This window comes from Nicotiana sylvestris, chromosome 2 (genome assembly GCF_000393655.2).
Source record: "Nicotiana sylvestris chromosome 2, ASM39365v2, whole genome shotgun sequence".
NCBI lineage: Eukaryota > Viridiplantae > Streptophyta > Magnoliopsida > Solanales > Solanaceae > Nicotiana > Nicotiana sylvestris.
This window is the reverse complement of record NC_091058.1, coordinates 39,229,269-39,300,504: the sequence shown is the minus strand read 5'-3', so window position 1 is coordinate 39,300,504 and position 71,236 is coordinate 39,229,269. Positions and strand designations below refer to the sequence as shown.

At 37.5% G+C, this 71,236-nt stretch overlaps 6 protein-coding genes and 1 non-coding gene across 10 annotated transcripts; 4 read left to right on the top strand and 3 right to left on the bottom strand.

The window, feature by feature from the left end:
- Positions 1–3,650: 3,650 nt before the first annotated feature.
- LOC138884310 (uncharacterized mitochondrial protein AtMg00820-like) lies at positions 3,651–3,989 on the bottom strand. Its single transcript, XM_070165423.1, has one exon. The coding sequence runs from the start codon at positions 3,987–3,989 to the stop codon at positions 3,651–3,653; it is 339 nt and encodes a 112-aa protein (XP_070021524.1).
- Positions 3,990–39,403: 35,414 nt separating this feature from the next.
- Positions 39,404–43,082, top strand: LOC104239983 (peroxidase 19). Its single transcript, XM_009794754.2, has 3 exons — positions 39,404–39,897; positions 40,167–40,367; positions 42,272–43,082. The coding sequence occupies exons 1-3, from the start codon at positions 39,622–39,624 to the stop codon at positions 42,848–42,850; spliced, it is 1,056 nt and encodes a 351-aa protein (XP_009793056.1). The 5' UTR covers positions 39,404–39,621; the 3' UTR covers positions 42,851–43,082.
- Positions 43,083–44,994: 1,912 nt separating this feature from the next.
- Positions 44,995–48,392, top strand: LOC104239984 (uncharacterized). The gene is made up of 7 exons (XM_009794755.2): positions 44,995–45,161; positions 45,248–45,339; positions 45,473–45,539; positions 46,528–46,558; positions 46,758–46,898; positions 47,917–47,942; positions 48,041–48,392. The coding sequence occupies exons 1-7, from the start codon at positions 45,120–45,122 to the stop codon at positions 48,101–48,103; spliced, it is 462 nt and encodes a 153-aa protein (XP_009793057.1). The 5' UTR covers positions 44,995–45,119; the 3' UTR covers positions 48,104–48,392.
- A 343-nt stretch (positions 48,393–48,735) lies between these two features.
- On the bottom strand, positions 48,736–57,031 carry LOC104239985 (negative regulator of systemic acquired resistance SNI1). 3 transcript variants are annotated; one of them, XM_009794756.2, is made up of 15 exons: positions 56,808–57,031; positions 56,658–56,724; positions 56,418–56,511; positions 56,117–56,206; positions 55,897–56,028; positions 55,749–55,817; positions 55,064–55,145; positions 54,927–54,976; positions 54,581–54,802; positions 54,437–54,507; positions 54,288–54,357; positions 54,006–54,071; positions 50,229–50,381; positions 49,923–50,056; positions 48,736–49,110 (listed from the first exon to the last, which is right to left on the bottom strand). In XM_009794756.2, exons 1-15 carry the CDS (start codon positions 56,917–56,919, stop codon positions 49,038–49,040), a joined length of 1,485 nt encoding a protein of 494 aa, XP_009793058.1. In that variant the 5' UTR covers positions 56,920–57,031; the 3' UTR covers positions 48,736–49,037. The 3 variants fall into 3 exon arrangements, with proteins under 3 accessions (XP_009793058.1, XP_009793059.1, XP_070023941.1); XM_009794757.2 differs by having other exon boundaries at positions 55,951–56,028; XM_070167840.1 differs by having other exon boundaries at positions 56,654–56,724; positions 56,808–57,017.
- Positions 57,032–57,094: 63 nt separating this feature from the next.
- On the bottom strand, positions 57,095–57,167 carry TRNAE-CUC (transfer RNA glutamic acid (anticodon CUC)). The gene has a single exon. It is a non-coding gene; the product is annotated as a tRNA-Glu (tRNA).
- A 1,913-nt stretch (positions 57,168–59,080) lies between these two features.
- Positions 59,081–62,857, top strand: LOC104239986 (GDSL esterase/lipase At5g45950). 2 transcript variants are annotated; one of them, XM_009794760.2, is made up of 5 exons: positions 59,081–59,464; positions 60,840–60,970; positions 61,099–61,332; positions 61,727–61,979; positions 62,476–62,857. In XM_009794760.2, exons 1-5 carry the CDS (start codon positions 59,176–59,178, stop codon positions 62,664–62,666), a joined length of 1,098 nt encoding a protein of 365 aa, XP_009793062.1. In that variant the 5' UTR covers positions 59,081–59,175; the 3' UTR covers positions 62,667–62,857. The 2 variants fall into 2 exon arrangements, with proteins under 2 accessions (XP_009793062.1, XP_009793063.2); XM_009794761.2 differs by having other exon boundaries at positions 59,100–59,474.
- A 5,963-nt stretch (positions 62,858–68,820) lies between these two features.
- Positions 68,821–70,032, top strand: LOC104225675 (uncharacterized). Its single transcript, XM_009777526.2, has 2 exons — positions 68,821–69,355; positions 69,449–70,032. Exons 1-2 carry the CDS (start codon positions 68,821–68,823, stop codon positions 70,030–70,032), a joined length of 1,119 nt encoding a protein of 372 aa, XP_009775828.2.
- The last annotated feature ends 1,204 nt before the right edge of the window (positions 70,033–71,236 follow it).

The window sequence follows — 71,236 nt, the reverse complement described above, 5'->3', positions numbered from 1 at the left end:
TAGAGCTATTCAAGAATAACAACTTCAAATGGCACCGATTATATTATACCATGTAATTTTAATACTGATGCTTTTAATGTTGAAATTGTTGAATAAGTTGTTGAAATTTTGGAATGATATTTGGAACACATAAACATGTTGATGACATTAGGATATCTCACGTTCAACCCCTCTTGTCGCAATGGTGTGGGGCATTAGAGGATGTGTTGAAGAAAAACAAGGGGCAAGAACAACAAATTGTGTACTTTATTGGCGCAGCGGAAACCGTTGAACTCACCACCAAAAGAATTGCCTTAAGTCGAACTTTGAATCACAAGAAAACAAAGATTAATTCACAAACTAAAAGCCTTCCTTTCTGTGTATGTGATTTTTGTTGGGAGAAGAAGAGAAAGTTTTTAACACTCATTCTTCTTTGATAATTCTTCTGTAGAACAAATATATAGAAGAGGAATAGGAAAAACTACCGATGAAAACCACCACTCCACGTTCTCACGTCTCTCAAAATAACGTGCGGTGGTTTTAGGAGTAATAAAACCTACGTTTATAACCTCCTTAAGTTTTATCTCTTTTAAAACGGGTCGGGTCAGTCCACATGGGCGACCCACGACCCAAACCTTATATCCAACATCTCCTACTTCGCACAGGTGGATTAGATCCAAACTAGTAACTACCATGAAAACAACATACATAATTCATACCGGCAAATAGTTCGTGCGACCTGCGAACATTAAGAGCCATAATATTCTTAATCCCTTTAAGGTTGTTTAACAGCTCTATGTAGAAATCCAATCACATGCGGAAGGGATTTACTATTAATATGAGGATCTTGTTACTCGCAATACCCCAGACATCACCTGCTACTCCAGTAGCTAGTTATTTAATCTCTCATCCTCGAAAGAGGTGAACTCGAGTTCATGTTTAACTTTGTATTCATAATTACATTTGATACCTTCATGGTAAGTGTAATAGTCGACCTATGAATATAAGTTAAATTACAAAAAAAAATTATTTATTTGTCTTCCCTTTTTACTCGAATCTTTCCATTCCAAATCAACCTCTTTCCTAGACATGCACTGCATTGTCGAATCACTCATGGCTATTAGTAATATGCTAAAGTAGCAACACTGATTGGCACTTCAAGAAACAGTAAAAGGTCAAAGGGTATTTCAATAAAAGTTAATGTAACTTCTTTGGGATCTCACACAATGAAGAAGTAGGGACTCATTCTTCTATTATCCCATTGGTCGATAGCACACGTGGTATGAAACACATGTTACGGTATTCTCACCTTATATTGGCGCGTGTGTCTTATTCTTTTAATTTCCAACACCATACAGATCTTGGTCTAGACACCTTCAAGTGTCTAACCCGAGTTTCTCACTTCAATAATCCTCAATCTATCTTCTTAGAGAAACTCGCATCTGGCTTACAAAATAAGTCATAATTGAATAGTGAAATTCATAAGCTATCAAGAACGACCTATACAAGTAAATATAACCCCGCATTGTCTAAGGTTCTATAAGGTCTCATCTCTTCACGATTCTTAATGTAAGAGGCGATCGCTCGTGTGAGAGAGCCAATCCAGCGACTTGTTCAACACACATTATTAACAAAACATTCATCACATGTATACGAGATATAAGCAAAATTCAAGAGTCAAATATTGATGAGCATATTATAATATTAAAGTTATTTTACAATACATAAATATGTTCATATCCTTCGCAAACCTACAGCCATAACATGTTTCTCAAACAGATCTCTAGATATCGCCTTTGTAAAAGGATCAGCTATCATGTTTCGCATAGGAATGTACTGTAAATTTATCTCTCCACTTGCTACCATGTCTCTTACAAAGTTATACTTGATATCAATGTATTTGGTCTTGTTGTGATACTTAGGATCTTTTGTATATGCAATAGCCGCTTGACTATCACAACATAGAGTTATGGGACTCTCAGAGTTCTTTGTAATATTCAAATGCTCAAAGAATCTCTTCAACCAAACAACTTCTTGTACTGCAGACGCACAAGCCACTAACTCAACTTCCATTGTTGAAAGGGTTGTACAGGTTTGTTTCTTACTTTTCCATGATATAGCACCACCATTAAGTAAGAAGGCATAACCGGATGTTGATTTTCTATCATTCCGATCACCATCCCAATCAGCATCTATATATCCTCTCAAGTATAACTAATTTCCACTATAACATAGTGAATAATCTGCAGTTCCCTTCAGGTATCTGAAAATTCTCTTCACAGCTAGGGGTGGGCATCGGTCGGTTCGGTTCGGTTGTGAATATTATCGGTTTACAAATATGATAAACCGATAACCGAACCGATAAGATATCGGTTATCGGTTAATTGGTTATTGACCATTATCGGTTCGGTTATCAGTTTACCCGATAAGATAAATCAATCTAGAGTTAAGCAAAAATAAAAAAGACAATTCACTAGAGTTAAGCAAAAAAGAGAAGAATTCACATATAACATACTACTCATTTCTGCTTTATGGCCACAACTAATATTTGAAGCATGCTTCATTTTGACAAATTCAAGACTTGTGCAATCTCAAAAATTGATACTACAACTCCACAAGCATTCCATCTCCAATTCGCTGGAAATAGCAGTTAACGGGAACATAAATAACAATTTTTTGGTTTCCTGCCAAACCATAATCAAGAGATCAATGTCTTTTTTCAGAGTCTAGTTGTAGCAAGAGCAACAAGAGTACCAGTAATTCAACAGTTGTCCAAACACAACTGAAATAGTACTAATTCTTATTGGGTTATCGGTTAACCCATTAAGAAATAGGGAAAACCTCGGTCCGAACCGATAACCCAATAGTGAAAAAAATTTAAACTATTATCGAACCGTTAATCCAATAACCCGATATCGATACTCCAATAAGCTTTTTTTGGTTCGGGCTATCGGCTATACCTGATATATGCCCAGCCCTATTCACAGCGTTCCAATGATCTCTTCCAGGATTGGATTGATACCTGCTAACCAGACCTACAGTATAACAAATGTCTGGGCGAGTACACATCATAGCGTACATCAAGCTCCTGACAACACTTGAATATGGAACTCGAGACATGTATTCCTTTTCATTTTCAGTCTTGGGATACATTTCAAAGCTTAAAGTTTCATCTCTCTCTATAAGAGTATCCATGAATTTGCAACCATTCATGCGAAAACGCTCCAAAATTTTCTTTATATAAGTTTCTTGAGATAGGCTCAATAACTTTTTAGAACGATCTCTTTGGATCTTAACTCCAAGGATATAGTCTGCATCGCCCATATCTTTCATGTCAAATGACTTTGAAAGCCATGACTTGATAGTTTTAAATACTCCAAATTGTTTCCGCCCAATAAAATATCGTCCACAAAAAGAGAAAAAATTACAAACATCCCATTGGACTTCTTCACATAAATGCAATGGTCTTCATTGATCATGATGAAATCATATGAGATCACTTCCTTGTGAAATCTCAAATACCATTGCCTTGAAGATTGCTTCAGACCATAAATAGATCTTTTTCAATTTACAAACCTTCTTTTCTTGGCCTTTAACGACGAAGCCTACAGGTTGTTCTGTATAGATTTTTTCGTTCAATTCTCCATTGAGAAAATCTGTCTTCACGCCATTTAATGTAATTCCAAATCCAAACGTGCAACAATAGCCAAAAGTAAGCGAATTGAGGTAAACTTCACAACTGGTGAAAATGTTTCCTCATAATCTATTCCAACTTCCTGAGTAAAGCCTTTTGCCACCAATCGTGCCTTGTATCTTTCTATTGACCCATCCGTTTTGCATTTAACTTTGAGAACCCATTTTTTCCTAATGGCTCTACGCCCAGGCGAAAGGTCAACTAGATCCCAGACTTTGTTGGTTTTCATGGACTCTAATTCTTCTTTCATTGCTTTCATCCACTCATCTTTTCCAGGGCTCGATAAAGCCTCAGTCACAGACTTTGGCTCATCCATTTCTATGGGAGATACCAAGAAAATATAATCTTTAATTTCATAAGCGCGTTTGGGTATATTTTTCCTGGCACACTTTCGTAGTTGAAATTCAGGTTCGTCAGAAGGATTTTGGGATTGAGAGTTCCCACTCCCACTCGGATCAAGAATAAGATCTTGATCAATTCAATTATCAACTGTGTCAAAAGACACTTGCTGACTATCTGAGTTCAACATTTCATAAAGAGGCTCTCTATTCTTTACTCGCCCTTCTTTGGAAAATCATTTTCCAGAAATGTGACATCTCGTGATTCAGTCTCACTAACACTTCCATCCTCTAATTCACCAATGAAAACATACCCTTTGGAGTGTTCTGAATATCTTATAAAGATACATTTCTTGCCTTTTGGACCTAATTTACCAAGCTTGCTAAAAGAATCTTTTGCATATGCAGTACAACCCTAAGGTCGTAAATCCTTTAAGTTTGGTTTATTACCAGTCCATAGCTCATAAGGAGTGGAAAAAACTGATTTAGAAGGCACTTTGTTCAATATATAAGTTGCAGTCAATAACGCATCTCCACAAAAAGAGATAGGTAAATTTGCCTATGCCATCATGGACCTTATCATGTCCAGTAGTGTTTTATTCTTCCTTTCTGCTACACCAATTTGTTGAGGTGTGTACGCAATAGTTAACTGTCTGGTGATTCCCTTTTCATTGCACAATTCTTCAAACTCTTTTGAAAGATATTCACGCCATCTATCGGTTCTTAAGGTCTTAATCCTTTTGTCTAATTGATTCTCAACTTCATTCACATATTTCTTAAAGCATTCAAGTGATTCAGATTTATGTGAAATCAAATAAACATAACCAAAGCGTGTGAAATCATCAATGAATATAATAAAATATAAAGCACCAGACCTAGCCCTCACATTCATTGGACCACAAATATCAGAATGGATTAATTGCAAGGGAAAGTCAGCTCTCTTAGCCTTTCCAAATGGTTTATGTGTAATCTTTCCGACAAGATAATTTTCACAAGTTGGCATTTCAATTTTAGAAAAGAACCTAAATGTCCTTCCTTAGCCAATCTATTCATTCGATCCTGCCCTATATGATCTAATCTTGCATACCATGTAATAATATCAATATCATTGTTACTAGAATAACATGTCATAACACAACGGTCAACATAATAGTTATACATAGAAGGATTACAATCTAACACAATAAAACCATCATAACGATGTCCAAATCTATAAAAAACATTGTCTTGAGTAATTCTAAGACTATTGCGACTAAAGTTCAAATTGAAATCTAAATCTAGAAGAACAGATACAAAGACTAAGTTTCATCGAATATCTGGAACGTATAGGACGTCATGCAACATCAAAGATTGTCTACCACGCATGCCCATTCTGCAAGTGCCTATCTATTTGACTTCAAGCTTTGCATTATTTCCCACATATACATGCTTTGATCCAGGTGGAACTCGAGGAAACTCTATAAACGCTTCTCTATCGCGACTCACATGGTCGATGGCCCCTAAGTCTACAATCTACACAGGATAAGATTCAGTTAGTAAAACAGTGCTAGAAACATATATAATACTAAGAGATGCATTTTGAAATGCTACCTTTTTCGGCTCAGTGCACTCACGAGCAAAATGCCCTAGGACTTGCCAATTGCAGCACTTCATCTTTCTCTTGTCTTTTTCTTGTAGAACCATTTTCCTTTCTTGGAATTTGGCTTGTTTCTTTTCTTGGAGGATCCTTCTCCGGTTTCCTTACCCTTTCCGTTATTTTTCTAGTTTCTTTTACGCTTGAAGCTTGATCTCTTTGTACCACTTGATTCTGTCACAAAGGCATTAGGTACAACTTTAGCAGCACCAAGTCATTCGTCTTCATGTTCCACATGACGGGCAACATCAGCAAAAGTTCTGAATCTATTATTGTGGGTCAAGTTAACCTTCAAATATTCCCAATTATTGGGAAGAAACCGAATCACTGCCTTAACCTGCTGCTCATTAGAGAGAACATGGCCAGCACTTTTGAGTTGAGCAATCATATTTGACATCACCCTTAGATGTTGCTTGGCACTGTGATCATGACGCTTTTTGTACGTGTTAAACTTGATTGTCAGATGTCGAAGGTGAGTCACAGTTGTACCCCCATATGCCTCTCTTAAATGTGCCCACATGGCTTGAGCAGTAGGATATTGCTCACATTCGTGGATGAGATCATCAGCAACTGAACTTACAATAATTCCACGTGCAGTGAAATCTTTCTTCTTCCAAATATTGTAAGTTTCCAGATCCATCCTGTGTTGGGCAGTGTTACCCTCCTCTGGGTGACTCATAACGTGGTTAATACTTTCAAGAGCATCTTGCTCTTCGCGTACATACCACATCTTACGACTCTAGATATCGTAATTTTCACCATTCTGTTTGTCACTCTTATTCAAGTCAACAATGATACTTTTTTATGCCATATCTGTTATTAGAGACAATATTACAAGTTTAACTCATCAATATATACTTCAGTTAAGTTATGCATGTGATTACACACTCAAGTAAATTAATTATAATATTAATTCTACATTTAGTATAGAATCGAACGGTCACTACGTTTCCATTCATCATCTATATCTAAATATTTTTAATTGATATTAAAATCACTTCTTAGTGTGTACTTTATTTTAAGTCTCAATCCATTACAAAAAATATATATATTAAACAATGTATATAACTGGTGAGACAAATAACATAATATAAATTTTATTAAGATAAAACATATAATAACAATTTACATGTTTGCTAAAATATCCATGTACCAATCGAATACTAACTCTTGCTCATATACGCTAAAAGGTGCAGTAGGCCAAACATCATGATAAATCTCAGTTAAAATTTTACCCCAAAGCTCTCGAAGAGAGTCCGCTAAAATAGCTAATGCTTCCCAATCAGTAATTTCTATGTAATTAGCCAATTCAGCTCTTTTTATCTTAAAGAGGTGTACATGTTTAGGAATGAAAGTATTAGGGCCCATTTTAAATTCCTTAAACTCCCTAAATTTCTTTTCTCTTTCCCTTCATTCAGCCCTTCGATCCCTTAACTCATTTTGTCTCGCCCTTGGGACATTCCTGATGACTTCAGGCTCCGAGTCTGAATCATTATAGAAATAAGTCCTGCGACGATGTACCCTTCTACGTTGTCCCCTTCCTTGACTTCGAGAACTCCCACTTGGAGTAATTCGAACTTGTCCCTGTTCATCCATATTTGAAATAGGACCAAGGAAACAATAAGAATGGCTACAATCATCCAATGTGATAACATATATCACAATAACTCATAGAAGTACATCAATGTAAGGGATTAATGCTAAGCTAATTTTCTATATTAAGAATATATTAGGGCCAGTGAAGTTCTTACTGCCATTACTTGAAATAAGTAACCATTCATATTCTGGTTTTCAATAATCATTCACTATTTTAGAATCTTATCCTAAAATAAAAGATTCTATATTTTTTTTGCCTTGTCTTCATTGAGAACCAAACAGGAAAAAAATACTAAAAGGCTAATATATACAAAGATTCTAACATTTTGCTGTCTATATTGAACTAACTGATATTGGTTGATCATTATGTTTCTGTTTTGTTGTCAACAGACAAGAAAATATTTCAAAGTTCTTAAATAATAAAATTTGATGTTAGCCTTTTGGAATTCCTTTCATATTTCAAAAAAAAATCAAAGAACACCAATATAATCAAATAGACTTTATAGAAAATTATAATCAATGTGGGATCTAAGCTTTAAACTAATAATATTGTCAAACTTAATGCTGAAAATTCCATCAAACCCAAAGGAATTTCAGAACATCATCAAAGAAAATTTTCTGTTGCCGCTGGTATATTAGAACGGAATAAAGACAAAGGCCAAATGCCGACACTTGCAATTCAATTTGGAACGACAATATGATTCTTTCTCAAAATATGTTTACTGTTGATTATCCATAGAAAACACACAAAAAAACAACAAAATCACTTTAAAATCTGTTTTAAAAATTACTTATTTTAGAAATAAATTCTGTGTTGTGAGGACTTAAAATCTCCCTTTTTACTCACCTCGATTTGCATGCGCAGTCTGAACGTGTATCCGGAAAGCCATTATATGAAAATTTGTGAAAAAAATGATGAATTTTGCTTTTAAAATGAATTTAAGTTGACTTTGTTCAGTATTTTGGGTAAACGGACCCGGATCCGTGATTTGATAGTCCCGGAGGGTCCGTAGGAAAATATGGGACTTGGGCGTATGCCCGGAATTGAATTTCGAGGTCCCAAGCCCGAAAAATGAATTTTTGAAGAAAATTGTTTAACGGAAATTTTAAGAGTCTTTGGAAATTTGAATGTATTTGAAATTGATGGTATCGGGCCTGTATCTTGGTTTTGGAGCCCGGTACCGGTCTTATATGGTGTTTAGGTTGAGCATGTAAAATTTGGTAAGAAACGGACCTGAAACGACGTAAATCGGACCCTCGGTTGTGAAATTTGAAAATTAAGTGTTCTTGAAAATTTTCTTTGATTTTGATACTAAATTCGTGGTTAAAGCTGTTAATTTGGCGATTTGATGGTACAAGTAAGTCCATATGATGTTTTTGAGTTAGTATGCATGTTTGGTTTGGAGCCCTGAGGGCTCGGGTAAGTTTCGGATAGGTTTTTAAACTTAGAAAAGTTGTGGGTTTTCAGTTTCTTGTATTCTGGAGTGTTGTTCTTCGCGTTTGTGGAAGGACTCTCACAAACACGAAGGGTAAGTCAGGATGAAGGACAATTCCTTCTAAGAGAATGCGAGAAACAGGACGCGAACGCGAAGCCTTGGGGGTGCTACCCTTCGCAAACGCGGACCTGCTATCGCGAATGCGAAGGCCTTTTGACCGGGACAGGGTGAAAGGGATTTTGTTGTACGCGAATGCGACCACTGGCCCGCGGATGCGATGGCTTGAGTAGCAAATATTCCGCGAACGCGAGCCACTAAACGCGAATGCGAAGGTAACTGGGCCTAACCCTTCACGAACGCGATAGGCCCTTCGCGAACGCGAAGAAGGCCTGTCCAGTGAAATTAAAACAGTAGCAAAATCGGGATTGAGTCCATAACTTCATATTTTCAAAACTAGAGAACATTGAGGCGATTTTCAAAGAACAAGTTCTTCCCCAAAGTATTGGTATATGATTCTAAACCTTTTTCTTTCGATTTTCCATTGCAGTTCATCAATTTTCATCCGAAAATCTAGGGTTTTTATGGTAGAAATTAGGAATTTGGGTAGAGTTAGGGCTTTTTGAATAATTGAAATTTAGACCTCGTTTTGGGGTCGGATATCGAAACTAATTGTATATTTTGGCTCGTGGGTGAATGGGTGATCAAGTTTTGGTCCGAACCTCGAGTTTCAACCAAGTGGGTCCGGGGTCGATTTTTGACGTTTTTGGGTAAAATGATGGAAAACCTATAATTAAGCATTGGGTATGAATTCTTTAGCATTTATTGATGTTGTTAAATTAATTTGGGCTAGATACGAGTAATTTGGAGGCTAATTCTAAAGGAAAAGCGATGTTTGAGGCTTGAGTTGGCCGTGAAAGTTTGAGTTAAGTGTTTGGCCTAACCTTAGCTTGAGGGATTAGGAGTTGTGTCTTAATTTCTATATGTTAATTGTGGAGTACGATGTATAGGCATGGTGACGAGTATCTATACGCCAGTGTCAAGCATGCCCGTGGGTCTAGTATTGTAATTGTTATGACTCCGTTGAGATTTATTCATGTTTAAGGTGTTGATTATCATTGTTGGTTCCCTTCTCGGGATGTTATTGTTTGTGATATTGTCTTCCTTGCCGGGATGTTATTGTTTATGATATTGTCTCCCTTGCTGGGATGTTACGATTTACGATATTGTCTCCCTTACCGGGATGTTGTTGTTATACTTTTATTCCCCTACCGGGATTCTTTTGCGATTGATGCTGATTTATAAATGGGATCGGGTTGCACGCCTGCAACAAGATATATGAAATAGGATCGGGTTGCACGCATGCAACGAGATAAATGAAATGGGAGCAGGTTGCACGCAAGCAACAAGATAAATGAAATGGAGCGGATTGCACGCCTGCAACGAGATATATGAAATGGGAGAGGGTTGCACGCCTACAATGAGATATATGAAATGGGAGCAGGTTGCACGCCTGCAACGAGATATATGAAGTGGGATCGGGTTGCACGCCTGCAATAAGAAAGAAGTGAAAGTGAATATTGTGTTTGTTTTCCTCATTATTGTTGGCAATTAAATTCTGGTTTCTTTACATTCCTCTTTGATATTTTGTTGTTATCTGATACTCCCCGAAGCATGTTTTCCCCTCACCATCTTTAACTGTGAATATCTGCTTTTATTTTCCATTGTATATGATTTATCTGCATAGGTTTATTTGGTAGTCTGGTCCTAGCCTCGTCACTACTTCGCCGAGATTAGGCTAGGCACTTACCAATACATGAGGTCGGTTGTGCTGATACTACACTCTGTACTGTGTGCAGATACTAGTACCGGAGCATTTGGACCGTAGTGAGGTTGCTGCCTTCAATCCAACAAGCGATCCGAGGTAGTCCTACAGGCATCCACAGGCCTTGGCGTCTTCTTCTATCATCTTTTTTCTGTTTTTACTTATTCAGAGATAGATTCGTGTATTTCTATTCATACTTTATTTGTAATACTCTTTGACAATCTGTGAAATTATGACACTAAATTCTAGGTAGAGATGTATTTAAACTTCCGCAGTTTGTATTAAGTTAAATTATCAGATTTCGTCTTCCACTTTGTTTTTGATATTATTATCTCCGCTGTTTTGATATGTTGTTTTGAAATTATAAGGACTTAAAGATTTGAAAGGGGTAATTAAATCGGAATAGTTGGCTTGCCTAGCTTTTACTAGTAGGCGCCATCACAACTCCCGAGGGTGGGAAATCCGGGTCGTGACAAGTTGGTATCAGAGCTCTAGGTTACTTAGGTCTCACAATTCATAGACAAGCTTAGTAAAATCTGAGGGATCGATACAGAGACGTTGTATTTATCCCCAAAAGGCTACAGAGTTAGGAAAAACTTCACATCTATTCTTTCCTGTCGCATGGTTTGGTTTCTCAATGCTAATTGAATTTCTACTCTATTCTTTTGCAAATGGCAAGAATATGCGCTTCCTCATCCACTGATCAGCAGCCCGAGCCCTCAACAGTAGCTCACACGAGGGGCAGAGGGTGAGGTCGAGGTCGTGCTAGAGGCCGAGGCATGGGCAGAGCTCAGCCCAGAGCAGCAGCACCAGCGGCGGAGCCTAAGGTTGAGTTTGATGATGAGGTTTTAGCCCAGACAGTTCCGGTGGGCCTAGCTCAGGTCCCAGAGGGGTTCATTGCTACCCTAGTACTCCAGGATGCTCTGATCCGTCTAGTGGGCCTTATGGAGAGTGTCACCCGGGCAAGCTTACTTCCGGTGGCATCAGCCGTCTCTCAAGCTGGGGGAGGAGCACAGACTCCCGCTACCTGCACTCTGGAGCAGATGGCTCCCCAGTTTCAGACTCCAGCAGCTCAGCCAGTTGGAGCAGTTCAGCCGGGTGTGGTAGCTCAAACCGGTGATGTAACAGTTATGTCTGTTGATGCCTTGTGGAGATTGGACAGGTTTACCAAGCTCTTCACTACCCCTTTCGGCGGTTCATCTTCTGAGTATCCCCGGGATTATTTAGACAGCTGTCATGAAGTTCTCAAGAACATGGGGATAGTGGAGACCAATGGGGTCAACTTTGCTACTTTTCATTTATCTGGATCCGCCAAGACTTGTTGGAGAGATTATTGTTTGGCTAGACCAGTTGGATCACCAGCTTTGACTTGGGATCAGTTTTCTCAGCTATTTCTGGAGAAGTTTCTTCCTATCACTCAGAGGGAGAACTATCGGAGGCAGTTTGAGCGTCTCCAGCTGGGTTCTATGACTGTTACTCAGTACGAGACCAGATTTATTGACTTGGCCCATCATGCTCTTCTTATACATCCCACTGAGAGAGTGAGGAGATTTATTGAGGGACTCATTCTGCCTATTCGATTGCATATGGCTAAGGATACGGGGAGTGAGATTTTTTTTCAGGAGGCGGACAATGTGGCAAGGAGAATTGATATGGTTCTATCACAAGGGGGTTGTCAGGGGTCAGACAAGAGACCTCGTCATTCTGGTAGGTTCAGTGGTGCCTCGTATGGAGGCAGGGACTCTTTTGGTAGGGGACATCCTCCCAGGCCGTTTCATTTAGCACTTCTGACTTCTCACGGTGCCCTAGGTGGTCGTGGTTCTCACATACAGTATTTTGATCAGCAGTCCTATAGTGCATCGCCAGCTCCTATCGGTGCACCTCTGCTTTAGAGTTTTCAGGGTCGTCAGCCCTAGCAGCCGAGGGCTTGTTTTACTTGTGGCGACACGAGGCATATTGCTAGATTTTGCCCTCGAGCACCGAGCAGTTCTCAGCACTAGGGTTCCCGTGCCATGGTTTAGGCACCGAGTATTCCACCGCCTGCTCAGCCAGTTAGAGGTGGAGGTAGGGGTGCTAGAGGTGAAGGTATTAGATGTGAAGCTCAGGCCGTTAGAGGTGGAATCCAGGCAGTAGGAGGTCGTCCTAGAGATGTAGTTTAGAGTTGTGGGTCCCAACCCCGATGTTATGCTCTTCCAGCCAGGCCTGAGGCTGAGGCTTCTGATGCAGTTATCATAGGTATTGTTCTAGTTTGTAGTAGAGATGCTTCAGTTCTATTTGATCCAGGATCTACATACTCCTATGTGTCATCTTATTTTGTACCGTATATGGTCATGCCTAGTGATTCTTTGTGTGCTCCTCTGTATGTGTCTACAATGGTGGGTGATTCTATTGTGGTAGATCGTGTCCATCGTTTATGTATAGTTGTGATTGGGGGTCTTGAGACCCGAGTAGATTTGTTATTTCTGGACATGGTGGATTTTGATGTCATATTGGGGATGGACTGGTTATCACCTTACCATGTTATCTTGGACTGTCATGCCAAGACTGTGACCTTAGCCTTGCCGGGGTTGCCTGGTCATTCCACCCGTAGTGTTATCTCATATATGAAGGCTCGGCGTAGGGTCGAGCAGGGGTGTTTCGCCTATTTGGCATATGTTCGTGATTCTAGTGCTGAGGTTCCTTCTATGGATTCTGTGCCTATGATACGTGAGTTTCCTGAGGTATTTCCTTTAGACCTGCCAGGTATGACACCCGACAGGGATATTGACTTCTGTATTGATTTTGCTCTGGTCACTCAGCCCATTTCTATTCTGCCATATCATATGGCCCCACCTGAGTTGAAAGAATTAAAGGAGCAGTTGCAAGACTTGCTTGATAAAGGCTTCATTAGATCTAGTGTCTCATCGTGGGGTGCACCGGTGTTGTTTGTTAAGAAGAAGGATGGATCTATGAGGATATGTATAGATTACCGACAGTTGAACAAGGTTACAATCAAGAATAAGTATCTATTACCGAGGATTGATGATTTTTTTGATCCACTTCTGGGTGCCAAGGTATTTTCAAATATTGACTTGAGATCTGGCTACCATCAGTTGAGGATTAGAGCATCCGATGTCCCTAAGACAGTTTACCACACTCGGTACGGGCATTATGAGTTCTTGGTGATATCATTTGGGTTGACAAACGCCCAAGTAGCTTTTATGGATTTGATGAACCGAGTGTTCAAGCCTTACTTGGATTCATTCGTGATAGTCTTCATTGATGATATTTTGATCTATTCCCGCAGCTAGGAGGAGCATGAGTAGCATCTGAGAGTGGTTCTCCAGACTTTGAGAGATAGTCAGATGTATGTTAAGTTTTCGAAGTGTGAGTTCCGGTTGAGTTCAGTTGCATTCTTGGGTCATGTTGTATCAGCAGAGGGTATTCAGGTAGATCCGAAGAAGATAGAGGCAGTCAAGAACTGGCCTAGACCCGCATCAGCTACAGAGATCCGGAGTTTCTTGGGTTTGGTAGGCTATTATCGTCAGTTTGTGGAGGGGTTTTCATCTATTGCAGCCCTGATGACCAGGTTGACCCAGAAGGGTGCCCTGTTTAGGTGGTCAGACGAGTGTGAGGCGAGCTTTCAGAAGCTTAAGACAGCTTTGACTACGGTGCCGGTGTTGGTTTTTCCTATAGGTTCAGGGCCATATACAATTTATTGTGATGCATCTCGTATTGGACTTGGTGCGGTGTTGATGCAGGATGACAAGGTCATTGCTTATGCTTCGCGTCAGTTGAAGATTCATTAGAAGAACTATCTATTTCATGATTTGGAGTTAACAGCCATTGTTCACGTGTTGAAGATTTGGATGCATTATCTGTATGGCGTGGCATGTGAGGTGTTCACGGATCATAAGAGTCTTCAATATTTGTTCAAACAGAAGGAGCTAAATTTGAGGCAAAGAAGGTGGTTGGAGCTATTTAAAGACTATGATATCACCATCTTATACCATCCGGGAAAGGCCAATGTGGTGGCCGATGCTTTGAGTAGTAAGTCAGCCAATATGGGCAGTCTTGCATATATTTCGGTTGGTGAGAGACCGCTTGCTTTGGATGTTCAGGCTTTGGCCAATCAGTTCGTGAGGTTGGACGTTTCTGAGCCTAGCCGTGTGTTAGCTTGCACAGTCGCTCGTTCTTCTTTATTGGAGCGTATTTGAGATCGGCAGTATGATGATCCTTATTTGTGTGTCCTTAGAGACACGGTGCAGCACGGTGGTGCCAAGCAGGTTAAATTAGGAGATGATGGGGTTTTGAGGCTGCAGGGTCGAGTTTGTGTTCTAAATATGTATGGGCTCCGAGAGTTGATTTTAGAGGAGGCCCATAGTTCCCGGTACTCTATTCATCCGGACGCTGCTAAGATGTATCAGGATTTGCGGCAGCATTATTGGTGGAGGAGGATGAAGAAGGATATTATTGCATACGTGGCTCGGTATTTGAATTGTCAGTAGGTAAAGTGAGAGCATTAAACACCTGGTGATTTGTTCCAGAAGATTGAGATTCTTGAGTGAAAGTGGGAGCGTATCGCTATGGACTTCATTATTGGACTCCCACGGACTCAGAAGAAGTTCGATACAGTGTGGGTTATTGTTGATAGGCTGACCAAGTCAGCACATTTCATTCCTGTGGCAGTCTCTTATTCTTCTAAGAGGTTAGTTGAGATCTATATCCGGGAGATTGTTCGTCTTCATGGTGTGCCCGTGTCTATTATTTTGGACCGAGGTGTCACACCTCCTTTTTCCGCCCCCGCGAGGGGCGTAGGGGTTTTTCCAATTAAAGGACAATCGAAACGGGATTTATTTATTTATTTCAGAGTCGCCACTTGGGAGATTTAGGGTGTCCCAAGTCACCAATTTAATCCCGAATCGAGGAAAAGAATGACTCTGTATTACAGTCCGCGAACCAGAAATCCGGATAAGGAATTCTATTAACCCGGGAGAAGGTGTTAGGCATTCCCGAGTTCCGTGGTTCTAGCACGGTCGCTCAACTGTCATATTCGGCTTGTTTATCTGATTTTATACAATTATGCGCTCATGTGCAAGTTTTAACTCTTTACCGCTTTTATCATTATATTTTTAAAAGAATGTGAACATCGTTTAAAAACATGTCTTTGGATTGCGTCACATAAAATGCACCCGCGATCCGAAACATATTTTTATTCAATGTTTTGGGATTTGGATTTGGGTTGCATAAATGCGCACCCATGTTTAAGAATGTATTATTATTAAAATCGTGCCTAAAGTGATTAGCGTATTATTATTTCTGGGCAAGACCGTGGAATTCACTAAACAGTCCATCCCGAATTTTAAATACTCAATTAAACATTTATTGAGGGCCCCGCAATTGGTGCATTTTATTGGGCGAGGCTCATCTCATTTTATTTTTAAAAGGACAGTCCTAAAATGCCTACATTTTTCTCTTATTAAATTTGTCTCTACAAAATAAAAGAGAAAATATCTTAATTTATTTACATGCTTGAGTTATTATAGATGGATTTCGAATATGATTCATAAAATCTGAAAATGATGCAAACAGGACAGTCTGTTGCCACTGCGGGCCCAGGCCCAACGTGTATGACATGAAACTAGACCTGGGCCATCTTATTCACATGTTACTACCTAGTTACATTATACTAGGCATGTTCTCAGTTTGTCAAATTAAAAAAAAAACTTAGCAATCTAATTTTAATCCTAGACCATTTACATGCTGAAATTAACCAATATTATTTAACTAAACAATATTCCTACCAAGTTCCTACTAGATGGCCTATTCGTTTGATTTTTGACTTGACGGAGTTACTACACCATTTATTTATTTTTAGGCAATATATATAGATAGTTCATCCGTTAAGCTATCGTCGGATGTTCCACTATATGTATTAAATAGCTACATGATTCTGATTTTTGCAAGCTAAATAATTTATACATACAAATAAAATTTAGAATATAATTAAAGTAAATTTAGAATTTCAACTCTTCATTTTTCGTATTCATGCTTCATATTTCGGTTTACAATAACCAGCGTGTCAGTTGTGTACCTGATATTGGAAGCAAAAGAAAATGAAGATGAGAATCAGCAGCAGTAATAACAATACAGCACAGCAACAACAGTCCAGCAACAGTAACAACCCAGGAACAGAGTTTGCAAACCGGTGGAGTAGTAATCCCAAAACAAAAGCTTCAAGCTTTGATGAAACAACAACAATTAATGCTGATTTCAAACAATGAAAGAAAACAGAAGATTTTTTATTTGTTATTTTTTATTTGAAAGTTTTAATATTTTTCAGAATTTTTCTTTTTCTCTTAAATATTCAGCTCTTTTTTTTCTCTCTCTTATTCTCTCTGTCCGTTCTTTCCCTTATTCTCTTCCTCTTATTCTTATTCCCTTAAAATCTGATTCAAGACCTCTATTTATTTCCCATCCCAAACCCTTTAATCAATTAAAATCAACCACTTTCTCCTACCAAACTCATTATCTTCCCACTCATCCCCCACTACATTAAACTAATATATCAAACCAACCCATTACGTTTTGTCCCTCATGCCTACCATAAACAATTACCATATTCCCCTCCACTACATTTTGTCTTGTCCCCCATTTATAATAAACAACTATATCACCCACACCCCATTACATTTTGTCCCCCATGCTTAACATAAAGAATTATTCAAAAATGTTCAATTATCAAACTACCCCTCCGATCTTATTGCAATTACCATTTTACCCCGAATGTACTGCAATTTACCAAACTACCCCCATCAGCTATAACAAATCAATTAATCAAACTCAACCAAAATATAGCCAATATGACCAATTTCTACACAAATTCAAACAACAAATCATATGAACACGGATGAACAACACAACAACAATATCACATGAACACAAATTGAACAACAAAGAACAACTAAAATTTTGATTGAACAATATTTTTAGCAACAAACAAACCTACTTTCAGATTCAACAACAACAACAACAAACAAGTATATTCAGATTTCTAAATTCAATAATCATTTGAACTTAAAATCAACTCTAACAACATTACAACCAACAATTCCTATATTAAACTTAAACAAGATTATGAGACAAACTCAAGAAATAATCATAAATGATAAACAATAAATAAGAAAATCAAACTTATACTAATTTCGGATTTAAGAACAATCAAACAAAGTATGAACATGAATTAAATCTATTTTTAAACAACAAAACATGACGGATTCACATGATTAAACCAACATACTCCCCGACTACAACTAAATTCTTTTTAGACAAATAACAAGATCGAACAAGAACCAATTATGAGCTTAAACTTGAATCTAACAATATTAACAATTTCTGAAAAATACATAAAATACATGAAACAAATTGAAGAAATAATTAATTAAATTTCAATTTGAATCTAACAAATATTAAACTAACAATTTCACATGAACAACTGAAAAATTAACAAAACAATGAACATGAACAAAACAAAAATCAAACATCTACCGATTTTAGATTCGAGAAATATCAAAACGAAATACGGACAAAAATAAAACTCAAAATCTACTAACCGGATTGAAACGACGAACAACGACTAACCAACGACGACCTCGGACTATGTAGGGACTGTTTTGACGACCCCCAACCAAAACTCGAACAGAAAACTCGACGTACCGGACCTCAACTCAACGAAAGACCTTCGAACTTTGACGAAACGAAGAAGATGAAGTAACAGCAGAAGTAGAAACGTGAAGCAGACGCAGCTGGCCATGGCGAAGAGGCAGCAACGGTCGCGAGCAGCAGGTGAAGGAGCAGAAGTCGCGACACAGTAGAGCTGGTCGACGTAGGGGCAGCTGCTGCGACGAGGAAGCAGCAGTGACGAGGGTCGTTTTGAACGCGTCGAACGTGGGCTGCTGGCAGAGACGCTGGAAGGGTTCGGTGTTGGAATAAGGAAGAAGAAGCAGCAAGGGTAGTCTATATGGTAGCAGCTGCCATGGAAAGAAAAATAAGAAGTCACAACAATGGTGGTTTGGTCGTGGTGCTAGGTTGGTTCACGGCTAGGAAGGGTGGTCGTTTTTGTTGAATATGGAAGACGAAGAAGTGGGCAACAACCGTGTTTGGGTGGTGATGATGGAGGGGAATGGGCAGCCATAGATGGGGAGCTTGGAGAGGATGAAGAGAGGGGAGGGGGCGGGTAGTTTAGGTTTTGTTTTTTAGGGTTTCTTTTTTTTTTTTTTTGGTTTTTTGTTTTGTTTTGTGTAAGATAGGGGGGGTGTTGGGTATTTAGGTTATGGATTGGGTCGACCCGTTTTGAAGTGGACCGGGTCATGAGAAGGTTGGACAATTATTTTGGGCCTGTGGCTCACAATTGAAGAAGTAGCCCAATCCGATTTTCCTTTGTATTTTTGCTCTCTTTTCTTCTTTTATTTTACTAAAACTAAATTATAAAAATACTTAAACTATTATTAAGAACTAAATTAAGTTATAAAAGTGTAAATTAACTCCCAATAATAATTAACGCACAATTAAGTAATAATTAAGCATAAAATTGTATATTTAGACATTAAATGCTAAAAATGCAAAAGATGCCTATTTTTGTAATTTTTTAATTTTTGTAAAACAAACTTAATTACTAACAATTGTAGAATTAAATTCTACATGCAAAATGCGACATATTTTTGTATTTTTATTAATTTAACAAATAAACATGCAAAGACAAATACAAATAATTATTCAAAAATATCACAAAATTGCACACCAAGGAAAATCATTTTATTTTTGAATTTTTGGGAGTAATTCTCATATAGGGAAAAAATCACGTGCTTACAGAGGTATGCATTTTACCTTACATTTCTGGAGAGTAGTTCAGCAGGAGTTGGGCATACGGGTTGAGTTGAGCACAACATTTCATCCTCAGACGGACTGGCAGTCTGAGCGTACTATTCAGATTTTGGAGGATATGCTTTGAGCTTGTTTCATTGATTTGGGGGCTCGTAGGCTCAGTTCTTGCCTTTAGAAGAGTTTGCCTACAACAACATTTACCAGTCGAGTATCTAGATGGCTCTCTATGAGGCTTTATATGGTAGGCAGTGTCGGTCGCCGGTTAGGTAGTTTGAGCCGGGAGAGGCTCGGTTGTTGGGTACGGATCTAGTACAGGATGCCTTGAACAAGGTCAGGATCATTCAGGATAGGCTTCATACAGCTCAGTCCAGGCAAAAGAGTTATGCCGACCGTAAGGTTCGTGATGTGGCATTCATGGTCGGTGAACGGGTGTTGCTTCAGGTGTCGCCTATGAAGGGTGTGATGAGATTTGGGAAGAGGGGTAAGCTTAGCCCTAAGTTCATTGGTCCGTTTGAGATTCTTGATCGAGTGGGGGAGGTGGCTTACAGACTTGCATTGCAGCCGAGCTTATCAGCCGTGCATCTAGTGTTTCATGTGTCCATGCTTCGGAAGTATCACGACAATCTATCCCACATGATAGACTACAACACTATCTAGTTAGACAAGGATTTGTCCTATGGGGAGGAGCCGGTAACTATTCTAGACCGGCAAGTTCGTCAATTGAGATCGAAGAGTTTCCTGTCTGTTCGTGTTCAGTGGAGAGATCAGCCTGTTGAGGCATCGACCTGGAAATTTGAGTCCGATATGCGGAGCCGTTATCCCCATCTTTTCTCCGACTCAGGTACTTCCTTCTTATGTCCGTTCTAGGAAGAAGGGTTGTTTTAGAGGTGGAGAATGTGATGACCGAAAAGGTCATCACTTGTTTTAGAAATAAATTCTGTGTTCCGAGGCCTTAAAACTTCCTTTTTTTCTCACCTCGATTTACATGCACAGTTCAGGCGTGTATCCGGAAAGCCATTATGTGAAAATCTGTGAAAAAAATGATGAATTTTGCTTTTAAAATGAATTTAAGTTGACTTTGGTTAACATTTTGCGGAAATAGACCCGGACCCGTGATTTTGACGGTTCCGGAGGGTCCGTAGGAAAATATGGGACTTGGGCATATGCCCGAAATTGAATTTCGAGGTCCCAATCCCGAGAAATGAATTTTTGAAGAAAATTGTTTAACGGAAATTTTAAGAGTCTTTGGAAATTTGAATGTATTTGAAATTGATGGTATCGGGCCCGTATCTTGGTTCTGGAGCCCGGTATAAGTCTTATATGGTGTTTAGGTTGAGCCTATAAAATTTGATAAGAAACGGACTTGAAACGACGTAAATCAGACCCTCGATTGTGAAATTTGAAACTTAAGTATTCTTGAAATGTTTCTTTGATTTTGATGCTAAATTCGTGGTTAAAGTTGTTAATTTGGTGATTTGATCGCATGAGTAAGTCCATATGATATTTTTGAGTTAGTATGCTGATCGCGGCAAACTCAACCTCACGCAACGATAGGAAGAGCGGGCGCTAAGACTTTTACCCGAATAGTGGTATCGGGGTCAATTTCCACAGGGAGCTTGGAATGGAGTTGCGTATTTGTTCAGACTAGGAATGCGTTCTTGCTCCTAATTGCACTTCTAACATTTTTTGGGGGTTTTGTTTAATAACTACTATTATCAACTACAAGTTTAAGCTAATTTATGCTGAAGGGATATGTTCTAGGTTGTGATTAATATAGAGAAAGGCACTAGGGTCGTGGTATCACCTAGGTGGTTAACTAACGGTAGAAACTACTAATAATAGATTGACATATTTGGGATCAATGTTATAACCGTTGCACAATTGTACCCACTCTCACACCTCTCGGTAGGGAGAGCGAATTTGCCCAATTGACTCTCTCGAGACCAATTGGGTAGGCCAATTAGACCAAGCAACTTGGGTTCAAGTAGGGTGATTACTCTCTCGAGGTTTAACCCGTTAATTGGGACTACCATTTCTCATGGGTCCACCCCAATTCCTTGTTGGGTCAATTTTGGGGTCATAGACTCTCTTTCTCAAGAAGAGTCAAGACCCACTAAGCTAGAATCAATGTTTGCAATCATCAATCCTTAATTAAACCATAAAATTAACCCAAATAACAAACACCCAATATCAATCTATCATTAAGAAGCAACACCCATTAATTACCCACACTAGGGTTGAGCCACAACCCTAGCTAATGAGTTTAGCTAGACATAATTAAAGAAGAAACTGAAGAAATAGAAGATGAAACAGCCATATTAATTAATTACTAATGTTAAACTACAATAATCTATGATGAAACCAAGCTATAAATGCCCAAAATAGGCCAAAACATAAGTCTCACGAGTGCAGCAGCTATCAGATGTAAAAAACTTGACCTAAAAATGGTAAAATGTTCTATTTATAGTGGGCTGGAAAAACTGGACAAAAATGCCCCTGCGGGATTAGTGCGGACCGCACAAAGTTGGCACGTGGCCGCACTGGGTTGCTTGACCTCTGAATCTTGCTCTCTGAAGATGGTGATGCGGACCGCACAAAGTTGGAATGCGGCCGCATGAAGACTGGCGCGAACCGCACAAAGTTGTTGTGCAGCCGCATGAATGGTTTTGGCAGCTTCTCTGAACTTCACTGACGCGGTCCGCGTGACCATAGAGTGCGGCCACATGGAGAGGGACGCGGGACGCATGAAGTGGGACGCGGCCGCGTGGTTTGCTTCTGGAATATGACACTCTCTGAACTTCTTGGACGCGACCGCATAGCAAGATTGTGCGGCCGCATGAGTGAGACGCGGGCCGCATGAAGTGGGACGCGGCCGCGTGGTTTGCTTCTGGAATATGACACTCTCTGAACTTCTTGGATGCGACCGCATAACAAGATTGTGCGGACGCATGAGTGAGACGCGGGCAGCATGAAGTGGGACGCGGCCGCATGAATTTGACTTGTAGTTTCACAGTCTCTGAACTCCTATGGTGCGGCCGCATGACATGATGGTGCGGTCCACACCAAGTTCTGAATGTCCTTACTTTAATGATCTTTGACACTTGAGCAGGTTTCACTCCGATTTGAGCCGATCTTTGATGATTTGTCACTTTATAGCTCAAACCTGCAATCAAGCGCAATCTGTAAGCATTTTGGGACTATTTTGTAGCAAATTACACTCAAAGCACAGGCAAGTATGGGTATAAAACATGTTAAAATCCTACTTATCAACTCCCCCAAACTTAAACCTTTGCTTATCCTCAAGCAAACAAAATAAGACCTACCCCTCAAAGGCAACATCCAAGCTATTTCAGCTTATCCTAAAGTAACCTCAACAAGCATCAATTGGGACTAACAATTGCCCTCAATGCGAATGCATCATTAACACATTTAAACTTTGAAAACTTGTGGATCAAGTGTGACACAAGAGCATCAAGAGTTGACACATTTCATCAAAGAACTTTTCTCAATTACTTTGGTCATTGTGGAACCCAAACTCACACATCCTCAACTCTCCCTAAGTGAACCTCACCTTTTAGAGTATTGACACACAAACCGAGGTTGATGGATTTTCACTCATCTCTCTCAAGGAAGAGGCCACAAGTCCGGCTCTAAGTACCATATGCTTGCCCCTTATGTAAGTATCCACTAATGTAGGTTCCCTTCAACTCAAAATCATGTAGGGCTTTTGTGGAGTCATTGTGAAGGCTTTTGGGTAAGGGTAGGACATATTTTTGTTCAAGTGGGTTCAATCTTCCCTTAAGAACTTCTTTTGATTCACTTTGGCACATTTTCTTGACTCATTTGAGTATTCACTTTTTTTTCAAGGGGTTAGAGAGACACATTGTCACCCTTTCTTATGCAATTCAACACATTTCTCCTTTTTCTACTCTTTTTTTCACACCCTTTTTCACTTTTGTTTTCTTTGAATCCCCTTTCTGACCTTATTCAATTCGGTCTTTCTTTTTTGTCTTATCTTTTCTTTCTTTTTCATTACCTTTCTTTTCTTTTGCTTTTGTACCTTTTACCACATTGTTTCCTTTCTTGTCTCCCCCCCCAAACTTAAACATTTTCCATCTACTCAAAGGAAGATTTGGGTGCCAAGAGAGGGTATCATTAAGAACGGGTATAGTCTTGTAGCTTTGGTTCTTGAAAGAAGAAGGTTCAAGGCTCAAAAGGGTTAACTAGAGATCATTTCATTGGTAGGTCATGGAATTGTTCAATCTTAGCATTTTGGATCAAGGAGAGCCTACAATCACTTCTCAAGCCAAATTTTGCCTAGGATTTCGCCTCAACAAACATTCGGGGCAAGTTCTAGACCATCGGCTCGGGACTTGGACTCGCAAATCAAATTCTCACCACACACACTCAAGGATTGCTAAAGATATCGAGTCGGGGGCCCACAACGACCTTATTTAGGATTCAAGCGCACAATGGTCCAATACGACCACATGATGACTGTTTGGTCAACACAAGAGTCTCAAGTCCACGACTTTCACCATCCTGAGCACAACACTATGTCTTTGACCATGGGATCAAAGGCAAATGTGTTAGGCCCAAGTGAAGCTTTGCCTGAGGTACCCTTGACCGCAAAACTTGAAAATCAAAAAAAAAAAAAGAAAAATCAAAAATGGACTCAAACTCTTAAGAAGGTTGTCACGCCATCTATCATTGGGAAGAGCCACCTGGTTCGCACAACACTCTACCCTTGGAAAGAACCGTGGCATTAAGAAAACCAAGGGCTTATTGCAAACGCCAAAACAAAACAAAAAAAGGTACGAGCCTACTATGAAGCTAAAAACGAAAAATGTTAACGAAAATAGAAAAATTGAATAAATATGTACAATAGGGGAGTAGAATATACAGCGGGGGAAGTGGATATGTACATAAAGTAGAAAAGTAACTAGAATGAAAAGTTATATACATACCAACTATCAACTAGCAACATAAGTTAAGAGTCAAATAAATATGTACAGTCATCCCAAATGTATCAACCATCAAAATAGTAGGGCGCACCCCCACGAATAAAAGCTGGCATTGTCCCCAATGCCAACTACCAAAATAAGCATATAAACAGAGAAAGGATATCGAGTGGCTCCTCAAGTCTGATCCGTCGTCATGGGCTGATCAGTGGTCCCCTGGTCCTCTGTACTGGTGGGAACCTCAGACTAGTTCCCGGCCTGCTGCTGCTCTGCTGCTGGGACAGGGGCCGGGTCATGGACCGGCTGAATATCTGGTAGAGCACTGGAAGTATCCTCTTGAACCTGTGCTACCTCTATCACAACACCCTCAGTGCTAGGAAACGTCTTCTTCTTCCTTGGGTGCCTAGGCTCCTCCTCCTGCTGTGGCTCCGGTACAACTACTACTGGTGGAGTTGCTGACTCATCAAAGAACAAGTCTAAAGGCAGCTGGTCTACCGTTAGCTTGTCAACCTCAGCTCGGAGCACTTTCACCTCTTCCTTAGATGCCCGGGATTTTCTCATCTTCTTTTGTTCTCTGGCAAGCTCCTTTAGAGCTTTGCCCTGTGCATCAGCTGCCTTTGTCAAGGTAGCCTGAGTAGCCAAAATCTTCTCCTGCTTGGCCAGGAGTTTCTTCAATGTCTCCTCAATGGACTGAGGAATCTCAACGGTGGCTGGAGCAGACTGGGCCGCAACTGTGGTAGCCAAGGTGGAAAACTTGGATGTCGAGACTGACATCCAGTTGTTCAAACTAGCTAATGTCTTTGCTAACTGCTGGGCCGTGAAGGGGTTGGATTTGGAGGTGGGAACCACTGGGCCAGTTGAAGAACTAGGACCCGCAGAGGAGTATGGGATGTCCGGAACAGTAGTGGCAGCAGAAGTAGGTGGCTTAACAGAAGACTCTACCGCAACTAGCTCCTCAGACTGGCCAGTCGGGGCAGAGGTGGATGTTTTTCCCTTCTTATCCCCCTTCGGGTTGTCTGGCCCCTGAATACTAAACTATAAAAACGGGGACACCGACCGGACTCCAACATCGAAGGGGTATTTCTTCACCTTTGCATCTTCAAAGTACATTGTGAGGGTGTTCGGGTAGGGGTAGTTTCTGTCCGTATTAATGCCAATGGATGTGATCACACTGTACATAACATTCCCCACATTGATGGGGAAACCTGCCATAATAGACGCAATGAGAACCGCTCGGGCGATTGGAATGGTCTGGTCATGGGACGAAGGGTCCAACCTATTGCATACAAAAGTTAACCATCCTCTCGCCTCAAAATTGAGGTCCTTTCGCAGTATTTTCTTCCCCGCCTGAATCCACTCCGGAACAGTACCCGGCTGAGCTAAGAACTGTGCCACCCAAGGACGAGTTTCCTCTTTCAACTCTAACTTCTCTCTGTATAGAGAGTCATCCTCCTCATTGAAACCCAAATACTCGTTCAACGCCTCTCCCGAGAACACTATCTTCTTATCCCGCACTTTGGTTGCAATTGAACCTTCTGTGGTGTGGGCCACATTGCTGTAGAATTTTTTCACCATATGTTCATTTGCATCGACCAGATCATCTTTGAAGAAATCCCACCTCACTCTAGTAATAAATTGTTCATGGACTCGGGGAAGGTAGGGTAACAAATCCCGGGTGACTACTCTTCTTTCTGGAATCACCTTCTTCTTGGGCCACACTTCCCGGAATTTATGAAAGGCCACCTCCTTGACAAATCTGTCCTGCCATACAACTGGGTTTCTAGTTCTTTCAATTCCCCCAACTCTAAGTACCCCACTATTTGGGACCTCCTCATCACTCTTATTTTTATCTTCTGCACCCTCCCCGGATTCTGATGCTGTGGGGGAGGTGGAGTATTTGGCACTGCCTGCTTCTGAGCCCTCAGACAACTCAGGTTGTATAATAGTTGGAGCTTTAGCTGGGCCTGTGGGGGCTTTCCCCGAATCAGTTGAGACATCCTGGGAGGGGAGGTACTCACTCCCCGACTGCTCCTCATCACTCATCACCTGCTTTCTTGTTTTTAGCTTTGGTTGGGGAGTGAGTTTCTTCAATTTTGCTTTACCTCCCCGGGAGTGGTCACCTCCTCGTCCGGGTTGCTTAGCTCCACGCCCTCGATGTTTAACCATTTTCTGCATACAAATAATTCTAACATTGTTAGTTCAGGCAATTGCAGAGTTTAAGTACAGAACAGAAACACAGACAGAGAACAGATGATAGCAGTGCGGACCGCACAAACAAGGCATGCGGACCGCACTGACCAAGTTGGGAAATGAACACCTCTCTGATTAGGAACCATACGGACCGCATGAACAAGGGGTGCGGCCGCGTGGGGGCCAACGTGGTCCGCACAAATTGGTCATGCGGCCGCATTGGCCATAGTATTAAATACTGGTGCCCTCTCAACCTCACCCACACGGACCGCGCAAACATGGGATGCGGCCGCGTGAGGCATGGGGCGGACCGCACAAACCAGGCATGCGGCCGCACTGGGAAGTATCAACCTTTAGGCTCAAGGCTTACGCAGACCGCGTAACAGAATGATGCGGCCGCGTAAAAGGCGTGTGGACCGCATAATCAGGGAGTGCGGCTGCGCTGGGCTTTCATTACAGGGGCAATTAGGGTTTTACAAAAAAACTCAAGTCTTTCACGTTTTAGCATCCTACTTTGTCCCTACTCATTTATAACATGCCCATCATTTTAAAGAACAACAAGAACAATATAAAACTATCCTAATCATGAAACGACGAAGAACAAAAAGAAAAACGAAGAAGTTATGACTAGGGAAACATGTATAAAGTTTAAATTAATACTAAGTAAAGACTAATGTGAGAGATATGTTACCAGGAAAGCGAAGAAATGCTCTTGATATTAACACTAAGAAGGGTCTCTGATGTGAACAGTAACTTTTAGGGCTTAGGGGTCAATTTTTGCGAAAAGTTCTAATGAAGACCCTAATGGCCTATTTATAGGAAACACAGCGGGGTCCAGCACTTACTGTCCAGTGCGGCCAAGTGAACACGACCGCGCTGGGACTTTACCATTTACCTGGTGCTGAAACGAAAGCACTCGGACCGCATGAGACGGGTTGCGGCCGCATGAGAACCACACGGGCCGCTCAAAATGGGTCGCGGCCGCGTGAACGCAGTTCAGAGACTGATCATTCTTGGCCTTTACCGGTGCGGACCGCACAAGCAAGGGTGCAGCCGCACTAGCCATCATCAGAAACTTGGAAATATTTTTTTTGGCCGGTGCGGACCGCACAAAGTGGGATTGCGACCGCACGGTCACTGTTCAGAGACTGTGCACTTTTTGCACAGTTGTTTTTCACTGGTTCAATTACAATTCCCACAACATCTCACAAACCATTAGCTCAAAAATCCTAATCTACAACAGAAATCAAAAAAGAAAGAAAAAGACATGGGTTGCCTCCCAAGAAGCGTCTGATTTAATGTCGACGCATGTTACCATCAAAGTCACTTCAAATGAATGAGTGCCACCATGTGGCTATCATCAAACTTTCCCAAGTAATGCTTGACATGATGCCCATTGACCCGGAAAACTTCACTATTTTTGTTCTTGAGATCAATAGCACCAAATGGGGTTACACCAACAACTTCAAATGGACCACTCCACTTAGACTTAAGCTTTCTCGGGAATAACCTCAACCGGGAGTTGAACAGAAGAACCATGTCACCAACTTTGAATTCATTCCCTCGGGCATACTTATCGTGAAGGTACTTCATCTTGTCCTTGTACAAGGACGAGCTGGAGTAGGCATGAAATCTAAACTCGTCTAGCTCATTGAGTTGCTCAACCCGGAGATTCGCAGCGACATCCCATTCTAAGTTCAATTTTCTCAAGGCCCACATAGTCTTATGCTCCAATTCCACCGAAAGATGAAAAGCTTTCCCAAACACCAACCAGTACGGAGATATACCAATCAAGGTCTTGTAAGCTGTCCGATAGGCCCAAAGAGCATCATCTAATTTCTTCGATCAATCGGTCCTATTGGCATTGACAGTTTTGGACAAAATACTCTTGATCTCTCGGTTGGAAACCTCAACTTGGCCACTCGCTTGAGGATGATAAGGAGTGGTCACCTTGTGATTTACACCATACTTGGCAAGCAATGAATCAAAAGCCTGGTTGCAAAAATGAGAACCACCATCACTAATAATAGCACGTGGAGTGCCAAACCTTGTGAAGATACTCTTTTTCAAGAACGTCACCACACTTCGAGCTTCGTTGTTGGGCAAAGCGACGGTTTTGACCCATTTCGACACATAATCAATCGCTACCAAGATATAGGTGTTCCCACAAGAACTCACGAATGACCCCATAAAGTCGATACCCCACACATCAAAAATGTCCACCTTTAGAATTGTGTTGAGAGGCATCTCATCCTTTTTTGAAATCCCACCGGCTCGTTGGCATTCATCACATCTCTTGACAAAATCACTGTCATCTTTAAACAAGATGGGCCAATAGAAACCGCAACTAAGCACCTTAGAAGCCGTCCTCACCCCGCCATGATGGCCACCATAGGGAGAGGAATGACAAGCCTCCAAAATACTCAATTGTTCTTCTTCCGGGACACATCAGCGAATCACACCATCGGTGCAAATCTTGAACAAATATGGCTCATCCCAATAATAATCCAAACTATCCCGTTTGAGCTTCTTCCTTTGGTTAGAAGGGAGCTCATACGGGATTATACCGGTCACAAGATAATTTGCCACATCGGCAAACCACGGCATATCATGCATAGATACCGCAAGGAGTTGTTCATCCGGGAACGCATCATTGATCTCAAAGCCGTTAGAAGGCCACCCCTCTTCCTCCAAGCGGGACAAGTGGTCCGCCGCTTGATTCACTTCCTTTCCGGTCCACAATTTCTAGATCAAACTCTTGAAGAAGTAGCACCCATCTCATCAACCTTGCTTTTGAATCTTTCTTGGTCATCAAATACCTAAGGGCGGCATGATCGGTATGGATAATCACTTTGGCCCCCATTAGGTATGGTCAGAACTTTTCCATGGCAAACACAATAGCTAGCAACTCCTTCTCGGTGACTGTATAGTTTCTTTGAGCTTCATTCATCGTCTTGCTTGAGTAGTACACCGGATGGAACATCTTGTTTATCCTTTGGCCCAAGACCGCCCCTACTGCAACATCACTAGCGTCGTACATGAGCTCAAATGGAAAGCTCCAATTGGGTGCGGTAATGATAAGGGTAGTTGTCAACTTGTGTTTTAGAAGCTCGAACGCCTCCATGCATTTCTCATCAAAGACAAACTTGGCCTCCTTCTCTAACAACTTGCACAACGGGTTAACTACCTTAGAGAAATCTTTGATGAACCTTCGGTAGAAACCCGCATGCCCCAAAAAGCTCCTCACCCCTTTGACAGAAGTATGGGGAGGTAACCTTGAAATGACTTCAATTTTGGCTTTGTCAACTTCAATACCTCTCTTCGAAATCTTATGACCCAATACAATACCCTCTTCTACCATAAAATGACATTTTTCCCAATTGAGAACTAGGTTTGTATCTTCACATCGGGCCAACACACGATCCAAATTTGTCAAGCATTCTTCAAAGGAGTCCCCCCACCACGCTAAAATCATCCATAAAGACCTCCAATATATCTTCCACCATGTCGGTGAAAATTGCCATCATACATCGTTGAAAGGTCGATAGGGCATTACACAATCCAAACGGCATCCTCGAAAATGCAAATGTGTCGTAGGGACAAGTAAAGGTCGTCTTTTCCTGATCTTCTGGGGTGATGAGAATCTGATTGTACCCCGAATACCCATCTAAAAAGCAATAGAATGACCGACCCGCAAGACGATCAAGCATTTGGTCGAGGAACGGCAACGGGAAATGATCCTTTCGAGTCACCTTGTTAAGCTTTCTATAGTCCATACAAACTCTCCATCTCGTCATCGTCCGAGTAGGAAGCAACTCATTGTTAGCATTGGTTACCACAGTCATCCCGCCCTTCTTCGGTACGCATTGCACCAGAGAAGTCCATGAGCTGTCAGAAATAGGATACACCACACCGGCGTCAAGCCACTTGATAACTTCCTTCTTGACCACTTCTTGCATAGCTTTGTTGAGTATCCTTTTGTGTTAAAGTGAGGGCCTCGCATCCTCCTCCAATATGATCTTATGCATGCAAAAGGCGGGGCTTATAACCTGAATATACGCCAATGTCCATCCGATCGCCCTCTTGCGCTTTTGTAGTTCCGCCAAAGTGGCGTCAACCTGCACGTTAGTTAAGCAAGATGAGAGAATAACAGGCAAAGTGAAATTAGGGCCCAAGTATTCATACCTGAGGTGAGGAGGAAGTGGTTTCAACTCCAACACCGGCGGCTCCTCAATAGATGGATTGGTTGGGGGAGTTTTGCGATTCTCAAGATCCAAGGACAACTTCCTAGGCTCATAAGAATACGAGCTCATACCATGCAAAGCGTTTACACACTCAACTCTCTCGACATCATCATTAACATCCATGTTCAAGAGCACGACCTCAAGTGGGTCCTCAACATTCACCATTGCACTTGTATCATCCACTATCACCGTCGTGACAATGTCAAAAACGAGCACACCTCGGTGCTATCCGGTTGCCTCATAGATTTGCACACATGGAACACCACCTTTTCATCACCAACACGAAAGGTCAACTCTCCCGCTTTGACATCTACCAAAGCCTTTCCAGTATCTAGGAAAGGTCTTCCAAGGATAATTGGCACCTCAAAATCCACCTCACAATCCAAGATAACGAAATCAGCCGGCAATATGAACTTATCAACACGAACAAGGACATCATCAATAATCCCCAAACGCCGCTTCATTTACTGGTCCGTCATTTGAAGCCTCATAGAAGTTGGACGAGGTTGTCTGATTCCTAAGGTCTTGAAGACCGAATATGGCATTAAATTGATACTTGCCCCCAAGTCACAAAGGGATTTTGCGAAGTCGGCACTTCCAATGGTACATGGGATAGTGAATGCACCGGGGTCCTTAAGTTTCGGAGCCATGGAATGCACAATTACGCTCACTTGATGGGTCATCTTGATTGTCTCACACTCCATTGATCTCTTTTTTGTAACCAAATCTTTTATGAACTTTGCGTACCCCGACATTTGCTCGAGTGCCTCCTAATTGTACTTCTAACATTTTTTGGGGGTTTTGTTTAATAACAACTATTATCAACTACAAGTTTAAGCTAATTTATGCTGAAGGGATATGTTCTAGGTTGTGATTAATATAGAGAAAGGCACTAGGGTCGTGGCATCACCTAGGTGGTTAACTAACTGTAGAAACTACTAATAATAGATTGACATATTTGGGATCAATGTTATAACCGTTGCACAATTGTACCCACTCTCACACCTCTCGGTAGGGAGAGCGAATTTGCCCAATTGACTCTCTCGAGACCAATTGGGTAGGTCAATTAGACCAAGCAACTTGGGTTCAAGTAGGGTGATTACTCTCTCGAGGTTTAACCCGTTAATTGGGACTACCATTTCTCATGGGTCCACCCCAATTCCTTGTTGGGTCAATTTTGGGGTCATAGACTCTCTTTCTCAAGAAGAGTCAAGACCCACTAAGCTAGAATCAATGTTTGCAATCATCAATCCTTAATTAAACCATAAAATTAACCCAAATAACAAACACCCAATATCAATCTATCATTAAGAAGTAACACCCATTAATTACCCACACTAGGGTTGAGCCACAACCCTAGCTAATGAGTTTAGCTAGACATAATTAAAGAAGAAACTGAAGAAATAGAAGATGAAACAACCATATTAATTAATTACTAATGTTAAACTACAATAATCTATGATGAAACCAAGCTATGAATGCCCAAAATAGGCCAAAACATAAGTCTCACGAGTGCAGCAGCTATCAGATGTAAAAAACTTGACCTAAAATGGTAAAATGTTCTATTTATAGTGGGCTGGAAAAACTGGACAAAAATGCCCCTGCGGGGTTAGTGCGGACCGCACAAAGTTGGCACGTGGCCGCACTGGGTTGCTTGACCTCTGAATCTTGCTCTCTTAAGATGGTGATGCGGACCGCACAAAGTTGGAATGCGGCCGTATGAAGACTGGCGCGAACCGCACAAAGTTGTTGTGCGGCCGCATGAATGGTTTTGGCAGCTTCTCTGAACTTCACTGACGCGGTCCGCGTGACCATAGAGTGCGGCCGCATAGAGAGGGACGCGGGACGCATGAAGTGGGACGCGGCTGCGTGGTTTGCTTCTGGAATATGACACTCTCTGAACTTCTTGGACGCGACCGCATAGCAAGATTGTGCGGCCGCATGAGTGAGACGCGGGCCGCATGAAGTGGGACGCGGCCGCGTAGTTTGCTTCTGGAATATGACACTCTCTGAACTTCTTGGATGCGACCGCATAGCAAGATTGTGCGACCGCATGAGTGAGACGCGGGCAGCATGAAGTGGGACGCGACCGCATGAATTTGACTTGTAGTTTCACAGTCTCTGAACTCCTATGGTGCGGCCGCATGACATGATGGTGCAGTCCGCACCAAGTTCTGAATGTCCTTACTTTAATGATCTTTGAAACTTGAGCAGGTTTCACTCCGATTTGAGCCGATCTTTGACGATTTGTCACTTTATAGCTCAAACCTGCAATCAAGCGCAATCTGCAAGCATTTTGGGACTATTTTGTAGCAAATTACACTCAAAGCGCAGGCAAGTATGAGTATAAAACATGTTAAAATCCTACTTATCATATGCATGTTTGGTTTGTATCCCCGAGGGCTAGGGTGAGTTTCGGATAGGTTTCAGAAGGTTTTTAAACTTAGAAAAGTTGCAGGTTTTCAGTTTCTGGTATTCTGGAGTGTTGTTCTTCGCATTCGGGGAAGGACTCTCGCGAACGCGAAGGGTAAGTCAGGCTGAAGGGCAATTCCTTCTACACGAACGCTAGAAACAGGACGCGAACGTGAAGACTTGGAGGTGCTAGCCTTCGCGAACGCGGACCTGCTATCGCGAACGCGAAGGCCTTTTGGCCGGGACAGGGGGGAAGGGATTTTGTTCTATTCGAACGCGATGGCTTGAGAAGCTAAAGCTCCACGAACGCGAGCCACTAAACGCAAACGCGAAGAAGGCCTGTCTAGTGAATTAAAAACAGTAGCAAAATCGGAATTGAGTCCATAACTTCATATTTTCAAAACTAGAGAGCATTGAGGCGATTTTCAAAGAACAAGTTCTTTCCCAAAGCATTGGTATATGATTCTAAACCTTTTTCTTTCGATTTTCCATTGCATTTCATCAATTTTCATCCAAAAATCTAGGGTTTTTATGGTAGAAATTAGGAATTTGGGTAGAGTTAGGGTTTTTTGAATAATTGAAATTTAGATCTCGTTTTGGGGTCAGATTTCGAAACTAATTGCATATTTTGGCTCGTGGGTGAATGGGTGATCGGGTTTTGGTCCGAACCTCGAGTTTCGACCAAGCGGACCCGGGGTCGATTTTTGACTTTTTGGGAAAATGATGGAAAAACTATAATTAAGCATTGGGTATGAATTCTTTAGCATTTATTGATGTTGTTAAATTAATTTGGGCTAGATACGAGTAATTTGGAGGCGAATTCTAAAGGGAAAGCGGCGTTTGAGGCTTGAATTAGCCGTGGAAGTTTGAGGTAAGTATTTGGTCTAACCTTAGCTTGAGATATTAGGAGTTGTGTCTTAATTGCTATGTGTTAATTGTGGAGTACAATGTATAGGCATGTTGACGAGTATCTATACGTCGGTGTCAAGCATGTCCGTGGGTCTAGTGTTGTAATTATTGTGACTCCGTTGAGATTTATTCATGCTTAAGATGTTGATTATCATTGTTGGTTCCCTTGCCGGGATGTTATTGTTTATGATATTGTCTCCCTTGCCGGGATGTTAATGTTTACGATATTGTATTCCTTGCCGGAATGTTGTTGTTATACTTTTGTTCCCTTGCCAGGATTCTTTTGTGATTGATGTTGATTTATAAATAGGATCGGGTTGCACGCCTGCAACAAGATATATGAAATGGGATCGGGTTGCACGCCTATAACGAGATAAATAAAATGGGAGCGGGTTGCACGCCTGCAACAAGATAAATGAAATGGGAGTGGGTTGCACGCCTACAACGAGATATATGAAGTGGGAGCGGGTTGCACACCTGCAACGAGATATATGAAGTGGGATCGGGTTGCACGCCTGCAACAAGAAAGAAGTGAAAGTGAATATTGTGTTTGTTTTCCTCATTATTGTTGGCAATTAAATTCTAGTTTCTTTACATTCCTCTTTGGTATTCTGTTGTTATTTGATACTCCCCGTAGCATGCTTTCCCCTCCCCATCTTTAACTATGAATAGCTACTTTTATTTTCCGTTGTATATGATTTATTTGCATAGGTTTATTTGGTAGTCTGGTTCTAGCCTCGTCACTACTTCGTCGAGGTTAGGCTACGCACTTACCAGCACATGGGGTCAGTTGTGCTGATACTACACTCTCCACTGTGTGCAGAAACTGGTACCGAAGCATTTGGACCGCAGTGAGGTTGCTGCCTTCAGTCCAACAGATGACCCGAGGTAGTTCGCGGGCCTTGGCGTCTTCTTCTATCATCTCTTTTCTGTTTTTACTTATTCAGAGACAGATTCGTGTATTTTTATTCAGACTTTATTTGTAGTACTCTTAGACAGTCTGTGAAATTGTGTCACCAAATTCTGGGTAGAGATGTATTTAGACTTCCGCAGTTTGTATTAAGTTAAATTATCAGATTTCGTCTTCCGCTTTGTTTTTGATATTATTATCTCCGTTGTTTTGATATGTTTTGAAATTATAAGGACTTAAAGACTTGAAAAAGGTAATTAAATCGGAATAGTTGGCTTGCCTAGCTTTCACTAATAGGCGCCATCACGACTCCCGATGATAGGAAATCCGGATCGTGACAGAATCGTAATGGCAATATGACTCTTTCTCAAAATATGTATCTTTATTGTAGTTTATCCATTGAAAACACAAAAACAACGAAATCACTTTAAGAATCGTTTATAATTTGGCAGTGTATCCATATCAACAGAATACAGAGTGAATGCTCTGATACCATTGTTGAAGAAAAATAAGGGGCGAGAACAACGAGTTGTGTACCATATTGACGCAGCGGAAATCGTTGAACTCACCACCAAAAAAATTGCCTCAAGTCGAACTTTGAATCACAAGGAAACAAAGTTTATTTCACAAACTAAAAGTCTTCCTTTTTGTGTATGTGATTTTTGTTGGGAGAAGAAGAGAAAATTTTTCACACGCATTCTTCTTTGATAGTTCTTCTGTAGAACAGATATATAGAAGAAGAATAGGAAAAACGACCATTCCACGTTCTTACTTCTCTCAAAATAACGTGCGGTGGTTTTAGGAGTAATAAAACCTACGTTTCCTTATATCCAACAGGCTGTAATTTGCGGCCAATTCAATGAGGTTGAACTTAGACGCAAAGCTTTTTGATTATTAAGCTATAGCAGGAACGCATAATATCCGATAACTCTAGTCTTTTTGGTTTGCAATAAAGTGACTCAAATGTGTGTTTGAGCTACTTTAAGCAAGAATTGTCTCTATCTTTAGCCTCATCTTTAAAAGCGATTACAGGATTCCAACTTGTGGACCAAAGAATAGGCAAAGTGGAATGATCATGACAATATGAAAGTAAAAAATATATTGTACATTTCACAAATGGTCACTCACTTGGAAACAAAAATTTGATACTTGAGAGGGACTTTTTTTAATCCTCTTTTTAGGGCCACAAATTGTGGATTGTTCTTTCTCCATTAAAGCTTGGCATGAGAGGTATGAAGCCTGAAGTGCATGGTCCACAGCTTTTACTCAGCACATTTCTGGTAGAAAGCCAGTTATATCAACAAAGGGATGACAGAATTTTAAACACAAATGTAAAGAGGGTGTCGTTTATTAATGGCTGACTTGTGTAAAGATGAGATCCCTTTTTGCACATGCACATGCTCTACATTTAAGGCATTTAAGTGAGCCACAAAAAGGTCTTTCCAAAATTCTACTTTAGCTAAGGTTGAAATGGAGTTCCTTTTGTTGCGAATAGTTTTACTTATTAAAAAAAGAAACTGATATATATATATCAAATATATGTGACCACTTAGGCAAATTGAAAGAAATCGTCTAATTTTTTTTCATGGTCTTTCGTGATTTTCGCTTACTTCATTAATGTTTATGTCACTTTCGGTTGGTAGGTCCAATTGAAAACCTACAACAACAAGAAGAAACCCGCATGTTGTAAAAATAGTTTTCTTCAAAACACACCGGCTCTCTTATAACAACGCCAAAAATAGTTTCACTGAAGCAAAAACTCACAAAATCTCTAGTTCCAAGACTCATTATTTTTAGGGCCGTTACAAGGTGAGAAGGGACAATCATGAGCCAAACTGCTTCTTGCTTGAATTACAAGTTGCTTTTGCTTTAGTTTCTGTCGTCTACCTCTTTTTATCGTGTTGGTTATTTATAAAACAATTAAAAAATGGGTCAAAATATTGGCCTTGAAAAGATAACATGAGAACGAATTAACAATCAACTGCACATGAAAATATCATAAGAATTTCTTCATGCTTGACTGATTACAGCAGATACCTAGCTACCTTTACTTTTCACCCTTTCTTTTCTTCACCTTAGAAAGCAAAATCAATTAAAAATTTTGTTCTTATGACCCAAACCTTAGTCACTGTTCCACTCATCTTTCACCTTTTACTTGCCTTTTTACTTATCCAGTGCACAACATAACTTTAAGGTCATCTATAACAGCACTGCCCATCCAATGATACGTACGATTCATCCCATTTGTCCCCACCCCCCACCCACACCCCCGCGGAAAAAAAATAGCAGAGAAGAAGAAAGCAAATACTACTAAGTACTCACTTTAAGAAGTTAGATCAGCGAAGTGGATGAAAGAGTTGTTGATTTACTACTAAAGCAGTAATCAAGGAGCGTCAGTAAATTCGTAAATATTGCTCGTGTGGTCCTGTTGAGGTACTTGAGATTAGGGGTATACGTGGACGGGGTTGGTTCGGTTTTTATCAAAATTAAACCAAACCAATTATATCGGTTTGGATTAGTTCGATTTTGTCAATTTTTTCGGATTTTTTTGTTACATGAATATTTTTCAATCTTACTATGTTAAAGTTATAAATAAAGTTTTGGTAAATGAATATATGTTTAGTAAAAATTAAAATTTTAACAAACAAATGATTTATTAAAATATTCTTATGAAAGAATTTTTAATAACACATGATAGTTAATTTTTTAGTTGTCTAAGTAATAATTTTTTGTTAATATACGCTTTTAAGATTAAACGAATTTAATAATTAAACATAAAAATCAAGATGATACCTAAGTAATGATATATTTTATTTAATTTTAAATTATCGAAATACCATTTCAAATTCGAAAAAGATATGAGAAATCTTGACATATGAATATGGAAGAACAAAGAGATAATTGACGCATTTCAGTAATACTTGATAAGAAAGTGATACAGCCCATTATTTATAGTAAATAAAAATGAATGCACTTCATAGTTTTATTAAATATCTCAAATATTTTTTTGAAAAAAATTCAATATAAAGTCTTAAAAGCATATATAAAAATTATATATTTATATATTGATTTGGTTTGAATTTTTTACTCAATACCAAACTAAATCAAACAAAACTTTGTAGGTTTTTTTAATCGGTTTGGTTTGACTTTTCGATTTGGTTTGATTTTTCGAATTCGATTTGAACTCCTACTTGAGATTAACTAACCCTTGTTATCAATCCGCTTGGCTTAACTACTTAAGTGGTCGATACATATAAATAAAAATGTATGTGTTTGGATAAAAGTTAGGAGCAATATTTTAAAAGGTAGGGGCATGAGGCGAGGCGTTTTACTTCTGACGAGGCGAGGCGTTAAGCCCTGAGACATGGGGAGTAAGTTTCATGGATCTTTAAATTTTACTAATTTCAAAATTTTTAAGATAGTATAAAATAAAAAATAATTATAAAAATTACATTACAATAACAAAATTATAACAAATAATCTATTTAAAATATTTATAAATTTTAATTCAACTATGAATAATACGAAAAGTATGACATATATCATAATATGCAAATTATCTGCAACGTCATTACAACTCAAACATCAAAAGTAATGTATTCGATACGAAATTTTATATATATATCTTAAGGAGTAATGAATCTTGAAAGAATTTCGTTGTTATAATTTGATATTTTTCTTAAAATACTCCTTTTATTTAATATGTTTTCTATTTGAAAGAGAATTTATATAAAAACATAATTCACAATTTAAATATGATTCTCTAGCATCATTGATATTTAAGTTTCAACAAGTTAATAAAGTGACACATAATTCACTATATAATACCATGATAACTAATTATTTATAAATAGTACTAGCTAATACTGAGCTACTAAATTAATAAGTATTGTATCTCGTAAACGTGGAAAAACTAATATTTAAAAAAATAATTATAAAAAATATGGACTATTATATAGTAAAGACATAAAAAAAAGTTAATAAATAAATACTTTTTTTAAATGAAAGATTTATTTAAAATTAACTATCATAGCAGTCTTAGTGGATAACGTGCAATAATTTTTATTTTAATTATGACATAAAATGCTCTCGATTTAATTATTTATATTAAGAAAAAAGTAATTTTGAATAGTCAACAATTTATTAAGAAAATTTGAGGATTTACAAGGTCAGTTACTTACATAAAGTTCTATTAGGCGAGCCCAGTACGCTGGGCGTTGGGCATGCCCGGAGCGTAAGCCCTGATGACCGAGGCGTAAGTCTCACAGAACTAAGCCCCACATATAAACCCAGGGGCGTTTTACGAGTGCTCGCCACGGACGAGTTCCAATTCTACCTTTTAATACAGAGGTTAGGAGTACATTATTCAACAATGATCACAATTTCACAACTACCGTTACAAAAGAGAAAAAAATGGAAAATGGGCTGAGAAATATTCACCTGATCATTTTCTGTCCGCTATCATATTTATTTATTTATGTAGAATATTATATTGGGCATCTTCTCACGGGGTGATGATTCTCTTTGGAACATGGCTACTTCTTGTCTGTCTATAGCAGTCACCTTTCGATTTTTCCTATATACTTCTTCTCCATTACTGTTTGCTATTTGTCTTAGCCACTAAACCAAACGACCATGTCTTTCTCTGCATTTTCTTCTTCTTCTTTCACCATTTTTATGTTCCTCTTCTTCTTCCTCCTCATTTTACCTTCCTCCAATTCTTTGCTCAACTCCCCATCCATCAATGCCACCCTCCGACGACAGCCTCGACAACTCTCCGTTAATTATTATGCTAAGACTTGCCCTAAAGTTGAAATTCTCGTTGGCTCAGTAACCTCCCAGATGTTCAAAGATGCCCCGGCCTCTGGCCCTGCCACCATTCGCCTCTTCTTTCATGATTGCTTTGTTGAAGTAAGTCCCAATTCCAAGTGTAGGCGAATTCAAAATTTAAATTTGATAGACTTCGTTGCACTCCTGTTATTATGTTTCAGAATTTTAATATATGTATAATTTTTCACATATATTTAAGTTCTGTTTCAAAAATACTTGAACTCACTAAACAAGGCTCCATCCGCCTCAGAATTTCTTAGATACTAACTTATCCACCGTATTAATTCTATGCGTGCTACATTTTTTGGCTTGTGAATTGTTTTTCATTATGTTTATGTAATTAAATGCAGGGGTGTGATGGGTCAATACTGATATCAACTAAACCAGGAAGCAAAGAATTAGCAGAGAAAGATGCAGAAGATAATAAGGATTTAGCTAAGGAGGCATTTGAGGGCATGAACAAAGCCAAAGCTGTAGTGGAAAGCAAGTGTCCAGGCGTTGTTTCCTGTGCAGACATTCTTGCCATTGCTACCAGAGATTTTGTTCACTTAGTAAGTACCGTCCACAATAATTAAACATTTTACCTTTTTATTTTAGTCTATCCATTTACATAATGAAAAAATTAATTTTATTTTTCTAAAATTTACCCTTATTTACATATTTCAATGTGTCAAGCTAACAATTAATTAAGGTTAATTTAGTGAATACATTTTTTTTTCTTGGAGTTTATTTTTCCTTGATAGGTATACCAAAAATAAAATGGTCACTTATCGAGGTCCGTGGACATATAGCTCCATACTATAGTTTTTCTTTGCCCTTTCTCCGTTTTTTGGTTTTCCATGGGCATATAGCTCCATTATGATGGTAATCATGGTCCTCATCTAAAAAAATTTATTTAAAAAAAAAAAGCATTCTTGTGCGACAGTTTTTGGGTTTCAGTCCGTCAGTATTTTTTTTTATGTCAGCAGTTTAAATACCAGAAGATTAATACAGAGTAGGTTTTTATTGATTAGAATTTCACAGGCAACTTCAGAATTCTCATTGGAGTCAAAATTCGGAAGTCTGGCTAAATTTCATACTGTAAATTCATCATTTTCCAAGATAAAAAAAAATGCATAAGTCCGTATTGTAAATTAACAAGTTTTATCTCTTATCTAAATTTAGAAAAAGTCTCGAATCAAAATACATGAGTATCTTGAATTATTTCTCAATAATTAAATGATGTCAATATGACAAAGTTGGTAGTTTTACTTTATTCTCTCATCGATGTACAGTTCTTAACTTATTCCTATTTTTCGTTTCAATAAAGACTTAGGCCCTATTTCCCTTTTTCTTTTCGTACGTAAGGCACCACAAAAGAAGTCGGGATAAAAAGGAAAGAGTCATTTGGTCTGTTTCTTTTTCATCGAAATTGTCTCCTTCTCATGTCCTCTGCAGAAATCTAATGCATGATATCAAGATGTCTTATCCCTCTATCCAAATTTGAAAAGAAGAATCAAACGGTTCTCAAATGATTAGTATATAGGGAGCAATAGTCCAAAATGTGCAATGCTTTTTTGTTTTTTTAAACACATAAAAGCTCAATATAGCTGTCCAAGTTTTGGCATGATATGAGAAGCAAGACAAAGGTCATATTTTCATCTATATATTGTATGTGGTTTCAGAATATTTGAGTTTATCCAAGCTAAGGTACAAAATTGCAATAAACATGGCTCATTTGATAGTAAATAACTGATCATACATGGGAAGACATGTGAGGTACACATATATTTTAATGTAATTCCGTGGGCTCCAAAATGAATTCTTGGGATAATAACAAGCTTTTGACTTGTCTTTCTTCGAGAGCCACACTGTATGATTTGAAGAAGGGGCAAATCGTTAGAATTGTCCCACCAACTGTTTTCACCTTTTGCTCCACATTGACTACTGATCGGCCAAATAACAATAGACTACGGCAATGGAATCTTAGGAAGCTTATAATCTCATGAAATTGGAAATTAGGAAGTTTTATAGACATTGACAGTATAGGGTTACTTGTAAATTAATTACAATGATCTGTTGCCATATATAGCCTCATGCAGAATAAGACTGCGTACAATAGACCCTTGTGATCCGACCCTTCCCCGGACTCAGCGCATAGCGGGAGTTTAGTGCACCGGGCTACCTTTTTTGTTGTTGCTATATATCAAATCACATTATGTAAAAAAATTGTTTATATCATTAGCGTGTATATAATTGAATGAATTTCCTAATAGATTTAAGTTATTTTACTTTAATGGCGTCAAAAATTTGTATACTATTAGTGTAATTCAACATGTGTAATAGCATTTAAATATCGTCTCTACAAAAATATTAATTAATGTTAATTTTTACTTATAATTACTTTATAAGTGATCTAATTATATAAATTTATATGTTATAGCCTAATGTCATATAATTTATATGCTTTGAATAGGTTGGAGGACCATATTATCAAGTGAAGAAAGGAAGATGGGACGGAAAAATATCAAAGGCATCAAGGGTGCATCAAAATCTTCCCCAATCAAACTCAACAGTAGACCAACTTTTGAAATTTTTTTCCTCAAAAGGACTCACACCTGAAGACCTCGTGGTCCTTTCTGGTGCACACACCATTGGTTTTGCACATTGCAAACAATTTGTGAACAGACTGTATGACTACAAAGGGACGAAGAAACCTGACCCTAGTATGGATCCTAGGCTTCTCAAGGCACTCAAAATGTCATGTCCACAATTTGGTGGCAATGTTGATATTGTAGCACCATTTGATGTGACAACTCCTTTCTCATTTGATAATGCTTATTATGGGAATTTGGAAGCTAAGTTGGGATTGCTGGCTTCTGATCAAGCTTTGTCTTTGGACCCTAGAACCAAGTCTTTTGTTCAAGATTTGGCAAAGGATAAGCATAAGTTTTTCCAAGCTTTTGCTGCTGCTATGGATAAAATGGGAAGTATTGGGGTGAAAAGAGGAAGAAAGCATGGGGAATTTAGAAAGGATTGCACTATGCATATGTGACTCTTGGGTTGTTGGATTTAATTTCTCCTAATTCTTCATTTTTTTCCTTTTCTTCTTTTTTCCTTTTTTTATTTGAAGGAATCTAGTACACATCTATGATATCTCCTCGGGGACAGGGGAATGGAGAGTGAGATAGTGACTAAATGTAAAGAAAAGAAAGAAGAAAAAAAACATTTTTTCCCTTTAATTCTTTTGCCCTCTCTCAAAGTATTAATGCATGATTTTTATTTTCAGTTATTAAGGGATGATTGGAGTTACCCTCTTCAGTCTTCTATAAATTGATGATGATTTTCTCTCCTTCTATTTTTTCCTACTAGTCTTATGGTGCGCGGTTTGGGCGTGTACTTAAGTTAGTGTTAGTGAGTATACGACTTTTTAGAAAATCATAAGTACTACTATATATATATATATAATTTAGTTAAAAGGCTTATCTATAAAACCTTCCATGTTAATTTTTCTATTTTTTAAATTTTCATTCACCGCCAATACTATTATTATGAAAACCAATTTAGGCATCCTAAGAGTTTTGTCCAACTTGAAAAATAATTTATTTATATGATAAATTTGATAAATAGTTGAATTGGATTTTTAGACTTAATTATTTGGTTTTAACATTAACAAATTTATTTTTTGTTGATTCCAAGTTTTAAATATTTAATTATAACTTAAAAGAGATTATAATTATGTTGCATCGTTCAAATAAGAAAATAATTATATAAGGCAATTAAAATTTAATTTATTTAAAGTACTAAATAAATATTTCTAATAGTTCAAAGAATTATAAGAAAATACACATGACTTCACCCCATAACAAAATATGGTTCATGTTTTTAAGTTTTACCCAGCTTAACCCTTATTGTACATATTTTGAAAGCACTAGCAAATTCAAAATTTGTGTTCTTATAACCATTGCTTATAAAAGCTATGGAGTTAAATTTGTGTTCTCACAACCATTGCTTTCACTCTTCTTCTTCTCACATCTTCTACATATGCTTCAAGGGGCCGTATATTTTCTGTTTCTCCTCTTGTGTCACCTGGTTGCCATGTAAGAAAAATTGAAAAGTATAAGTCCATCACTGAAGATCATCCAAAGCTTTGCTTTCGAAAATAAGTTTTTTTGAGTTTGTTAGTTGTTTGGATTGGGTGTTATTCCAATTGATTGATAATATCAAAAGGAGTTCAAAATTTAAATTTGAAGTGATTTGGAGTAGATTTGAGCAAGATTTGAGTTAAATTTCAGAAAAGACGCAAAAGAAGAAGACGAAGTTAGTTTTTTGTATAATTACGTATAATCTTGTATAATAGTGTATATGAGTGTATAAATACATTTTATACACTATTATAATTACGTAACAGTGGCTGTATATGTATAATTTTTAATTTTTACAGCGCTTGTAGAATAAAATTGTACTTGTTCCAACGCGTAATGCTTTTTGTCTTTGTCATCCTAGCTTTCGTTAGTAGTCTATATAAGTAAACTTTGATTTGAGTTTAAATTTTTAACTATTAAGATTTTTATATAATTTAAATAAGGAAGGATTTTGATTACTAAATTTTAGCTAACTTTAAAGTTCAAAATATTAGGAAAATAACTTAAATTACTATTTTGTCCAGCGTAAAATCTGTTTTTAAAGGGTAAAAAAGGCGAACGACATTTCGCTAAGAGCCTTCGTGCTTTTAATATAATATAAATAAATAGATATAGATATAGATATAGATAGATTGATACATTTAGAATGGGTTCCCCAATTTGATCCTTGTATTAGTATGACAAAAGATTAGGTTAATTTTATGGACGATCACTCAATTTTTATGCTATTGCATTAAAGTTGCTAAATCATTTTTGGTCGCAAAAATCCCTAAATTATTTTTGTAACTAAAAAAACACTCATGTATACTTAAATACCATAGAAAGTTATTAGGAGAAAAGTTAACAATTAGGCAAAGTTAGAAAGACTTTTTTGTCACAAAGATAAATTAATAATTTTCGTGATATATAGATAAAATTGAGTTATTTTTTTGTTACAATTTTCTTGTCGCACAAAAAAATAAAAATAAAAATAGTAAACTTTCTATTATATTTAATTTTCTTTTCTTGGCAACCAAATAGTATATCCGCATTGGTTAGCGAAAGTCAAATTGTCAAAACCATTTTCCGCCTTCCTCCTAAACCCATAAATTTGAACTAATATAAGAACGAAAACTCAAACAACCCGAATATTGCGCCGTAATCGGACGCCTAGCTTGTCGCCGGCGAGGGAGATCCAATATGAGGGCTGTAGTTCAGCGTGTTGCTTCAGCCAGTGTAGAGGTGAACCCTTGATTTTTTTTTTCAATTTATATAGCTAGGAATAATGGTGCTCACTGCTCACCTAGCGCATAATAGCAATTTTGCAGGTAGAAGGGCGTATTGTATCAGCAATCGGGCCGGGCTTGCTGGTTCTGGTCGGGCTTCATGAATCTGACGTTGACTCCGATGCTGACTACATGTAAGCTAATTGTGACAGTAAAAAGTTGGTACTCTGAAATACTTCATAGTAGGAAATATATACTGAAGCGAATTTATATTTTCCTTTGTTTTGTTTTGTTTTCTCGGTTCTGTTAATGTTTGTAAATTTGCAGATGTCGGAAAGTGTTGAACATGAGACTGTTCCCAAATGAGGAAACTGGAAAGACATGGGATCACAGTGTAATTTTCTCTCCATTTCACCTCTCTGTTGGGCTGGTTCATTAATATTTACAACACTTACTCCCTCTGTTTCATTTTGTATGGCGTTGTTTGATGGGGCACGGAGTTTAAAATGTTATTTTGACTTGTGCATTATATGATAATTGAAGAAGAAGAATACATAAGTAATGGTTGAATAGTCAATTTGATAGGGAAATATTCATGTCAAAATTTCACTCTTGAATAGTTAAATGAACTTGAACTCTTGCAAGTTGTAAAAGTTCAATGAAGTGATATCAAATGTTTAGCAGCATGTCACTGAAATGAGTGTTATATAACTTGAAACCAATGGAACAGTTTATATGTTTTGATCAATTCATTTATTTGTTCTGTCCATGTAGTTACGAAGCTTCTCGTTGTAGAGTGAACACCTTAATTATGACCTTCTATTGCTATATGATGGTATTGCATATTTATTTCACGCCTGATAAAATATGTGTGGTTTCCAAGTACTAACTGACTGTCTGATTTGAAGTCGAATTTTTTTGCTTGTGTAAGTGTTCTTTTCTTTTAAAAAATTGACCTCCTAAGCTAGTTGAATCTTAGAAATTTACCACCGATAAGCATTGGCACAGAAGAGTTCATTCGCTATGTCACAAGAGTATACCATTTCCAATTTTTTACAAGAAAAGAAGGAGCAGAATATATATACAGAGGATTCGTATCACCAACCCCAACTAGTTTGGTGTTTAAACTCTTGTAACCAAGACTAATTTGGATAGTTTACCATATTGGTTATTGGTTTGGGGATTTATAAGGTGTATAGAATATCTTTATTCCATTTCATATCTCCAATATCAGATATTCTGATGCAAGATAAATGATGGCAATGTTGCATAGCTTGAACATTTAGAAAAAGAGAACTGTATTATTTACTGTTCAAATTGTCACTTACTTTAACGTCATTGCTTCAGTATTAAGTTTATTGGCTTCTATTCTCCATTGGCAGGTAGTTCAGAAGAGTTATGAAATTCTGTTAGGTAACTGCTTTTCTTTACAAGTTGTCACAATGGTCAAAGTCTTAACAATGACGCTTTGAAAGTTTCTATGACGAGGAAAATAATGTAAAATGACTTTAAAGATGATGCTTTGATTATCACAATGATTGGAAAATAAGTTAAATTTTGATCAGGGTGTATAACAATATACTTGTATATCTAATACTACCGGATGATGCAGTGAGTCAGTTTACACTGTATGGGGTTCTGAAGGGAAACAAGCCGGATTTTCACGTTGCAATGCCTCCTGAGAAAGCGAAACCCTTCTATGCCTCTTTGGTTGAGAAATTCCAGAAAGCTTACAAACAGGATGCAGTCAAAGGTGAATAATTTTCTTTTCAGTAAATTCTCAGTTTTGATCACCTTTTTTGTTATTGATCGATAGTCCCATGGCAATACAAAAGTGGACATCTCTCTCTGTCTCTCTTGTTTTATTGCTGATGGGCTTCTACGTTCTTGACTGAACTCCTATCATACCTTCATAACAAGTTAGTATCCGTTTCAGGCTGTCAGCACAACTATTTTGCTTACTGGGGGCACTCATCACCCCCGATGTGGATTATTTGCTTATCTTTACTCCATTTGCAGACTATACATGTTGACAACTTATCCTTCAAGGTTCTAATACGGAATGCTAATGTTTTCTATTTTCCTTAACTCTCCTCTGGCAATTTCAGCTGTAGAAAGGAGGTAGCAGAAATTTAGTGCAGAATTTCCCTTAAACTAAAGAAATTTTGGGTGCAATTTTTTAAATATGTTTTGATCCGTAATGGCGTGATTTAGTAGGCAGCCCCTGCTGTGAGAAAAAGCATTAAAGAATAATTTCCTCAGACTAGAATATTTACATCATTACATCTGGAATATAAGACCAAACTTCACCAGCCATTGTAAGATGCTCTGCTATGTTTTTGAAGTGTTTCACTTGTTGAGTTCTACATCATCCATGCGGTCATAGTAATGACATCTGATAACTACTCACCGAATAAGGCTGTTGGTTTGCATCTGTGGTGTTTCCATGTCAACTATATCATTGTTGAGGCTCTTATATTTGCTTGGTGTTGAAAAACATCACATGAATAGATCCGCTTCATAGATCTTAAAGCTGAACAATTATCTGCTTTCATTTGAAAACTCCAATTCTTGAAGATACTCTAGTCTCTGTAAGCAAAAAATTAATTCACTGGTATCACTGTTCTCTTGAGATGGTTTTCTGGCTTCTTGTGTATGTGCAATGAAGTTATTGTTCTCTCTGCAACGGTCAAAAAAATTGACTGGCTCTGATGCTATATACGAGGTGCCCATCTATATTATTTTTTGTTTCTTTTTGTGTTTTATTGCAGATGGTATCTTTGGAGCAATGATGAAGGTTAGATTCCATGAAAATATTACTGTATGACTTTAGCTTTAAATTTCTGTTGAACTGGGCAGCTGTGCTCAGACTTGTGTATTTGTTTAATTTGGTAGGTCAACTTGGTTAATGATGGTCCTGTCACGATGCATCTTGATTCAGCACAACCGTCAAAATGAGGCATGAAACAATTGATGAAGTGATTCCTATGCGCTTTGGTAGCAGTTTGGATGATAAATCTCACATTCTGAAAGCCAACAAGTGTTGGGTTATTCATTCATAAAATTTTTGTAACCTGAAATCTCGAAAGGAGTCAAAAAGGGGGAAAAGAACAATTTTTCCCCCCTACCTTAACAAGAAGAAATGTAAAGTTACCCAGGTGGAATTTTATTATTCGCACATGACTATGCTCCAAACTCTTTCATTTGGATTTAAGGGTCATGGATATGAACCTTCAGTTTATGGTTATCGCTTGTTGAAATAGCTGGAACCCTCATTGGATAATACATCGCACCAAAATAATTGAAGAACATCCCGCAAATTGCCTAACAGAGCACGTCGCCCACCTCTCATCAGCCCGTGACGCTTCAACTATTTCATCAGTATAGATGCGTCGTTGGTGTCCAATTTTGTTTTTTTGTTTGTATTTTCATGACTATCATTGGATAGGATTTAACAACATTAGAGTGTCCCAGTTTTTTCACTAATGCATATTGCGTAGTTTAGAGCTATGGACATTCATTCGACAATTTCCTTAAACAGTGTTACCCTTTTTAGGTTTCCTTAAGCTACAAAAGAGTGCCTCCATCAGTTCCTTCTACTATGTAATACCTTAATCAGACCAACCAGCAGATATAGAATACAATAGTTCAAAATTAATATGCTGTCATCTAGTGTCGTTACAAGATTATAGGTAAAAACTAATCACCTATCATCATAGAAAGAAGGCACAAATGTACCTAACCACATATGTTCCTTGACCAAATCTTTTTTTACCCTGATCCGTTGTGTGCGAAGCATCACCTGACCGACTTCAAGAGATAGGAGGTTGCCACTGGCGTCCCTTTGAACTAAATATACATTACCAGCAACAAATATTAACTGCCGTTTCTCCTATGACTTAGTTGAGAGAATGGTTGCTGCTATAAACACCGCCTCTTTACCAAAAGAAAGAATTTCTGAGTTCCTGCATCATATGCCAACTTATTAACTGATGCAGAGCTAGACGCTAGAAAAGTTTTATTAACTGATGCAGATAGACACTAGAAAAGCTTTTATAAAGAAATGACGAAATTGCTTCAACAGTTTATTACCACATTAGTATATCATGTGATTAGGCATCAATAAAAGTTGCATTCTAAATAAGGAGAGAAAATCCTGACTCGAACACACTTGCTGGCGAAAATGGATTTCTCAATACTTTGTCAGAAGATACAGAAGGAATAGCTGACAGATCAGCCCTGTAACCCTCTTGTGCTGCTTTTTTAATCATTTTCTTTTCTAGCTCTAAAAAATTATTAAATATACTAGGAAATCTAATTTCTTAGTGGACGTCAGTTCGTCCAGTTGCTTTTCTAACAACTATAGCACTAATCCAAATCAAAGGTAGGCATTCTAATCATAATTATCTGGACCAAATGTGGCCTTCTGATCTTATTTCCGAATAGGTTTTTACCTCATCCAGTTTAGCTTCTATATGGAACTGCGTAACTCGGGTAACGTGTTTAAGCTAAACTCTAATAGGAACATGATACATACAAAATCCACGGAAAAAAGACAATATACTACTTCATTGTCATGTTGCAGATTCTAATGATCTTCATATCTACCCAAATATTAGGGGAATCCAAAAGCCAGTAGGAGCCTAATTCATTACGAAGTTTGTGCAATGGCTAGTTCAAAAATAATATGCGAAGGTGATCGAAAATCTTTGAAGAAATTAAGCATATTTATCAGCAGGTGAGAGCAACCAATCAACACACATCAAGTAAATCTTACTTGTCTTCTTTTCTGATAGAAGTAAAAGCGGCTATTATGTGCTTGCAGATTTCAGGGAGAGAGCTTCCTTTCACTACCTCTTCGGAGTCATCAACATATTCAGCAGAAGATTCCACTGATACTGACAAGTATGCCTATAAGAGAATGAAATACTTATCCTGGTCAGAATAGAACAAAATGATTATCTATAACTAAACTCAAAGCCCTTTTGCAGCAACATCTTCTGGAAATTCTGCAAGTGAAAGAACTATTCTAGGAATCAAAATTGGATATTAAACGAATTTGTTTGCTAGTAAGAATAATCACCAAAAAGGCATGTCCTAGAAGCAGCTGAGCAACATCAGCTCCAATTTTTTTGATGATATTCTTTGTGCTGCTGCTGTTTGAGAAGCACTTCAGAACACCTTCAAATGTAGAATCATTCCCTGGACTATTTGATCTCCTAGTACGAGCAGAAGGCTGCAGCAACAATTAGATTAAAGTAGTTTTATTAAGACTGCAACATAGAGTACATTAAAGTGGTTTTAATTTCTCAAAATTCTAGCTTGTAACCTTTGTATTAAACTAGGCCACGTTTTTGAGATGACACCTCAACAATATAATGCACAGGAAACCCACCGACAGAACCAAAAATGAAATTGGGGCATGAATCTTTTACAATTCCTAAAAAAGGAAATGCAAACGATTCATTTGTTGAAAAAGTTCAAGTGTCACAACTAAGGACTTCTGCAACACTCAAAGGAACTTGCTTGAACACCATTCCCATCGAGGAGATTAGAGAAATTTATGCCCCAGATTTTCCCAACTCATAGTAAATATCTTCCATAAAGTAGGCTGCAATCTCTATCTCTACTCCTTGAATGTGATAGAATTGAAACAAAATCTCCTGAATATCATTATCAAGACACTAAGCAACAGAGTGGTTCCATAATCCATGCACTAGTATTTCAGCAACGTATTGACCAGAGACTATATATCTGTAGGGAATTTGTGTTTAAATTCAAAAGAGATTGGGTTAAAGGTAAATATCTTTTATGATAAGTGTCGTTAAAGGTAAACATCTTGTCAAGAATTATCCTATGCATCCATGGACAACTTAACATTTCTGCCACCAAAATAAAATGAAGAGACCGGCTCAACGTGGACCAAGACAGCACAAATGGTAAAGTTGTGTTTAGGAAGTGTTAGATAGTTATGTGTAAATAGTCCTAGTCACATATGTAGTAAGAGTAGAATGTGTCCTAGTCCCATATGTAGTAGTAGAATGTGTCCTAGTCCCATATGTAGTAGGAGTAGAATGTGTCCTAGTCCATATGTAGTAGGAGTAGAATATGTCCTAGTCCCATATGTAGTAGGAGTAGAATATGCATTATACATAGGGCTCATTGTCTCATTGTTAACAAATAGACTTTTCTCTCGTGCATTCTCACATGGTATCAGAGCTTCAGTGAGAAAATTAGTATTGTACGTCATTCCGTCGACATCCAGGAAGAAAGATCTCATTACTGTGCAATTTTTCGGCAACTTCGTCTTGTTCTCAGGGTTCATCACTGCTATAGTGGTACTGTGCATATACTAGTACCACCATCAGATTCGAAACCCTTGTGCGACCAAATCCCAGTCCCATCGGAACAGAAAAGTCAGTCATTGTGCGTCTTTCCGGTTGACGACTCAAGATTGATTTGTGTTATCTCATCGGAGTGTTGTGCGAAAACCAACACTACCATCTTGTTCGGAAAAGTCAAGCGACAAAACCCAAGTCAATCGCTCTGGCAAATGTCCCTCACGCGCCTCTAGAACTAGGGTTCCAGCGAGCGCATCTAACACACGCACCGGTGCGTGGAGCACTTTCCAGCGAGAATTTTCAAAAATTTATTTAGGACAGTTGTTTCATGTGGTGATTCTGAGTCCACCAGTACAATTTCCTACAAATTATGAGAATTTGGAATTTTCCAGCAAGCAATAGCAACTTTTCCAGCGCGTGTGAGCCATTCCGGTCACTTTTTGACAAAACTTCTTCAGGACAACTTACTCGTCCAGTGATTCCGAGCCTACACATATAAATAACATCAAATTCTGACAACTTTAATTTTTCCGGCGGTGAACAGTGCACCTTTTCCGGCATGAACAGTTATTTCCCGGTGTCAACAGTAAGTTTTTGTTTTCTGGTGATGTTTTAGAACCTATTTTGTAGTGTGGAATTCGGCTTAGTCTCACTATTTTCAAATTTTTCCAGTGACCTTTCGACCAACTTCTGTTTATCAGCAACCACCTGGTTTTGTTGCTTAGGGGGAGTCTAGTGGCATTGTATGTCGAATGATCAATTTACAGATATTTTCACCAAGTCCCTCGCTGGTCCTCGTATTGGTTATATATGTAACAAGCTCGGTACATATGATTTGTATGCACCAGCTTGAAGGAGAGTGTTAGATAGTTATGTATAAATAGTCCTAGTCTCATATGTAGTAGGAGTAGAATGTGTCATAATCCCATATGCAATAGGAGTAGAATATGTCCTAGTCCCATATATAGTAGAAGTAGAATATGTATTATATATAGGGCTCATTGTATCATTGTTAATAAATAGGTTTTTCTCTTATGCATTCTCACAGGAAGTATAAGGAATGTTAGAATGAGAAATGGGTCATCTTCTATATGCTAATGCCTGTAATAAAAAGTTCCACGGTCAATATCTACAGAGTCCAAGGACTTCTCAAACAAGGTTATGAGTCTTTGACATGGCGGCTTGGACATCTAGCGAACATACTGTCTTAACAAATAAACTAATAACTCATCCCTGTATTTATATATAAAAGAGTGTACTTCTTGCCTTAAAACTGAATGTGTCATGCTGTGCAACAAAAATAGGACTGAGAACATCTAGATAGCATCCAGAAAAATGTCACTACAGACAAATCTCAACTGTCATTCGAACATGTACAAGTACCAAGTCACTAGAAATTGACTTTATGCTGCAGCAAGAATCAAAATATGATCACGTCCTCATCTCATGAAAACATGCAAAATGTCCTACAAGATGGAGAAAGAGAACCCTTTTTTTTTTAAGCTTTTCCAACAGCGGATTAATTTAAAGAAGTGTGGATTATCCCGGTGGAATAGCTGGATAGCATTGAACAAATAGCATAACTGTTCAATTGCAGGGTAGGACACTTTGTATGACATAAGCCTGCCATTAGAAGCGCCACACAAAGATCGCAGCATGAACCCAGTAATCAAAAAAGCGGAAAGGTTGGCAGGATAGAAGAAGTTGTTAGAAAAGGTTAAAAGAAGTATTTTCAAAAGCAGAAAAGGAGGTATGTATCAAGAGCATATTGTCTAACATCCCAACATATTACATATATCCTATCACCAAAAAGTTATAAAGACTCTAAAGGCAAAAGCAAACAAAACAGAGCAACAATAACAACAGAATGCCAATAACAAAATACGAAGCTTCATAATGAAACTAAATTCGATAGACTAAAACAGCGTCCCAATTCTTGTATCTAGCCTACCTTCCACTACATAATTCCTACCAGGTGAATTAAGTGGAGATACTTCCAGTGTCTGTTTTTACATTTGTTAAGATCTCTCGTGATGATAGAAGAATCCATTTACCTTAGGAACGTACTTCTGAAAATACAGCATAAGCCTGCCATTAGAAGCGCCACATAAAGATCGCAGCATGAACCCAGTAATCAAAAAAGCGGAAAGGTTGCCAGGGTAGAAGAAGTTGGTAGAAAAGGTTCGAAGAAGTATTTTTGAAAGCAGAAAAGGAGGTATGTATCAAGAGCATATTGTCTAACATCCCAACATATTACATATATCCTATCACCAAAAAGTTATAAAGACTCCAAAGACGAAAGCAAACAAAACAAAGCAACAATAACAACAGAATGCCAATAACAAAATACGAAGCTTCATAATGACACAAAATTCGATAGACTAAAACAATGCCCCAAGTCTTGTATCTAACCTACCTTCCACTACATAATTCCTACCAGGTGAATTAAGTGGAGATACTTTCAGTATCTGTTTTTACATTTGTTAAGATCTCTCGTGATGACAGAAGAATCCATTTACCTTAGGAATGTACTTCTGAAAATACGGCATGATCATTTTTAGCTTCCACCTGGGGTCATCAAAGACCTGTAGAAATTTATTTCATCATTTAGGTAACGTTCTCCTTGACAACCAAGGTTATATTAGAATGACAAAGAAACATGTAACAAATGCTCAAAGTCTGATTGCACATTTGTGATATAAGATGTCCAGGAACCATGTAGAGAAAATGTTATTATCTTCCCAATAAAGACATAAAGTATAATCTCATTGTCCTACTAAAAGAGGAAAGAAGGACATTACCTGAAAAAAGGGGGAGAGCGTGTCAGAATTGTAAGCAAGCTCATCCAAAATGATCTCTGCAGCAGGTGTTCTGCACCATCTCCGATATCAATTATATTTCTTAATCTGATGGCTTTATTTAAAGTAAAATAATTTATTGAAGGAAATACCTCACACCATCAGCTCTGGTGGTAAGACCTTGAACATCAGCCACATCCCGTGATGTATCCAGCTCCAACATCTAATTGTGAAACAAGTCACAGTTAGAATTGGTCAAATACATATTTTAAGGAATAGAATGCACAAGAATTCACCATTATGAGGAGCTTCTTCAGATAGAAGCAAGTAGATCGTTTGAGTTCAGGTAAAGCTAGTGCAAAAGCAGAAGTGTCAATATATGATATCTCCTTCAAGGGAGGTGCCACTGAATCCAGATCAGAGGTGGACTCAGTTTGGTCAGATAAATCAGAGAATACATCACATATAACCGACAGGCAGTCCTTGACTAAGCCTTTGTAGATTATTTTTCTTGACCCCTGAACAATGAGCAGAAGACAAATAAGTAATGGCATCCAATGCATACCTCAGTAAGCTAACACTTCTAATTAGCAATATCACAGACAAATAAATAATGGTAACATTTGAAAACGAAAAATATACCAGAAGCATGTTGAGCAATGAATCCCGCAAAAGGGTCCACCTCATCTTCTCTGCAAGATGAACCTCTTAACATTTCAAGAAGATTTCTTAAGGTGCATAACACTTCATTAGAATTAGAATCCTCTGAAAATCATTACCTTTAAATGCATAATTACGAGGCACAAAGTCTGCTTCAAGCACACTGACAAGGTAGTGAAGTAGTAACATCTTCCTTAAAATCTGCAATTGATCTTGTCAGACTATCTGATGAAAGGTGAAAGACAGGGTAATTCTTCAATGATGACACTACACACAAATTGATGAACTAAATGGCTGACAAAAGATTTAAGTACAACTTTGACCTGAGAATTATATTATTAATCTAAAAGAAATAAGTACAAAATTGGCCCGTGAAATTATCTTATTAGTCAAGATTGTCAGAAAGGCATGTTCAACTAAATGTATGGCCACAAAGGAATTCGACATAACTATATATCTAAACTAAAAGCTCAATACAAAACTACACACTATTGGTGAAAAAGCGTGGTCAGAAGCTAACTGTACTAGCACTTGGTTAATTGATACATGCTCAGCATGAGATACTGCTTCAATGGAAAAATGTGAAAAAGAAATAATAACTTATATACTTCTTATATGCTCAAGGAAATGCAATATATGCTCATAAATCAAGAAAAATGTGAAAAGAACCCGGCTACCGGACTAAGTATAGCTGAAATTGCAATTACTACTGGCATCTGAACTCACAAGCTATATGATAATAAAAGGAGAACATATATATTACAAGTCACGGAAATGGAAAGAGAGCTTCAATGTGGTACCGACCTCTGTTTCTAAAACTTTTGATTTCTGGTTGACTATTTTCCCAAGCTCTTGTATCAGTGAATGAAAGCCCTAAAATCACCAGAAAGATTACCATCACCAAGATACAGGTGAGAAGAATAACAAGATTCAGTAGAAAAGGAGAACACACATAAGAAATTGATGTGAATGTGTGATATAGCCAATTACATAAGATCTGGCTCACCACGGAGTCAATTGATCCACTCGAACCTTTATTTATTTCATCATCCCTATCCAACCCAAGAGTAAATGGACACCAGGCCTGAAATAGAGTATCCCAATCATTACTATTGACAAAACAACTCTGTCTAGGAACCGCGGAGTCGTCAACTATGAGAGGATGGAGATACCTCTTCAGCCACAACAGGTTCATTCGAAATGGTTGGTGGCAGACATGATTCTGACTTCTCCATTTCGGGCAAGCACAACCTAGGAAAGCGCTATTTTCACAAGAAATTCCATACAAGTAAACATGTCAAATGCGGTAATAAAAGAAAAGGGCAGCTTAGTACACGAAACATCCCACATTCATGCATGGTCTGGGAAAGGGCCGCCACCCTTAGGGGTGTGATGTATGCAGCCTACCTAATGCAAGTATAGTGCTCTTTTAAACTTAAAACATAAAACGTGATGAATAAAGCTAGCGTGTACCTTATCCAACTCATTTAGAAGTTGATAACTTCCCATTATTAGTTCAAGGGAAGTCTCTTCCTTCAAAATTTGGAAAATTGCCTGCCACATCGTGCTGTTCCAGTATACACATTAATTAGATGATAGGAATCATAACATCTCAAATTTCAGATTAAGAACTTAAAAAGACTAGTCCTACTATATACTATAATACAAACAGGAAAAAAATGACAAAACAGAAAGGGAGAAAAAATTACCTACCTAGTAGGCGGAGTTCCATTATCAGGAAGTAACGAAGCAGAGCGAACAGCTTCCAGAAAAGCAAGCCCTACAAAAGTATCAACAATTAGAATCGAAGAAAAAATAAACGGATGAACAAATGAAAGAAATAAGAAAAACGAAAGGGCGTACTATCGTCAAGACGGTGGTGAGAGTATCGGTTGAAACCAGAAGTATCGAGAATTGCCATTGTGTTCTCCTCAATTCCTCCATTATTCCTTCCTCCGCTCTTTCGCTTTTCCATTCTCCCTTCGATTTTCTCTCTGATTTTTTCGTTTTCTCAAAAACCCTAGAAGTAACGAGTTGACTCACTCACTCCTGGTTTTTTTCCCGCCACTGTGATTCGGGTGCTATAATCATTTGATTTCATTGGCTTTGTCAGCGAGAAAACAGAATTATAGAATTTAAAATTTTCAAAATTCCGTTGCCGGGAATTGAACCCGGGTCTTTCGGGTGAGAGCCGAATATCCTAACCGACTAGACTACAACGGATTCGTTGGAGAAATACTTAGTTAACATAATTAGATTAATTAAATGCTTAAAGAAGGTCTAGGTCATAAAAAAGCATGGATATTACTTTACTACTAGCAATAAGAGACATTTCATCGTCCTTATTCATTTCGTGAGAACCCAAATATTTCCTCGTTCATATTCCATTTTCCAAATCTGAAATAAACACTTCATCGTCCATTTTTTCTAACTTAAATTAGACATCCAAATCGTTTAGCTAATGATCGGGAAAGGTGTAATAAATCCATTACTGAAGCGTACATCCACAAATTTAGTTTTGGATCCCTACATATGATATTTACAATTGGAGTAGAATGAGAGATACATTAATTAAAATTATAGTACCTAATGTAGTAGACAAAATTAAAACATCATATGTTGCTCTATTAAAAGCATCCACATTGACATCGAAAGCCTTTCTTTGAGAGATTCATGGAGTAGCAGTTGATGTTTCATTTATGTTTGATTGGAGTATGAAACGTACTTGGGCTTGGCTAGCTTACCCACTCAGTTTGCCCAAATGTATGCTATGATTAATCATCAACTAGAACTTGAATTTTACCTACTTTCTCAAGCTTTTAATTGCCTACCGTCCTATTGATTACAGATATATATTGTTACTATATGACATGAAGACGTGTCACTTTTCTAGTTCTCGATTTCAATTTGCAGCTTTTCAGGTCAATTTCGTGAATATATATTAGTTAGGCAGCAACAAATTAAATTATGTCCAGAGTTTTCTACTAACAGTGGATATAAAATTTTGTAGCATATAGTCAAAGAAATTAGTGGGAAATTTGGAATAATAGAAGGCAAAGAAAGATAAATTATGTATGTGAACTCTTCGCAAAAGGATTTTGAAAATGTTTTTTTTTTTTTTGTTGGATTAGCAAATGGACGGATAGATTGATGATGTAGCTAGACTTCACAACTACTGGTACGACTCTTGAGTTTATAATGGTCAATGATAATTGAAAAATCTGCAACCGCCAATGTTAAGAAAATCTGAATTATTTGCTTGCACTTTGACCAATGGCCAATTCAAACTATTTCTCTTTTGTTGTACATGCACTATAATTACGAGTTAGGAGTTAGGACCCATTGATGCCGTTCAAGGTTGGCTGAAAAATTAATGTGCGTACGGCTACAACTGTATGATATGTTTGTCAATAACTTTGATATATAGAGATTGTACGACGGGAGATCATTAATCAATTCCTTCTTTCTATAGTTTCATAGGGAAAAATATTAGTTCAAGGTGTAAAATGGGGATTCTGCATTCTTGAAATATATAGTATTAACAAGGATAAATATTGAAATACAAAAAATAGTTTTCAGATAACGGAATTTGCTGTGAATGACAGGCTGACTAGAAACCAATTCGATATGTCTAAATCTTCTAGGCTGCCACGTGAGAATTTGAAAACCAGGGCGCGGATTAGCCTACTTAAAAGTAAGCTGATAAAGAAATGCAATGAAAGCAACTTAAAATTTCAATCACAATGTTATGGATGTTTTTACCCAAAAAAAAAAAAAAAAGTATTATGGATGTGGCTTTTCACAATATTTCCTATTATCTCAATCTTCCTAAGTTTTTATTGGGACGGATGAAGTATGTCCCATTTTAATATTAACGTCTTAAATTTAATCAACTAACGCAAGATCTTAACGTAGTTAAAATAATAGTTAGCATTATTACAAGGTCTTTAAAATTTCCCCCTACAATTATAGTGGATATCTAGTGACTAGAGTGTAAAATTAACTAGTAGAATTACTTTGCCAAAAGATTCACACAAACGTCTTACTGACTTCAATTTCTTATCTCTGCCACCGCATAATTGGCCGCTGCTTGTTGACCTAACAATATTAAAGTCCCTTTACACTATTTAAGACACAGACAGAGTTCACTTTGCCACAGTACTATTCCGAAACAGCAAGCTAAGCTTATATATATACTCAGTATTTTCTTCTTCTTTTTCGTTTGAATGAAATGAAGTGTGTCAAAATGTCACTGAGGTTGATTCTTATATTTCTGGTACTGGTGCTTTTTCATCATAATGCTGTATTAGAAGCCATAGAAATAGGTGAGCTGAGGAAACTGGCAGCGAAGAACAATGTGTCATGTATCTTGGTGTTCGGAGATTCAAGTGTAGATCCTGGAAATAACAACCATCTTTCTACTCTAAACAAGGCCAATTACTTGCCTTATGGTTTGGACCTTTCCAATTCTCAACCTACTGGCAGGTTCTCTAATGGCAAACTTGCCACTGACTTCATTGGTGACTCTCGGTCTCTTCTTTTCCTTGCTACTACTTCTTAGTTAGAGTAATATAAAAGATACAGAATAAATAAATACTCTAAATAATTTTAAAAGTTATGTTGTTTTCTGGTTGTATATGTTTGACTAGTAACTGTTGATGCTTGGCCATTTGTTTAATTTGGAAAATACATATATAGCAACCGGGCTAAGATAATTTTAAAATATAGTTAAAAGTAGAAGTACAAATTTGGAAAGTATTGTGACACATGGAATTTACTCTGTGAAAAGTTTAACCGAGTTCAAAGGTTTCAAGTCCACTCGTTAGGGTCATGCACGAGACTATTCGCTAATAATATGGGTATTTATGACCGGAATATACAAAAGAGGGTAATTTTAAAACACAATTAAAAGAAGGGGGACAAATTTGGCCTTCTTCCTTAAAAATGATCCTGCCTATTAGTAATCCTTGCCTTTAGTGGATTAGTTTCTAAGCTTTGTGATCTGTTTTCAGTTTCATCACAATAGTATTATATATGTAACCAAGAGCGTACACAGGATTTTTCATAAGTTGTGTCGACATTTAAAGAAGTAGACAAAAAAACAAATATAATAATGACATCATTTTTTTTTTAAAAAGTACCTTACTATAACTCTCCTCGATGAGTTTTCATATTTTGGAAGGTATTCATAACAACCTCATTAGGAATAAGACTAAATACATCCTTTTCTATGTAAGGCATCAAATAGCTACTGAAATACTCATCATCCATTCGACTTTGCAAATTGGTCTTTATCAACTTCATTGCCGAAAAAGCTCTCTCAACTGTAGCAGTAGCAATTGGCAAAAGTAAAGTAAATTTCACAAATTGAAAAACAAGAGGATAAGTCACATGCTTCTTTGTCTCCACTAGTTTTATGGAAAGATTACCAAATTTTCCTAAGACCTTAAAAACTTTTATCATGATCTCTGACATCAATAATGTAATTATATTGTTGATTTATTAGTGAACTAACTATCTTGCTTTGACTAAGTTATGTCATTTTATTTTACTTGTACTTCTATTTCTTTTGCATATTATTTATATATATTTAATAAAAAGATTTGGCGATAACACAGCTTCAACAAGGGTAAATCCGCCCCTACGTAACAAATTGACAGTTACGTTGAATATGATATGATTAAAAAAAAGTTCTTGTTACCACTTCTTCCTATCTTCTTGCTTTTAGAAGACTTGAAGTAGCTAACTGCACATGAGCCAAATGCAACGATGTATGGTATCATGGATCTGAGCCATGCTAGTTTACTAATTCTCCAACTCCCTTTCCCCCACAGGAAAATTAAATAAAACAAAGTCAAAGAGCCTCTAATTTGAAGTAAAATGTTCGTATTGCAGCGGAGGCACTTGGTTACGTGAACATGACAAGAGGGTTTCTAGACCCACAAATCAACAACATGGATATGCTACATGGCATTAGTTTTGCATCAGCTGGCTCTGGTTATGATGATCTCACTGCCAATTTGTCTGTATGCTCTCCTAGTTACATCTTTATTTCACTATTTCCAAAGTCCAGCTTGGTCCTTAATTTTGTAATTCAGTTTATTTTTTTGGATTAACTTTTTGCCTTTAAATGTTTTTTTTCTGATAAAATCAGAATGCAATGTCACTAGGCAAGCAAAGGGAGTATCTCAGGCACTATGAAATCCAGTTGAGGCAAATGGTGGGAGCCGAGAAAGCAAGTGAAGTCATGAAAAATGCATTATATATACTAAGTATGGGCACTAATGACTTCCTCCAAAATTACTTTGTGGAAGTTGTACGTTCAAAGCAATACTCGGTGGAACAATACCAGAACTTCTTGATCCATTCCATGTTTACTCACGTCAAGGTCCTCATTCTCTCCTCTTATATATGTTTAAATTAAAGACGAGTATATACGTTTTTGTTTTAACAACGATGATGATCGCTAACTTGCCCGACTATTTTAACTTTATTAGAATTTGAACCTGGTTTTCCATAGATTTTCACCCTTTTCATTAACTGCTAGAGCACATATTATACAACCTATTTTTTCGCTAAAAGCATGTATTATAAGTTTAAGATCGAATCAAATATTATTATTCTCTCTATTTTTTAAACTTCTCCTGTTTCTACTTAGGGATGCATGTCTTTTGTATAGTTCTAGGTAAAATTTATGAAAGAGTTGGCCGAGCAAAGTTACAGTGTTTCATGATATTATAGACTTAAATAATATAAATTGATGATGTGAAGAACTTTGGCAGGATTTAATTCATGGTGTAGGAGCAAGAAGATTAGCAGTGGTTGGAGTTCCTCCTCTTGGGTGTGAACCACTTATTAGAACCATTCGAGATGATGAAACCAAGTGCGACGATGATTTGAACAAAGTTGCTTTCTCTTTCAATTTGAAACTCAAAAGAGAGTTACAAACTCTAAAAAGATTATTTGGGATCAAAGCTTCCTTTATAGACATCTATAGCATCATTCAAGAAGCAGTCCAAAACCCCCATAAATTCGGTAAGGAACTAATTATCCATTTCGGTCAACGATTTACAAGGAAATTCTTGACGTTTTGAAACAAAAGAAATTTCCAACTTGTATAGTATTTTCATATAGTCGTTAGTAGATCTAATTATTTTCAAGTAATAAGTTTATATACATCAAGCTTCACTTTAATAAACTACTGAAAAGTGATACTCTCTCCGTTTCAAATTAGATGATGTACTTTCCTTTTTAGTCTGTTCCAAAATAAATACAGTAACATATTTCTAAATTTGGTAATAATTAAATTTTAAACTCTTCATTTTATTCATTTTACCCTTAATGAGAAACTTTTATACTACACAAATGTCATTGCCCCATAAAGCTTTTACCCTTTAAGCTTTTAAGACCACAAGTTTCAAAAGTCTTCTTCTTTTTTCTTAAACTCTGTGTCAAGTCAAACTACCTCATCTAAATTGAAACAGATGGAGTAATATAAAAGGTCGATACCAATGAAATGAATTACTAACAGGTTTTGAAGAAACACGTAATGGCTGCTGTGGGACAGGAACAACTGAGTATGGAGAGACTTGTAAAGGGTTGTCAACTTGTGCTGATCGAACAAAGTTTGTGTTCTGGGACGCAGTTCATCCCTCAGAGAAAATGCATAAGATCATGGCTGATGAAGCTCTTAAAGCTATAAATGCTGATTTACTCAGCTGATAATCATCCTATTTATTAGTACCATTTTGCTATAATTGTTATTTTCCTACCCATAGCTAGTGCATGTTCTATATTTGCCTTGTGGATTTTTCAAGATAGCAGCAAAGTTAGCTTCTGAAATATGGATCGGAAATTGTGGTTCTCCTTTGAGTGTAGATTCAATTGAATAAATTTATTAAATTAAGAAACCATACTTATTTTTTCTTAAAAGTATATTAATGACTTAAGATTTTGGATATACAAGTTAGTTGATTACAGTGGCGAAGGCAAGAAATTCAATAAGGGTATTCAAATTTTGAACACCTTTTGCCAGTGGGCTATGCAAGGGTGCTCAAAGTTTATTTTTAATCAATAACAAGTAAAATTTTATCTTATACGTAGTATAAGTTTTTGGCGAAGGGTGTTCAGTTGACCATCATTTGGCCAACATAGCTTCGCCTACGGTTGATGATAATGTGCTTGAAATTCTCTAGAGACATAAACAGCTCAAATACTGCTCCATCGTGAAAAATCAAGAAATATAAATCAAATCATCCAATAGTTGTGAGTAGGGGTGTACAAAGGAAACCGACAAATCGCACCAAACCGATAATCCGAGTAAAACCGAGAAAAAAAATCCGACTATGGTTTGATTTGATTTGGTTTGGTATTAGAAACGAAAACCCGACCGAAATTGATTTAGTTTGGTTTTAACTGGAAAAAGTCAAACTGAAACCACCAACCTGATATTACATGTATACACGTTTTAAAAATATTTTATATATAAAAATAATTATTGTAATGTAATTTTAAAATATTTTTAATCTTTTTCATAGTTCTCTCTTTTAATGTATTATTTCAAGCTAGAACTTAGAATTTTTGAATGATCAAATATATTTTGTAGCCTATAAAAGTTAGTAACTCAAATAAAGCCCAAAGCAAAATCAAATCAATACTAATGCTAAAAAAAGTGGAAATTTTCATAAAGCACTATCTTTTAGTGGTAATTAGCTATCTATAGATACCATTTGCTATATTACAGCCTGTAGATACGTTTTCAGTTGTTATAAGATGTGTTTGATGTATTTAGACTACCGTATTCATGAATACATTAGGAAAAAGAGGCGTGAATCATGGAAGTCCAGTTAATAAGATGTTGTATTCAACTGTATTCAAGAGTTGTATCATTGAATATAGTAACGTATATTCCTTAAAAAGGGACATTTCAACTGATTTAAAATGGAAAGAAAATCAATTTAGCAAATAGTCTCCTAATATAACTCAACTAGTTTCTCACTAACTCTTCGTATCTCCCGGTGTTAAGTTGAGGAGGTAATTGGTCGATTTGTAGATTATATGACCCATAATCTGTATTTCTCCCTTCATTAAAGATTTTCCATCCAAAAGTATCCAAAAACAGAGCAATCGGTGGATTTTCAATTCTCCCTTCTTTCTTTTCAGTTTTTTTATTACAGTTCGTACAAAATAATTTTCAACCAAGAAAAATCGAGATTGATACAATTATATACAGAAATAAGTTCAAATTCGATTTTGCATATGGCAAGTTTAACAATGTTATTGCGTCATTCTGGAAAGTGGAACAGTGAGAGTAACTACGTCGATTATTCGATTGAGGGAATACTGATAAAGGAGTATGTGTCGTATAATGATGTGGTTGCGTCAATTTCTAAGCAATTGGACATAGATTTGAGCTCAAAGACCATTAATATTCAATACAAGTAGAAGAAAATTGCACGCTAATGGAAATACACAATGATATGGGTTTTAGGGTGTATGTAGAGTTGAAAAAAAAGGAATAGAGAATTCGGGATGTATCCTTTGTGCATAACAACAATTGACAAAGAAGTTGTAGTCGGAGATAGTTTAATTCAAGGCGACATTGTCCAAATGGACGAAGCAGTTCAAAGGTATAATTTCGATACAAATGATACCCTTGCCCTTGATGTTGTCAATTCAGGCGAACCAATTGGGGTGTTCGAACTAATGTTGTACCTTGGGTCGGGCCCGGGCCTAAATGGGCCAAACGGACCGGGCTTAACGGGCCTGGCGGTCCCGGGCCTCACGGTCCCGGGCTTCGTTGGCTCAACGGGTGGAACCAGCCCGTGACGGGCCTAAGCCTATATGGTCCTAGGCTAAACGGGTCGGGCTCGTGAGCTTAGCGGGCCTAACGGGCTTTTTGATTTCCGGTTTTTTTATTTATTTGTAAATTATATCATGGCTATATAAATAATATATATGTAGAAATCAAATTATTAAAGTGCTTCAATACATAGAAATCAAATCATTTTTGTAAACTGAAAATAAATGGCTATTTGTGCAATATGGCCGTTGGTGGTCATTGGAGGTAGGGCCCTCATTTTGAATTTTGAAAAATCTTGTTTTGAAGACTGCTGTAGTATACTAGTATAGTATATAATATTAGTGTAATATATATATATATATAGTATACTAGTATAGTATATTATATATAGTATGTTATGTATATATATATATATATAGATTTTCTTGTAGTATATATTGTATGGTATGTGTATATATTAGCTTATATATTTTCTTGTAGTATATATTGTATGTTATGTATATATATTACCTTATATATTTTCTTGTAGTATATATTGTATGTTATGTGTATATATTACCTTATATATTTTCTTGTAGTATATATTGTATGTTATGTGTATATATTATAGCTTATAAATAATTGCAAGTTAAAGACCCAAAAAATATTGCAAAAAGATATTCAAGGGCATGTCTTATAATTTTTATTACCAAAAATGGCATATCTTTCTTAGTCTTCCTCCCCCAATGGAATGAGCACAACAAGGTACTAATACCACCATTAAAAGGGGAAAAACTAAAAGAAGATATGCCAAAGTACAAGGTACACCATAATCTACATTGTATCTCTAACAAATTTCATAAATCCTTCAAGGTTCGGAGGAGGTTGCGTTGGTGGTGGTGGAAAAGAAGCTTGTTCATCACCACTTCCGGGCGAAGCAGCATCCTCCGCAATTTCCGCCATCATTTCTTCATAAGCTTCATCTATCGCCGGTTGTGATTCCGCAATTCCAAAGTTCCTTCTTTCCGAGCGGATCCAATCTCTAAACAGTACAGATTTTTCCAAGCTTTCCCTCATTGACGCTCTATGATCACCTATTTGAAGTCTTGCTTGACTGAAGGCGCTCTCTGATGCAACAGTTGAAGCTTGAATTGATAAAATATCCCGAGTCATCCTTGCAAGAACCGGAAAATATTTTTCCCTTGCCTTCCACCATTCCAAAAGATCAAAAGAGCCGTCTGGATTCTCCTTTTCAAGTCCCTGAGACAAATAAACTTGAAGCTCATTTAGATGTGAAGTTTCATCATAATTATCACCTTGAGAACCCCTGAACTCCGTCCAAGATTTAAGTGTTTTTAAGCCCGCAGCTCTTTTAGACGATTGTGAACTAGACGAAGTAGGGGTTGGAACATTTGTCCTAGCATGTTCTTAGGCAAGTTGATAATCATTATAAATTATTTGAGCATTAATTTTAATTGAGGCTTTTGCATCTGCAAGTGTAGCAAATTCCTCATTTGAAAGATCTAAAGCCTTATAAATATTTGAGTACCAAAAATGAGGACCTCCTAATTTCATTGTAGGATTTAACATTGCAGCAACACCATAAATAGGAGGGATAGGGAAAAAATATTTTTTAAACTTTTCTTTCATTGCATTTATAGCAAGTTGATAAATTTCCCCACCCTCCGAAAATTCAACAAATAAATCACCTGTGTGACATGAATTAATTATTCTATACGCAATAATGCGTGTTTGCATTGTCCACTCCTCATCTATCCAATGACTTGTAACAGTTAGATAATCACAATCATTACCACTTCTACCAATATCAGTAGTAATAGAAATCTGATTACTTATATGAGTAAATAAATACCGCAAATATTGTTCATATTCATGTTTATATTTATAAATATCGCTCTTAACTGTTGCGCGAGGTCAACCTTTATAAGTAAGATTAAAAACTCTTCTAATATAATAAATCCAATTAGGATTAGAAGCAAAAGTATAAGGTAAGCACATAACGGTAATCATCTTTGCTAATTCTTCACGATCTCTATTAGGATCGTAATATAAAATACCTCCGGTCACAGTGTTAATTCTGGGTAGAACTAGATTTGAACATGTACTAGGGTCAACCGTAGAATCTACACTTGTCACCTCTAGCTGCGCTTTTATTTGTAAAAATCTAGCTTTATCTCTAGGGTGTGTATGTGCCTAGTCAAACTACTCGTGCCGTTATGGTCTCCAATATATTTATACGCCATTAATTTCCCACAAGTTTTACACTTAGCCTTATTTTGTTCTCTTACTTGAGTAAAAAAAATTCCAAACTAATGATGTTTCTAGGCGTTTAGCAGGTTCTCTATTAAAAGTAGGAGATTCTACAGGTGAGTTGGCCGGTGCATCAGTTTGGTTATTAACAGGACTAGTAGGTGTATCATCTAAATCTGGTGCTTGGGTTTCATCATCATCCTCATTTTCCTCATTATTTTCAAAGATAGTTTTATTAGGATAAAGAGCATTCATAATTTCATCATCTAATCTTTCACTTGGTGCAACATTATGACAAAATTCACTATCGGTAAATTGAAAACAAGGGTGATCACTATCAAGAATTACGGGAGGAGGAGGATGTCTAGGTTGACGACTACTTTCAACTTGCTTATCTTTTCTAGGTCGGGGAGCCGGGAGAAGGGTAGTTGGTTGGCCACTACTTTCACCGATTTTATCTTTTCTCTTACCAAACATTTTTTTCAAAGAAAATGCCATATTAATTACAATTATGCAAACTAAAACACACAACAATATATTCTTAAAACTTAAGAGTTGAAACGAGTTTACCGGATTGCCGAACAACTTCTTGAAAATTGAAAATCGTTGAAGACTTGAAGACTTCAATTCACTAACTTCACAATTTTTCACGAAGTTTCAACAATAAAATAAGCAATTCTAGTAGAGATATTGATGAATTGGTGAGTAAAAATGAAAGAATTAGGGGGTATTTATAGTTGAGAAATAGGGAAAAGTGTAATTATATAAAGTTTGGGGTTAAAATAAAGTTTGGGGACCAAATGGCTATTTTAGAAACTACCAAACGGTCAAAAAAAGCCCCAAACGGCTACTTTTTAAATATGGCCGTTGGGCTATTTTTTTTTAAAAAAAAAAATAATTTTAAATTATAGTCGTTAGGCCCGCGAGGCCCGCTGGGCCCGGACCAGGCCCGCCAGCCGGTCTCGGTCTAAACGGTCCCCGGCTCGTGGGCTTAACAAAGAAGACCAGCCCGCCTCGAGCTTTAAGGGACCGCTAGGACCGGCCCACCAGGCCCGTGAGGCCAGTTAAGACCGCGAGCCCGGTCCGGTCCGGTTCAAGACCGGCCCACAGTGCAGCATTAGTTCGAATTGGACAAGGATTTCATAATTTCAAAAACAAATCAAAGGGAGGTTATGGTTGGACAAGTATATAAGGATAAAGCTACATTGAAAGAGGTGATGGAGCATTACGCTATATCATAAAGGTTTCAATTCCGGGTTGATAGGTCTAATGCAATCAGGTTTGAGTGTTCTTAAGTATTCATTATTTTTTTTGTATATTGTATTTTTGGTTGGACTTGTAAAGTGTATGTAGGTGTATTTTGTTGTATTTGTGAATTTTTACTTGACCTTCTCTGTTATGCGTTTTTATTTATTATGTATTAATAATACATGTATTGTTGTGGAGCATTATGCTAGTACAGAAGAATTGAATATAAAATCAAACTGTATGTAGATGTATTTAGCTGCATTTGTGAATGGTTACTTGACCTTCACTGTTGTTCTTTTTTAATTTTTATGTATTAATAATACATGTATTCTTGTGGATTACAATGGCTCTAACTGTTTTTTATTAAATGTATTAGTTGTATTTAAATGTATGCTTATAAGTATAGGTATATTCAGACATGTTTAAATGTATAACAGTGTATATATTTGTGTTGTATACTACTATATATATATATATGCAATAATATATTCAAATGTGTATGAGTGTATTTTTTGTAAGTATTTATACTGATCGTATGTGTAATGGTAATTTCGTTGCTGCTATGCATTATTATGTATGTCAAAAGATTGTGCATGGAGGTTTAAGCCTTCTAGCATTAACAAATCACAATTATTCAAAGTGAGAGAGTTCAATGATAAGCATACATGTCCGTTGAAGGATAAAGTGTATGAGCAACATCAGGCAAGTAGCAGCCTTATAGGTGGTATGATTAGGCCCAAGCTTACAAATCATAAGAGGAAATACACCCCAAAGGATATAATTGATGATGTGAAAACAAATTTAGGCGTGGATGTTAGTTACATGTTGGCATGGCGGGCTAAAGAAAAGGCAATGAATTTTTTGAGGGTTGAACCGGCTGATTCATACAATAAATTACCAGGATACTTGTATACAATTGATATGACATATCGTGGTTCGCACATTAGAATGGTAAAATCCCCACAAAATGAGTTCAAGTATGTGTATATATCCTTGTATGCCTTTATAAAGGGGTTCGATCAATGTAGACCCATTGTGGTTGTGGATAGAAGCCACTTAAAATCGTATTACACTGGGACTTTCATCTCAGCCAGCATTTTGGATAGTGCAGGTGAGTATACTGATTATAATAAAATATTATAATATTACTACATATTAAATATTGAAATACATATTTATAATATGTATGCAATTTTATTTACAGGTCATATACTTCCACTAGCATATGGTGTTATTGATTCAGAGAACGATGCTACTTGGACGTGGTTCTCTGAGCAATTCAAGGAAGCATATGGTGAGAGGGAAAGCATGTACATTGTTTCAGATAGGAACGAAAGTATCATCAAGTCTGTATCAAGAGTGTATCCAATTGTACCACATTTTGCTTGTATATGGCATCTTTGGAACAACGTATATAAGAAATTCAAAAAGAGTCATTCAAAGTTGAGCGAGATATACTTCTCGACGACAAAAACATACACACAAGCTGAGTTTGACAGTCTAATGGAGAAGGTGGAGAAGGTAGATATTAGGGTGAAGGAATACTTGGAGTTAGCTGGATACGAAAAATGGGCTAGGTTGTATGCACCTGTCAATAGGGGATGGACAATGACGTCAAATATTGTTGAGTCAATCAATGTCGCACTTGTGTCAGCAAGGGAATTGCCAATATACGACCTCCTCAAAGAATTTAGGAAACTGTTTGGACGTTGGAATTGCAACAATCGGAAAGAAGCTTTACATACATACACAATGCTTGGGAAAAATACCAGGAGATGCTTGCCTTGAATGAGGCAATGTCTACTGTAAGTTGCCTTTTATTTATGTATCTTCTTCCTATATGTAGCCATGGTACAAGGTATTTAACTGTATATATTTCAAGGTAGCAATGGACTTTGTATCCTATATTCATTCAAGACTACTCTCTAATATTCTGCCAACATTCATATAGTATGTATTCTAATATATTCAATGTATTTAACTGTATATACGTGTATGAATTTGAATTCTGTATATATGTACAAATATGTTTGTATCTAATACAGTTGTATTTTAATACAATACATATTATGATTCTTAAAGCTAAATAAATGTCTAATACTCTATATTAAAATCATATTTAATACGTCTATTCTTTGATATATATATGATTTGTTTTTTTTAAATGTAGGCGGTGCCATCGACTGAATATTTGCATACGGTGAATGATGAAGGAAGGCATTACACTGTATGCCTCTTAGAGAAAAAATGCAGTTGTGAGCGATTCCAAGTCGATGAATTACTGTGCCCACACGCTTGGGCTGTCCTGAAGAGAAAGTTTCTAATGCCAGAAGATTATTGCTCTGATTATTACAAACCAAAGTCTGTTGTAATGACATATAAGGTGCCCGTGTATCCTTTGTCGGACCGAAAAGAATGGAATATACCAGCACATATAGCATATGAAGTTGTATTACTACCCAAATGAAAAAGACCTCCTGGAAGACCAAAGAAGAAGCATGATAATCCGTTCATTGAATTGCTGCAGAAGAAAAATCAACATTCGTGTAGCATATGTGGGCAAGAAAGACATAATAAGCGTACTTGTAAAAATGCTCCACGTAGAAATTAGTTCACATTCTGACTTGTATTAATGCAAAACATTTTATCATAGATTCTGGTGTCATTTCGAATATATTTGAATATACTTAGTTGGTGTATTAAATCTGAATACGTAATTAAAATACGACTATTATATCTTCATTATATATGAATATAGATGAATATAATCATTGAATACATATGATTACACTCAGTTATATACATAGGATATGATTGTATCATAAAAAGATGTAATATTTCAATAAACAGAACTGATGATTTTGTTTTGGATACATATCGTATATCAGAATTGAATATGATTTATGAATATTAAATACATATATTCAAATACATCTGAATACATATTAATACAATCTGTTATACACATATAGATGTCTAAATATATATTGTA

Excerpts from the sequence above, each read along its gene's own strand:
- LOC104239986 (XM_009794760.2), top strand. The coding sequence starts at position 59,176 with ATGAAGTGTGTCAAAATGTCACTGAGGTTGATTCTTATATTTCTGGTA. Across the intron at positions 59,465-60,839 it reads ACTTGCCACTGACTTCATTG|CGGAGGCACTTGGTTACGTG; the intron begins GTGACTCTCGGT and ends TTCGTATTGCAG. Across the intron at positions 61,980-62,475 it reads CCAAAACCCCCATAAATTCG|GTTTTGAAGAAACACGTAAT; the intron begins GTAAGGAACTAA and ends AATTACTAACAG.
- LOC104239983 (XM_009794754.2), top strand. The coding sequence starts at position 39,622 with ATGTCTTTCTCTGCATTTTCTTCTTCTTCTTTCACCATTTTTATGTTC. Across the intron at positions 39,898-40,166 it reads TTCATGATTGCTTTGTTGAA|GGGTGTGATGGGTCAATACT; the intron begins GTAAGTCCCAAT and ends AATTAAATGCAG. Across the intron at positions 40,368-42,271 it reads CCAGAGATTTTGTTCACTTA|GTTGGAGGACCATATTATCA; the intron begins GTAAGTACCGTC and ends TGCTTTGAATAG.
- LOC104239984 (XM_009794755.2), top strand. The coding sequence starts at position 45,120 with ATGAGGGCTGTAGTTCAGCGTGTTGCTTCAGCCAGTGTAGAG. Across the intron at positions 45,162-45,247 it reads TTGCTTCAGCCAGTGTAGAG|GTAGAAGGGCGTATTGTATC; the intron begins GTGAACCCTTGA and ends GCAATTTTGCAG. Across the intron at positions 47,943-48,040 it reads TCTTTGGAGCAATGATGAAG|GTCAACTTGGTTAATGATGG; the intron begins GTTAGATTCCAT and ends TTAATTTGGTAG.
- LOC104225675 (XM_009777526.2), top strand. The coding sequence starts at position 68,821 with ATGTCAAAAGATTGTGCATGGAGGTTTAAGCCTTCTAGCATTAACAAA. Across the intron at positions 69,356-69,448 it reads CAGCATTTTGGATAGTGCAG|GTCATATACTTCCACTAGCA; the intron begins GTGAGTATACTG and ends TTTTATTTACAG.
- LOC138884310 (XM_070165423.1), bottom strand. The coding sequence starts at position 3,989 with ATGGATGAGCCAAAGTCTGTGACTGAGGCTTTATCGAGCCCTGGAAAA.
- LOC104239985 (XM_009794756.2), bottom strand. The coding sequence starts at position 56,919 with ATGGAAAAGCGAAAGAGCGGAGGAAGGAATAATGGAGGAATTGAGGAG. Across the intron at positions 54,803-54,926 it reads CATTGCTCAACATGCTTCTG|GGGTCAAGAAAAATAATCTA; the intron begins GTATATTTTTCG and ends CTCATTGTTCAG. Across the intron at positions 54,508-54,580 it reads TGAAGAAGCTCCTCATAATG|ATGTTGGAGCTGGATACATC; the intron begins GTGAATTCTTGT and ends TTTCACAATTAG.